This window comes from Lissotriton vulgaris, chromosome 2_1, assembly GCF_964263255.1.
Source record: "Lissotriton vulgaris chromosome 2_1, aLisVul1.2, whole genome shotgun sequence".
Lineage (NCBI taxonomy): Eukaryota > Metazoa > Chordata > Amphibia > Caudata > Salamandridae > Lissotriton > Lissotriton vulgaris.
Window position 1 is genome coordinate 1648784129 of NC_141687.1, and position 72089 is coordinate 1648856217.

Here is a 72089-nt window from a genome sequence, read left to right on the forward strand (position 1 = left end):
GTTTGTATTAGACGTGTTACAAGACATGGCAGCATGAGGTATGGTAGTATCCCGCTGGCACGAATTCTAAAGAAGACTATTGAGAAATGTGCTGGAAAAGCCGCAGTTCAAGACAGCTGGTATAGAAAACCATTCAAACCTAGGTTTTTGCCAAATTGAAATACCTAGTTGCACGATTTGATAGCTTGCTAAAATACTCTGGTAGGATTCTTTATGGCCGTCCATGCTTCCACAGGCTGCAAACCAGGGGCGTAATGCAGGGCCCTACAGCCTGAGCGGTGCAGGGGGCTCCCCAACTCTTCAAGGGAAGCCTAAGCTTAGGTAATATATGTGAATATAGGAGTCTCAGAGGTCCCTCTTCACATTTTGCGGTGGGCCTCATCATTTTGTGTTACACTTCTGCTGCAAACTTACGCACACGCTTGCATTTCCACGAAAATACAAATGTGGACAGCCGTCTTGGATTTTTTTTGTCATAAAGTATGACACAAAATATGTCAAGATGGCTGTGAGGAAAGAGGTTTATTTATATTGTGTGGTTGTGCAATCTCACCTTGTATAATAAACTTACTACCTGTACTGGGTCCAGGTTTTTTTGTAAAATCTTATCTCAACACTTGGTAGCTGTGGTTTAGGGCAGTCAGGCTTCATCAGAGGAACAAATACCAAACATTAAGAAATACCAGAACTGTTGAATAAGAAAGAAAGAAGACACTGTAAAAATCTGACATCAATTTATAAAAATAAGTTGCATTTTTATAATCATCATCATCAAAAAGCTTTATTCGATTTTGTTTTAAAAATCATAAAAGCGTATGTTAGAACCGGCTGTCTCTAGTTGGCAGAGGTATGTACTTCTGACAAATAGGGACACACCTTTTCTAGTCAGAGCAAGGGGATCACACACTTAGATAACCCCTGCTCACCCCCTTGGTAGCTTGGCAAAGCAGACAGGCTTATCTCAGAGGCTTTGTGTTAAGCATTTATGACCACATACAGTAATACAGTGAATACACTACAAATGGACACGACACAGTAGTATTATAAAAATAAGGATTTTTATATAAGGCTTAGCACAAGACCAAATAACGACAAAAATATACCACAATCTCAATAAATACTCTTGGAAGGAAAAATAATAGTTCAAGTGTAGTTTCTTCTTAGCACAAAGTCTTTAGTATCAAAAGCAACTCTTCTTCTTGAAAACACAGTTCTTGGAAACAATGTAACCCACACGGGAGTCACACGACGTCGAGGCAAAGTTAATCCAAAGGGTTCGGCGTCGACCGCGAGGAGCGCTACGTCGAGCCCGGAGTCGCACAGACCCCCACAACACAGTACCTTGGAAAAGCGAAGCACACGATGATCAGCGGCGTCGAGATGTCCGGCGCCGCGTCTCCGGCGTCGATCCGGCCTCGGAGTCTGGGTGACCTGCAGCGGCGTTGACAGATGTCAGGCAGGAGCAGCGCTCACGAGGTGAAGCAGGATACGGCGTCGTCGTCGATGCCGATGATGTTGCAAGAGTGAGCAGCGCTCACGGCGTCGAGAGGGCACGAAGTCGGTGCGATCAGCAGCGGTGCAGACACGAGGTCACTTGGAGCTGGAGCCGAACTCGCTACTCACTGGCGTTGCTGCTGGCGTCGATCGGGCCCGGCGGCCGGCGTCGAGGAAGCGGGACACTGGAGCCGTTACTCACGATGTCGAGCTGGATTCGGCGACGTCCGTCGGCGTCGAGATTGCTGGTTTCTTTCAGAGGTGCTGGATTCCCAAGTTCCAGCAATAAGCACTTTTAGCAGATGAAGTCCTTTAGCCCTGTGACTTCAACAGGAGGCTGGCACTCTTCCAGCCCTTGGAGATTTTCTTTAGCAAAGCTTGAGAGTACACACTCAGTTCCTCTCTCCTGGTTCCTTGGCAAAAATAAAGAAGCAAATGCAGGATTCCCCAAACAAACAGCACACTGGCAGAGGGGTAGGCATGTCCTTGGATCAGCAGGCTTCTTGTCCTTGGTTCAGGTTTCCTTGTCAGAAGTGATCTAAATTCTTGGTTCAGGGGTCCTTCTCTGATACCCCTTTTTGGCTTTGATCCCTTTGTCCATGCTGGGGAATTTCCCAACATCCTGGGTCTGTTGTGGGTGTAGCCAGGCAGAGGCATCTGGCCTATTCACTGAGCAGGGCTGGGTCCTCAGACGCCCAGCAGGAGGTGGAGCCAGCATTGTCACTGGCAGGAGCAGAGCTATCGGCCTCCTGGTAGGAGGTGGGGCCAGGATCGTCCATGGCAGGCACAGAGCCATCAATCGCCTGGCAGGAGGTGGAGCCAGCATTGTATCAGGCAGGGCAGGCTATCAGGAACTACTCTCCCCCTACTCTCAATGCAAATGTCCCACTCATCCCACACTGACTAATTCAGACCTCTGGAGCCACCCAGCTCCTGTCACACACACACACCAAACCAGCAGAAGCCAGAAATAGTTAGACAAGAAAATAGACACTTTCTAAAAGTGCTATTTTCAAACCCAGAGTCCACAAACCATCCACACAAACGGATGCGTTATTAAACCCCGAGTTCAGGGATACCAAACTCGACATTGCACCATGCTCCCCGAGCCAGCTAGGACTATAGCATTAATAATCCTGGCGACCCATTCTAACTAATGGAGAGCAGGTTACCTCGCAATAGTGAAAAACGAATATGGCTGTAATTCACTATTAGGACATGCCAACTTGGTCAGGCTTGTCCTACCTTATCCCTACAATGCACCCTGCCCGTGGGCCTACCATAGGGGTGACTAACATGAAGTTAAGGGAAGGTTTAGGGACTGGCAAGTAGGTGTACTTGTGCAGTCAGCGTGACAGCAGTAGACTGCACGTAGGTCTAGCAATGGCAGACCTTTAGACATACTTTTACTAGGCCGCTCTTGTGGGTGGCACAACACGTGCTGCAAGCCCACGAGCAGCATTTGTATTTACAAGCCCTGGCACTCCTGGTGCACTAGACTAGGGACTGACAGTAAACCAAATAAGCCAAACATGGCATTCAATCAATACAGCAATTTTACTTAGGGAGCACTTGCACTGTGGCACTGATCAGCAGTGGCACAGTGCCCAAAGCGATATACCAGCAAAAACATCGTAAACAGAGGAGGCAAACAGAAAAAAATGGAGGAGAGACTCAAGCCAATGATGTCAGGTCTAACAGCGTACATATAAAAACAGTGTTAAAATGAATACATACATACAATGACAGTGTGACTAGGGATTGAAAGGACATATGCCCAACCTCCGCGTTCCAAAATAAGACATGTTAATGGTACAGTTTATCATTATCGGCTATGGTCAAGCTTAGTGCATTCAAAAATTGCGAAAATTGTGTAATGGTTCGAATCTGGTGGGAGCAGAGAAACTAATGCCACGGGATACACAGACCCCCCTTCCCAGCGGATGGTAATGCTCTTCTGTTGGTCTAAGCAAAGGGATGTTTGGCTTACAAGGGTAAAAGTCAAATATGTCCCAGGTGCATATAGGGCCATCTCCTTCTTGGGGTGGGCAAGATCTTAAGTACGGGACGATGTTCCTATTTCTGAATTTAAGCAGTACCAAGTCCCCGGGAATGTTTTTAGGTAGTGAGCCCAGCCAGTTCCTCCTTCTGACGCTCAGAATTGCGCCATCTTGGTCCGATGGTAGGGGTCTATTTTTCCCTAACCAGAATATGACCTTATTTAGTAGGTCCTGCTGAATTTCGGCTTTCCCCAAAGCAAGTGCTGGTACTCCTGAGAGAACGGACACATATGGCGCGGCTTCTGGAGGAAGGTGAATACAAGGTGGTCTGTTTAATTCTGGTCTAACCCCAATAGGCCTTGATAGAACAGATTTGAAGGGGACTCTGGGTGCAATTGGAGCTGGGTTTTTGGGTCGTTGTAATCTAAGTGGGGCGTTTGTACGTTTAGGGGTTGACTTAGATGTTACCAAGGATGTAAGTGACTGGGAACGGTCAACATTATTGCTAGGTGTCAGAATGGTTGTGATTGCGTTCCCTAGACCTGAGAGCCTTTCCCCTAAGGAATTAATTTTTTCCGCTAGTGGAGAAATGATGGCTTTAACAAGATGCTCGATCTGGGTCAGTAGAGACCACTGGGGGTGGGGTATTATATCGTCTGATTTATCTGCAGACTCCATGGTAGTTGGCAGGTTGTTGACAGGTAACGTAGGACTTACAGATAGTTTTTGTAGTTTGGAATAGTTCCCTTGGGGATTGTCCTCATAGTGCTTCCTTTTAGTGGGTAAAGGCCGAGAAAGGGCTAGGTCTTGGATATTATCTTTCATAAGTGAAGAGGAAGGATCCAGTAAAATACCGTTAGTTTGTAAAGAGCTGGTGCCTTGAGTAGGAGAAGGTGATTCCATTACGGCGTACTTGGTGTTGCATATGTTGTTTAATTCGTCCCACAGAGACAGATTTTGCACTCTTACTGGAGTTTTTAGGGGAGATTGCATACTGAGTAGAGAGTGGCAGGGAGAGTTGTAGACTATCTCGTGAACAGTAGGCAATGTGCTAGTGCTATTCATATGATGCTCTATATGATGCTCTTGTAGCCCTTGGCACGGGCCGCTCTCAGAAACAATGTTTGTGCCCTCCTTTCGTGACATTATTAATATGGGTTAAATCAAACAGCCAAAATAGTCAGTCAGTGAGTGGAGGCACTCTACCTCTTCACACGGAACGATCAAGGGAGAGGGCCCGTCCCGAACCCCTCAGACCACGGAGGGCCACAGAGGGCCCGCCCTTTGCCCGGGCTTCGCCCCGGCTATGTCCCGCGCGCGTCCCGCATCGCGGGATTAGGAGCGAGATTAAATCACTGCTGGCGGGGGGCGGGAACGCTGAGGGAAGAGGCAGCAGCTGAGTAGCAGAGAGCATGCTGGACCTCGCAGTCCCTCGGCGTCTGTGGCAAACCAAGTTCTTTCCCCTTTCCGCAACCCGCACAGAGTGACAAGTGCTAGCAAATGCGCAGAAATCCCACAACGTCCTTCCCTTGCAGCCGGGAACAGCAGCACACAATGAGCGGCACCCACGGAGCGGGTGCCGCGATAAGTTTTTCAAATGTCCGGGCGGGGGGGCGGGAAAGCCGAGGGAAGAGGCAGCAGCTGAGTAGCAGAGAGCCTGCTGGACCTCGCAGTCCCTCGGCGTCTGTGGCAAACCAAGTTCTTTCCCCTTTCCGCAACCCGCACAGAGTGACAAGCGCTAGCAAATGCACAGAAATCCCACGACGTCCTTCCCTCGCAGTCGGGAACAGCAGCACACAATGAGCGGCTCCGCGATAAGTTTTTCAAATGTCCGGGCGGGTGGGGGGGGGGGGGGGGGGGCGGGAACGCCGAGGGAAGAGGCAGCAGCTGAGTAGCAGAGAGCCTGCTGGACCTCGCAGTCCCTTGGCATCTGTGGCAAACCAAGTTCTTTCCCCTTTCCGCAACCCGCACAGAGTGACAAGCGCTAGCAAATGCGCAGAAATCTCACGACGTCCTTTCCTCGCAGTCGGGAACAGCAGCACACAATGAGCGGCTCCTGCGGAGTGGGGGCCGCAATACGTTTTTCAAATGTCCGGGCGGGGGGGGGGGGCGGGAACGCCGAGGGAAGAGGCAGCAGCTGAGTAGCAGAGAGCCTGCTGGACCTCGCAGTCCCTTGGCGTCTGTGGCAAACCAAGTTCTTTCCCCTTTCCGCAACCCGCACAGAGTGACAAGCGCTAGCAAATGCGCAGAAATCTCACGACGTCCTTCCCTCGCAGCCGGGAAACAGCAGCACACAATGAGCAGCATTTTTATCTTTAAATAGATACCTCCACAAGAAAAATCCACCAGAGGATTCTAGAGATATGAATTATTAAAGGAACAATAAATCACAGCTTTTTCACTCAGTGCAATGGACTGCGCTCGCAGTCAACTTTGAAAACAGTGGAAAACTTTAATAAAGTTTTAAACTACTACTCCGATCTGCTTTTGGAGACCAACTCCTGCAGGCAGCAAGTCAGGGAAGCCAAAGAAGCTTAGTTGAGAAGCTACCCTCACAGTCAAAGTAGTCTCCAATCCATCTGCAGGCTCTATGAGCGAACTCCCATAGACTTCCATGGAGTGGTGCTGATACATGGGATGCAGGAATGCTGAAGATGCTGATCCAGTGACGGAAGTTGTTCTGGGGCCATACTCCTCAGTCCACAAACATAGTGGAGTGACTTTGGCCACAGGTATCGCTGTCCCTCGAAGTTCGGTTGTAGTCCGGTCAAACCCCAGTTGTCACTGTTCTGCTGGTCTCCGGTTGCAGTGAATATAACGATTCCCTTTAGCTGCCGATAACTTCCTTGCTGGGCGACCAAACTGCATTCTGACAACTCTTCCGGGTCCAGCCGACTTGGGTGCAACTTTTGAGGGTTAGGACTTGGTCTCCCTGGTTTCACTTCGACGATCAGCTGTTCTTGGCTGCCAACTCACCGAGGCAGACTTCTTCAGCTTTTGGGGCCCTGTAGCTGCAACAGGAAGTCAGTTAACTGATCCGTGGAGTAACTTTTTCTGTCTGGGACTCAGGATGAATTTTCCTTGAGCAGGTCACCACACGCACTTTGCTGGGCCAAGGAGCAGCAAGTGTAGTCCAGTCTTTGGTGCAGCTTCTCTTTGGTGCGTACAGCAAACTGCAGGGCAGTCCTTCTTCAGTCATCTCTGTAATAAAGAGGAGATCTGAGGTCTAGGTCCCAGGGGGTACCACTTATATGCTCTGTATGTGCCCTCGTAAATGTGGTGACTACTAGCTTATAGGTCACCGGGTCCCTAGCCGCCTAGTGACGAATGTCTCTGAAGTATGGCATCTAGCTAGCTCAGAATAAAATATGCCCCGAATAAACTATTCTGCCCACTCTCAAGATGGCAGAACCTCTCTCTTGGCACATGAAGCTTTCTGTCCTACCCCAGAGGTGTGGTTACTTGGGGGCTGCGCGCCCATAGAAAAGACAGTTTGGCAGTGGTTTCCCATGTCTGTCTCAATGCCAGCCTGTCTGTAAGAAAGCAAAGTGCAGCTCTTCTCATATATTCACCATTTGCCCTTCAAAGGCAGCTTCCCTTTGAAGCTTGTGTTTTGGTGTTAAACTCTGGCCTTTCTGCAAGAGAGAGGACACACCTCTTTAAATGGCAGGACCTTTGTGTTCCTTCTTGATAGTCGTCCACACTTTCCCCCACGAGGTCAGAACGGTGTCTTATGGTCAGCAACCACAAGCAGCCACTGGAAAACATGTGGTAACAAAGTGGCTACTTACTAAAGTCATCACTTGTACAAAAGTAGTCCCATTCAGAAGCTACAACACTGCTGAGTTGTCAGTGTGTAGATCTGTACTCCCCAATGAGGCGACTAGCCTGTCTACAGTAAAAGCAGCCAGGGAGTGGCTTATGTGTATTATGGTCTGGGCTTTGCTTTACTTTAAATGGAAAAATTGAGTTAGCAGTTAAAAACTGCTCTGTCAGTTTGCAGTGACAGGTTGGGATACAGGCTTTATGTTGTCACACTTGTGGTGGCACGATGAGTGATGCAGTACATAAGAGACACATTAACTTAAATGCCCTGGGTAACCCTGCTACCACATACTAGGGATTTATAAGTAAGTTAACTTATGCCAATTGTGGGTGAACTGTTAGAAGGGCGATCCCAAGGGGGGACAGAATATCCTCCTGACCACCCGAGACCCACCTCTCCCAGGAACACTGCCAAGAACTGGCGGGAGACCCTTCAGGGGAAGAGTCTCGTCTCTAGGATCGCACGTGCTGAGCTCGCACCACTCGACAAAGGGACACCACACAGTAGGTTCGGAGGAACGGTTCTTTTATCGATCAGAATATCTGGATCTTTATGATCCTCAGGTCACGTATGCACAAGCAGAACAAGGGTTCATATAGTCTCAGTAAGGATGGGGGTAGCGGGACAGTCTCAATTGGTCAGGGTCAAAGGCAACAGCGTATCCGGCGCACAGCTCTCAATCCTCGAGCCGGGGGATACGGTAAGATCTTGGGTACAGCCGGACCAGAATAGTCTCCGAACCGCGACCAAATAAGCAGGGCTCGAGCGAGAATGAACAGGAGGTCTTACGATCTTCGGGGAGCCGCGATCCAATCAGCAGGTCTCAGGAGTTCTCAGACTTCAAGGGAGCCGCGACCACGTCAGCAGGGCTCAGATGGTTCGGGCAGAAGTCCGTCTCTGCCAAGTTTGAGCGACGACAATGTCAGCAGGGCTCGCCAAGATTCAAGAGTTTCAGGTAGCGTTTCTTCTTCGATGTTCCATAGAGCTGCGACCACGTCAGCAGGGCTCTCTTCTTCCCAGATTCAACTGCCTGATTGTTTCAGAGCACCCCTTGTTATAGGTCTGTTTTCCTTTGAAGTCCGGAGTCCTCGCAGGCAGGGGGTTTGGCGCCTGGGGTCCGTTTGTTGGGGTTTCCTGCCACCCGGCCCTTTGATCCTTTGAAGTTGGGTCTGGAGGGATCCCAGACACCCAGCATGCGTGGAGCCAACCCCCAGGGAGGCCGGATGGGCGATCAAACCCCATCTCCCGAGAGGAGGTCAGAGGTGTGAGCGAAACTGCTCCTCCTTATCTTGCTCACGGGAACTCTCTACCCCCCTGCCGGGCACGGCACGTCTAGGGCCTAGGTCTCGCTGGGGCCAAGGTCGGCCATTTTAGGTACAGGGGCATGGTTACCGGAGGCCTACGGGTGTGATGGGGTGTGGGGGCGTCCGGTACCGGGAGGACAGGGGGTGGTGACAGGGAAGTTGTGTCCTATCTTTGGGGTACTGGAAGGAGTGGGTCGGGTAGGCCATGATAATCAGGGATCTGGTAGGGTGCACGGGTCAGGGTTGGGACACTACGGGCCAGGGAGGCCCACGCCACGAGGCCGGGTCTAACATGAACCAATCATATATATAACTTTAAGGGTCGGAGCACAGGCACTGATGTCATTTTTTCAGGGCCCAGTGCACTTTCAAAGTTAGGAAATCAGCAGCATCAGTCCAAAACATTGGGATTGACATGCAAAAATAGCTATTTCATTACATGGTCCATTCTAGATAAAAGGTAATGAGCAACTAGCTCATGCACTGGCAGTTCCCATTATGAAAGTGGAAGAACCTGGAAAAGCCATCTAGAATGGCATGATCAGACCCAGGTCTGTGTTCCACTGTAAATTTCATAACCCAATTGGGGTTCTCTGCTTTCATCAGCATAAGCCACCTAAGGGGTCTGTGGTCAGCGTGGCTGTGAAATGAGTCTCAAACATGTATGGTTTCAGCATCTTTAGGGACCAAACCATAGAAAAGACATTTCTCTCAAAGCCACTCCGATGCTTCTCTCTGGGAAAAGCTGACCACTAATTGTTCCCCTCCATCTGTCACTATGAACATTTTCATGTCTACTCTGTCATTGTATGGTTTTAGCCTGTTGACGTGTATCACCCTGAGAGTGTTCCTTGGGATACCTAAGTCCACCAGTTAGGTGATGTTTTTTGCCGCAGTAAGGTGATGGATGCTTGTTAGTGCTGTTCTACCAGGGGAACCCGTGATCCGACACCATTTGGGTGGCAATGAAGGAGAAGAGCATCTGCCCCATGCTGCAGAGGACAGGAGGGAGCCGGGGCAGCTCACAGTGGCACTGGAGGCAGGCGCAGACAGACGCTCCACAGGGGAGCAAGAAGGTAGCCCTTAGAACCCGGGTTGACATACAGCCCCAGGCAGCCCCCTGAGTAAGCTGAGCACAACGGGGGTCCTGGAAGCAGCATAGCTTGACTTCACCTCCTGTCGGACATGCAGTGGTGTGGCTCTGGGGGCTCCAGCCCCTACAGCGGCCACTATGAGAGGGAAGCATGTGGAGTTGCACCACTGCCGTGGAGTTCTGAAATGCAGCAACAGCTGGTGCCACACGGGTGCTGAGCAGAGGGCTTCTAACTCCCCCCTGCTGTGCGGTCCCCTTAAGAAGCACGGGCTTGCCCAGCACAGAGGCTGGCAGGGGGTTAGGCGGGCAGCCCTCCTCCCCCATTGAAGACAACAGGGCCGGTAGGGCATGGCCCTGTTCTGGTGCATAGATGAGCCCTCAACCCGCAACGTGGGTGCTTGGCGTAGAGCATTGAATGAGACAGTGGCTGGGCATCAGGGAGGTCCCTGCCTGGTGGTGCCCCAGGTGGGACTGCTCATGCCCTGACAAGCTGATGTGCTCCCCACCCTGGGGCCTGGAATGGGGCGGGTCTCGGGGGGCCAATACCACCAACTCATCAACGGTGGACAGGGTCACACTTGGGTTCGCCAACTCTCTCATATCAGGACTTCACATGCCTCCCCGGACTGATTTGTGTGTCTACCATTCTGATATGTGAGGGCCTGCAATGCAAAATGGGAGCAGCACCTTGTGCATGGGACATCAGGGAACCAGTGGGACTCAACCCTCAGAGCAATCAGCTGTTGAGAGTTGTGTCGGGCACCAGAAATCCCCTCTGGACCTCATGGTGCCGACCCTCACCGTCACAAAGACATTAGACCCTGTGGAAGCAAAGCTGGACAGAATCCCTGCGGCAATCGCTTACACCAGGCAGGACCTAGGTGGCAGGGCGGACTCAGTAATAGTCGAACTGGGCCTACTGCGTGATGTGAACAACAGACAAACTTAGAGGTCTAAATCAGAAACCTGATCTGAATAACTTGCAAAATATCTTCATGTCTAAAGAGTACATCAAGATAAGAAGTGACTATCAAATGTGGGCAACAGACCAGATCGCCAAAAAAGGGCCACCAGTAATTATTAGTCAAAACCCACTTAGGATTCCCATCAATAACTTGTATGGATCAATGTTTTCATTTGGTAATCCTGCCAGGGTATTCTGTCTCTTGATCATTGAGACATGCGGTATACCCACATTATTGGCATGGAGTAATGACATACAATCACTAGATTAGACCAAATGGTGATGATCTGATGGGAAAGTGCAGTGCAAATGAATAAATGTGAATGTGATGGTTAAAACAGGATAGGGAGCTTTAACAAAAATTACTTTATTGGGCGTAAGCCCCTTCCTAGTTAAAAACAAGAACAGTGCAACAACATTAACGCAGTTTAAACAAATAGCTGCGAAACGACCAACATGTTTCAGCCTAAAAGGGAAGGAGCCCAAGGCTTTCGTCAGGGTCTCTGTTCTCAAGAAATGCTACTGCCAAATTAGTGAAAACGTGTGAAAAAATTATAGCAAAAAACACACAAGTGAATATATAACAGTAAAGGATATATTTCTCCTGTATCTGTTTCTATTCCTCTTTGGCACCTGGTGCGATCTATAAGCAACAAAAAACAAGTATGGACCCTTATTAGGTTCAAGTGGTCTGTTAACAAAGGTCATTTGTTTATAATTTTCAAAATTATTTAAGTACTCACCCAGTATGCCCGGGGAAAGGACCTCACCTCTTCCTGGACCTGGCTCAGGTAAATGTGAGACCCTGCTCTGTAAGGACAAGACAACCCCTGCACTTAGTATAGATAGAGCGAGCCCCTTATACCCTACTCTAATCTAATCTCAGTGTTAGGGGGGCACCTATATGTCTTGTACATAGAGCCAGACTTATAGGTATAAACTTGTCACCCAAGAAAGTCCTCGCATCTTAAAATAACTCTCTAACTAGACTGTTACAGCAACTTACTTTATGCCGTATTCATAGAATTAAAAATAACAGTGTTTAGTCAATGCAGTGAAGGATCTTACGTCCCCTTTTAGAAATTGTCCAGCAAAAAAAGGGGGGGGGGAAGAAAAAGGAAGGGGGGGGTTGTAGAACTTATGCAGAGATCCCCAATTGGTAGTTGGCTCGTTTATCCTGATTAATGTTGGCCAAATCTTTGTAGAACGAAACAGAAACAGAAACACCCCAGAGTAATTCTGGAGCCTACCTGTCCGTCGTTGTCCCAAACAGGAGCTGAGTCAGGGGGAGGCATCGGGCTGTCCTGCGTGATGACCAGTGCAAACTCTCAGACAGGGTTACGCAAACTGAAGCTGCCCTCTCGACCCTTGAACCCACTACAGCGGACCTTGAGGGGCAGGTCAAGAAAATCGTCACCAGAGTCCACACACTGCAGAATAGAGCAGAAGATGCTGAAGGCTGATCACACCGCAACAACCTATGCATCGCCAGCTTCCCGGAAGGTGCAGATGTGACAGACTCCACTGCTTTTTTTGAGACCTGGTAGACCACTGCCATAGCACACACGCAACTGTCCCCCTTCTTCGGGGAGCAGGCTCATCGGGTGCCTGCCCGGTGGGCTCCACCTGGCGCTCCACCTCGCTTTGTGGTGTTGATGAACTTCAGAGAAAAGGAGGGCATTCCACAGGCTGCTCGGCCCTCCGGGCCTTTCAAATATGATAATGTCCACATACTCTTCTTTCCTGACTATACCCTGGTGTAACTGTGATGCCTGGCCTTATTCAAGGGGGTGAGAAATAAGCTATGGGCTGCCGGCCTCACATATTCTGTGTTATTCCAGTCAAAGCTGACAGTCATTGCCCTTCAAACTACCTATTTCTTCATGGATCTTGTGGAAACTAGGGACTGGGTGAAGCACCAGTAATATGAACCATTGGAGTCAGAGATTCCCACAAAGCGCTGTTGATCAGCCAGCCCCTGGCGTGGCAGAAGATGTTACTGCTACCGTGAGTAGTGGGAGACTGGCATGCCAATGCTGGCCCAGGCCAGGGAGGAGCAGATGCTACTGGCTGCAACCAACATGTGAGAGAGAGAGTCACCTGGGTCACAGATGAATCTGTTGGGGCGCGCTCGGAGGCTGGGTTGTGTTATTCTGGTTCCAGCTATACCTTGTCCCACCTCCCCATAGTTACACCACAAACAGTGGATGCCATTGCTTCGCCTGGTGTTACTGTTTTTTCTGGCTCACCCCCTCCATATGCCATACTGAATATGAAAAGCAGTGGTGCCCAAGGTGCCGAATGCGGACGACTCCACAAAGTCAGAATTATAAGTGTCAACAAGGGAAGCAATCCCCCTTATGCTACATGTGGAACATGCATAATAGATTATGTACAGTGAATACTCCCTCGTTTTACTTTTTGAACATCAACGTGCTATGTCTTAGGACCCATGTAATCAAAGATGTGTGTTATTTGTATTGATAGCTAGATGTTACTCTACCACCCTGGGATTGAGAGTTGAGTAAATTGTTTGTTGTTAGAATGGAATCATGCATCATACTGCCCACTAGCCTGCGTGCCAAGAGGCCTGAACCTTACACCCCATGACAATTTTATTGTAAACACTTAAAGGCTAAGCTATCATTCTTAACCTGGAATGTCTGAGGTATTGACACAGGAAAAATGTGCTTCTCAGTCCAGGAAACAGCCTTTACTACATAACTGTTACAATGAATGCCATTACATCGCATGCGGTTGCAAAGAAAAAGGTGTACAGCAGTGGGTAGAAGGTGTTGGATTTAACTCCAACACCTAACCTACTGGTGCACACACTGGAGTTGGAATAGAAAATTAATCTATTCCAACTTCTACCGCTATCCCGACAGAAAGTTGGTGTAAAGGTTGGCATTGCAGCGGCATGTGATGTAACGGCATGCGTTGTAACTCCATATATTCCTCAATCCACCAATATGTTAAGAGGAGAGAGGCCCACATCATATTTCTACAAGAGAAACACATCATTAAAGGTGAAGGCCTCCGGCTCCAAAAACATAGGAGGGACAAATGCTATAGCACCGGCTATTCAGGCTAACCAGAGGTATGAGGCTCTGTGGATTCGGCCATTTGTGCCCTATAAGCGCACCGCAATTGAGACAAATCTGGAGTGGTGATACTTGTTTGTAGAGGGACAAGTGTATGGCAGGGCTGTGCTGCTGGGGAGCGTCATTTAACCTAATATGGCATAGCAAAATGTTTGGCAACAATCTTGTCACTCTTGAAGTGTCACCCGCTATCTTATTCCACCATAGTCTGTGCCGCATCATACCTGACACAAAGACTCACACACTGGTCTTTGGTTGATAGATGGTGAACATTATATCCAGTCACTAGTGACCTCTTCTACTTTTCGTAACCACGTCATCTGCATGTTCGTGTGGACTGCATCCATTGCCTCTGCCTCACACAACTGAATGGCACAGAGGTACAGTATTTGGGGAAGACCCTGTTGGATTACAATCTGCTTCTCCTACATATCACATGGGAAGAGCTCCTCCCACCAGTTCCAACCAGTCATCTGCAACACATGATCTTGGAGAACCTTGCATTCCCGGAATCCACCCAAGACACTGACAAATTATATAGTTGAAAACAGTAGGATGGCCACCACATGCCTGGTGGAATGAGACACCCTGAAAGAGGGAATACATGGACAGTACCTTCATGCTGTGGTAGGTGCATGAGGCACCCTCAACTAGGAACTAGCCTAGGTGGAATACTACTTGGGAGATTTTGAGGGAGGCACACACCTCTGCAAGGGACGTACTGACCACGCAGAGAGATTACCATGCCTGCCTCCAGGAGTCACTACTTTTCATAGATTATGGAGTGTATCAGGTCAAGATGCATGTGGAGGGTAACAATCTGGGCCATCTCTTGATGTGGTTACTGAGGTGGGTGGTGGACAACACGCCATTGACCACCATTCAGGTTCCCCAACATTGGTTGTCATGACTCAGGAAGAAATTCACAGCGTCTTTTGCACATACTGTTTGTGAGAAGTTGGCCTGGTGTATGATGTTCACTATTTAAAGTGGGCTCCTTGCACTAATCCAGACAGCCCTTATGGTGATTTAGACGTCAACGATAACAGTAGAAAGCTATCCAATTGGTAGCTGTGGAGTGCAGCCATCAGGCTTAGTCTTGAAGAAGGTTAAGCAGCTTGCTTTACCAGAATGCAACCTTATTGTATTGGTTAAATAAAAGGAGGACCACACAGTTGTTATAAGAATATATATTTATTAATATAACACACCGTAAACACCTCACAGTATCTGCTACATGAAGATAAACACAAAGCACACAATACTTTGGCACAGAAACAATCGAAAGCAGCACCAATACACAGTGGGCTCCAGGGGGTGACCAAACCATATACTAAAATAGTGTTATAAGAGCCACAACTCGAGTCAAGACAGTGTCTAGAGGATGTAGAATCACTGGGACCCCAATGAACCACCCAAAGAGAGTAAGTTGGGACCCCACGTAGGACAGGGGCAGTGTGAGAACACAACTATGTACAATTCCATGGGAGAGTCGCGGTTGCAGTTTTAATGTTTAAGGACCCTTCCCAGTGGATTACGAGGAAACCCTTTGGAACATAGAAGGTTGGAGAGCCACCCCACCTGTGGATACCAAAGTACCAGAGTTACCTATCCTAGGGAAGCCGGGTGCACAGGGCTGAAGTGGAGTTGGAAACCGCCGTTGTTCTCAATGGGAGTCTTCAAAGAAATGCCACTGCTGGAAAGAAGAAAAGTGTCCGGTGGAATCCGCAGGTGAATTCTTGATGGAAGGAACCCAAAAGCAGAATAGACAGAGCCTGGGTCACTCAGAAGTGACCAGGGGCTCAGTAGACGAATGCCCACCGATGTCGGGTGCTTCAGCAGCAAAGAAGGAGTCCTTGACTCTTCAGCTGCAGGGACAAGGAGACGTTGAGGATGACCAGGAGCTGGATATGAGCTATCCGACAAAGGATGTCAAGTGCTGAGGGGTCGGTGTCTGGTGGGAGCACCAACAAGCCTTGGCAGCGGCAACCCACGAAGAAGGTCAAAGAAGGTTATGGTCTAGCCCAGCAAGGATAAGAGGACTCACCACAGCAATCAGGGAGTCACAGCAGACCTGGAGCAACTAGGGGAGCCCAAAACAAAATCAGTTTTGTCCATCAAATAGACTATAAGGCCGAAGGCACTGGCATTTTGAAGAGACCTCTAGCAGTTTCACAGAGTAACAACCTGCAGGGCACAGAGTGCGAGGAGGCCAAAGTCCTTTGTACAAAATGGTTGCAGAGGTGGGGGCTATCGACAGCCCAATGCATAAAGTTGGGGAACATCAAAAAGCATATTCAACTGCAAAAGTACTCAGGGCACAGGGGTTTGGGTTACGCAGTCCCCACGAGGGATACTGGCCTCAAACTTGGTGAGAGGGCAGCCCGACTTCAAGGAATGTAGAAACCCACCTCCTATGTTGCTGGAGCCTTTGGAGTCCCTAGGAGCTCAGGAACTGCAGACCTGTCAGTTGTATTACGGTGCCTGCAAACGTAGGGGGAGGGGGTGACAGTATGCCTATTGTTCTACCTTCCTCTGCTGTAGCTTGGCTCAGCAGCAGGAGGGCAGAAAAGTGTCTCTGATCGGCAGCATTCATTTTGTGCAGTCCGGGTAGAGAAGGCTGGTACTGGGAAGACCAGGGAACCAAGAAGATTGCTTCTGAGGGGTGGAATCATACCTCCCGCACTGGTTAAAGGTGTGGGGGTATGATTCCAAGGTGTTTAATACCAAACACAACATGATTTGTTGCAGCCGTTTTCAAGATAGCATTTTACGCAAGCATATAATGCACCTCTACCAATATGTCTAACTGTGTCACTGACAACCCCAGAGAATGGTCTCCGAAGGCTGCAGGGGTTCTCTGCTCATGCAGGGGTACCCTCTCATGTCAAATCCAGCACCCTGCCTTCAGGGTTGTCAATGCCTGCTATAGGGGTGACTTATAGGTTTTAAGTGTAGTGACCTATAGATATAGTAAACTTATATCTAAAGTAAGTGTTGCATGCACCATTGTACACAGGCTGCAATGGCAGGCCTGTATTTTAATTTTGCATGGCCTCTTATGGGTGGCATAATACATGCTTCAGTCCATGGAAGTCCTCTGGGGTACCTATGCCCTAGGAACATGTGTACCATACACTAGGGACTTATAAGGGTACCCCAGTATCCAATCTGGAATGTACCTAAGTACATGTCAATACATTTTAGGGAGAAAGCAGGTAGACTGGGGTCCTGATTAGCAGGATCCTAGTCATACTAGTCAAAAACAGTGTAACATCAAGCAAAAAGTGGGAGTAGCCATAAGAAGCAGATCCTACTTTCCTACACTACTGCAAACTATACAAACCGATACCCAAGGAACTACAGTCCCAGATTCGAGCATTCCTCCTTGTGGTCAAAATTCTGGCAATGACGTCGGAACAAAGAGATACCCTGAAAAACCCCCTTACAGAGCAAGTAATAAGAGGCAGCATCCATGATTCTCCTACTTTTAATACCCCGGGCCTAGATAGCCTGCTCATTAAGTTCTATATGGCCTACGAAACAGCTCTAGTTCCTAAACTACTTGAGCTATGTACTTCTGTCCTCACAGCTGGTCCTGCTCCTAACCCTCTGGGAGGCACTTCTAGTCTCACTCCAGAAACTGGGGCGCTACTCCCTAAAGGTTACCTCCTACTGACCACTGTCTACGTTGGGCAGGGATTACAAGATCCTATGCAAAGTAATAATGGTGCAGCTATTGGAGTACATGCTGACTCTGGTCTACCCGAATGAAAATAGTTTCATACCCAAAAAGATCCACGACCCTCAATATTCAAAGACTGCATAGAACATTGGAGGAGGCTCTGCCGCTCTGGCCCCATGCTGCCTTCTTGGTATTGGGCCTTAAAAATGCATTAGACACGTTAGACTGGGACTACATGTTTGGGACATTCGATACAGTGGGAATAAGTGGTAGGCTAGAGAACATGACTAAACTTCTATACGTGGAACCAACACCAAGGGTTGAAAATAGGGTTTCGAATATCGGCCCCTTCCCATTCGGTTTTGGCATATGTTAGAGGTGCCCTCTCCCTGGCGATTCACCCTGCTGATGGAGACACTTGCACAGTGGCTCCATCAAGCAGGCCCTATATGGGGTATACCCATTGGAGTCGTGGGTCACTCCGTCTCCTTGTAAACTGACGACATCCTACTCTATGTTAAAGATAGCCGCGATGACATAGATGAAATAGCGTAATATATATCAAAAGGGACCCCCTGATACTGCTAGATAGTTCCTAGGTCAGGGCACAAATATTATATAAATAACTTATCCTAGGCAACTAATAGGTCCTGAGAGAATAACAGGTACTGAGGAACAGCAATTGTTGTAGCCAAATAATAGATCACCTAAAGTAGTGCACATCAAATTATTAACAATAAGAAAAAGTATTATTCATGGTTAGTTTATTAAAAATACAAAAGATATTTAATCAAATCACTGACACAGTTAAAAAATCATACAATTACTTTCTCATGGATGTTACAAATAACAATATTACAAGTGACAATAATTTCAATTTATACACATATTTAAAAAACAGGTAAAAAGACCAAACAAGTGGAGTTATTGATTTGTCTCTCTGATAGAGGAAATAGCGCACATACAGTACGCCTTTAGATTTGCCTCAGGATTAGGATTCAACTGGGCCAATACCTGCCTATTCCCGCTTCACCCAGAATGTCCTGCACAGCATATTGAGGTGGGTGTCCATGTCATCTGCTGGGAGCCTTGCACCTTCCACTATTGGGGCATTCATTTATATCACTTGCCCCAAGATCTGATTGATTGTAACCTCACAAAGACGATTTCCTTCCTCTGCTCCAGAATTACCTCCCCCTTACTGTTCCACATCAAGTGTCTCTCTCCATCATGGTGATGCTCCAGAGACTCTGGTACTATTTCACAAACTTACCTGCTGGCATTTTCTAAAGCACATTCAGATCACTAAATGTAATGCTTGGCGGCCTCATCTATACTACTATAATAAAGGAAGAACTTTGCACCTTTGAGGCGGGTAAACTCGGGAACCACAGCGCCAATCCACACACCCGATACATCATTGCAATCGTCAGGGTGTGCAGATGGACATAGGCTATATAAATAAAAAAAGATACGTTATTTAAAAATTTGACGAAAAAAAAAAGTAGTCCCTTGCAAGTAGCGCCGGCCGCGACCTGCGTGGTGACATCAGGCACGGGAGGAGCGGCGTGCAGGAGTGGAAGAGGAGCGGCGGACATGGTGCGGGGGAGGAGCAGTGATGAACGGCGGAATGGAGGTGAGGACCGGCGGAGAGGCGGGAGGAGCGGTGAGTGGCAAGGAGCGGCGGAGCGGTGAAATGAGGAACGCGGGACAGGAGCGGCAGCTGAGGTAAGGCTCCAGGCAGGCGGTGGTCGGGGCAGGCGGTGGACGGGGCGGGCAGGGGCCCGAGCTGCTTGACAATGTCAGGGCAGGCGGGGGGCCGGGCTGCTGCACAATGTCGGGGCGGGCGGGGGTCCGGGAAGCCTGATTGCTCGCGGGGGACGAGGTGGGCAGGGGCCCGAGCTGCTTGACAATGTCAGGGCGGGCGGGGGCCGGGCTGCTGCACAATGTCGGGGCGGGCGGGGGTCCGGGAAGCCTGATTGCTCCCGGACAAAGTCGGGACGGGCTGCTAGTATGGAATAAGGTGAGTCGCAGAGTGGCCCTGGCCAAGCTACAGCACCCAAAATAGTGCGGGGCATTGAGCGCCCCCGTGTTTGAGTACTACTACCTAGCAGTACAGCTTTAGTGGGCTACTCGCTGGCTGGAAGGGTACTATTGAGCAGACATAGGCTTGGAGCTTGAAGAGAGGGCACTTAGACTTGTGAAAGAACTATTTCTCCCCAATTCAGTGCTGACCACGCCCTCTGGTGGCCTCCTGCGAGTAGCACACAAGAGTCATAAGAGGGCATTTCGGGTCATGCTGGAAATGCTGCAATACACACAGGGGATTCCCTTAAGCTCCATATCGTCCTTCTGGAGACAACTATGTCAGAATGGAGTGGAGTTCTGGGAATCAGTGGAGGAGGGAACTCCTAGAGACCTATTCCACTACAGGGCCCTCATTCCCTTTGACCAGCTGATAGAGAACACAGATCTCCAGAAGGGCCAATTCCTGATGTATAGACAACTAACTGGAGAACTTGAACTACTGTGGGGCATAGTAGACACAGAACCTGACCCATACCCGCTGACACACACACAAGCCTTAGTGGATGCTTGCCGTCATTTGATCACCTGGCTTGGTCGAGCCTTTTTCCATTAAGCCCATGACCCACTGGTATCGATCTGATGGGCTTGGGAGAATTACATCGGCCTTAAGTTGGCCCGAGGAAATGGTATAGAATATTAGAGCTCCCACAAAAGGTTTCTCGCATTGGCATTTTCAATAAATACACACAACATCCTGCACAGTGCCGATTTATTCAGGTCCAACTATACAAAATATACCCTGTAGCATCACCTGACTGCCCAGTTTTCAGCGCCCCAGAGATGGACATTCTACATATGTTCTGGAGTTGCCCAGTGGCCTGCACCCTCTAGACGGAGGTCACCAACTTGTAGGTAACTCCACACTGATCCCACATTGCATACAGATAGGCAGACATAAAGCTTGTGCCTCTGTCTGAAATAACTTTCTTAGGAAAACCTACTCTGGTGAAGATACCATGTAGGGCCCTAGCTACTGCAAGGGAAGTGATTAAATGGAATTGCTTCTGTGTACCTGGTTTCATGCTCCACTACCACCAGGCTGAACCTGTTCCCAGGTACAGTCTGAGGGATTATGGGACTAACAATGTCTATTACTACCCTCTTAAAGGGAGTCCCAACAAAAGATTATGGGCCCGATTCACAGAACTAACTTAAGACAAAATCCTAAACGTACTACTTTTGGTATTCACAGAAGTTAGGATTTTGTCTTAAGTTTGTCTTAAGACAGATTTAAGACAAAATCCTAATTTAAGTCTGTTTTAAGACAAATTTAAGACAAAATCCTAACTTCTGTGAATAGCAAAAGTAGTAAGTTTAGGATTTTGTCTTGTTAGTTCTGTGAATCGGGCCCAGTGTCATCAGGGGAGCCTTTGTCTTGCCCCCTGTCTTGCCACTAGCTTGACAAGTGACACAGGAATGACAGAACTCTCTTACTTTATCTGACATCTGGGGGCAATAGAAGTGATTCACCAACCTTTCCCAGGTTTTTGTCTGCCTCAGATGACCAACTAGGGGGATGTCATGGGCCAGGTTGAGAAGTAATTCAGTGTGTTGTTGGGGGGCCACCAATCTCCTAGTCTCTCCTGGCTGACCCTGGCGTAGGGTACCGTGACGCAATATACAGAACTGCCTCATGCTAGTATACCCTATAGGTACAATTTTTAGGTCTCGTCTAGAGCGGAGCGCGTAAGCGCTTCTCTAGGAGAGTGCTCTTGGAATCACTTCAGACTTCCAAGAATCTTCTCCGTGTGGGTGTGCCTCCTCCCACACATGCCATTGGCCTTTGCATGTGGCTTTCAATAATTGAAAGCACACAAATGGCCAAAGACGGCTGCATGTCCCGCCTCTCCTCAAAACTTTCACTCCCATGGCATATGGCTCTCGGGAGCGCAGAGGGTGCCATCTGTTCTGGATCCTGTTTCACTTTTGCGTGCAGTGATGGGCATGATGGCTGCTGCATTTCTTCCAGTGTGCTCACTCACCACTCGGGGGCTAATTTTGTCTGGGCCCCACTGAGTAATTCTCCATTCTGTGGGGTTCTACTCGTAATTGCGCAGTGCTGGGACAATTTTGCCACGTGGAAATGTTAAAATCGCACAGCGTATTATAAATCACATACCCACAGTGCTATGCAACTCGTAATTCTGGCTATAGCAGGCCTTGGTCTCAGCACGCATGTGTGCTTGCCACAGAGCGGCCTCCTTCCAGTGGCGCAGTTTTACCCACTGTGAGAGCTGCGCTTGTCTCACATGTATGATGCTGTTGCCCTTTGCGGGTGTGGTGGGGCGGGGGTCTGCTCCTAGGTGCTATTGTTTACTCAAGCACGTCAGGGCGCTGAGTATAGTCTGCTCTGGATGGTGTGATTTCCTACAGCAGGCGAGGGCTGCACTACTTGTCTCCCCCGGGGAACATCCTAGGAGCATATTAACAACATACAGCGAAAAATATCACTGAGCGCGCTGGATTGAAACACTGAGATATCACGGTATTATCAACGTATATCTCCACAGCGTTAAACAATCTGGCGATAGCTGCAGAATAACGGGACATCTCTGGAAATCACGTGATACAAATGCGGCGATAAGGGAATCCTTGTAAATAGGGAGATGTCGATTTAGGCTTAGAATCCACCTCCCTTTATAAATATAGCTAAGTCTGACAATGTACAGACGTTAGCTAATGGCGATAACCGCGGTTGGCGCTGCTTTTTTTATCACTATGGGTTTCCTGTGCCATATTGTTAATAGGGAGAAGCGCTGTTAGCGATATTTTCCCTGTTATTTTTTGAAGAAACGCCTACTTTGCATTTCATTAGAGACACAAAGAGAAGCATCATTACAAAGGCTGCTAACACGCACTAATACATGCTAGCACTGCCTTGTAAATAGGGCGAAACAATTATCTCTGCTTTTTTGGCTTTTAAAGCCAAAAAAAGTGGAGATAAGGCCCTTGATAATATGCCCGTAGTCTTTGGCCGATGCTGTTTTCAGCGCCACGCGAGGACTGGTGCTCTTGCCTCGGGACCGCGATTCCCCCTGAGGCGAGGCTGGTGTTGTTGTCTCCTTATTGAGCAGCGGTTTCCTTCTGCATTTGAGGGCTTTGCTGGTGCGATCATTATCGGCCTCGTAAGTATCGAAAGGGTTTAGCTGGTCGGGATTATTAGCAGACGTCAGCTTCATGCGTTTCACTCACCGAGCCGTTTTGCGGGGATAAGACATAAGGCACTGAATTGTGTCACCAGGCCAACTTCCAGAACCAAACCAGGAACTTCTCATTCAGCAATAAAGCTAACTTGTGGGCAGAGAGGCACCTACAGAGGCTTGCTATCACACCCCATATCCCGAAAAATATATGGCGTGCCTTTTGGGCCTCCCTTGCAGTTTTATTTATGAATCGTGGGATTTTGCCAATAATAATAATGGTGCCTCATAAAATCTCTCGGAGTGACTGAAAGGAGAGGTTCATTTTATGAGTGTTCATCAAGCTGTGACGCAACATTATGCTACCCATATTTTACAAAGCCCCGACAAGCCACCTTACAGCTGGTTCAAAGCACTTAATTGGCATTTGTACTTCATTGGACCGGGACCTCCCAGGTAAAGATCTGGGGGCATATTACCAAGCAATAGCGATAATTGGTTAGAAACAAAAATTTACCGCTGAGCTGTGGCGATTTTTATCGCAAATAAACCTTGGTATTACCAAGGTCTATCGCAAATGCGATAAAAATCGGCCGCAATGCATGAATATCGCTGAAAAGTCAGCGATATTCATGCATTACCGAGCAAATGCTCTTAGCCATGTTATCCACCTCCCATTGGATAACATGGCTAAGAACTGCTCAGGGCAGGTGTTAGCTTTTGGAGATATACGCGCTTAGCGCGAATATCTCCAAAAGTTGGTAATAGGAGATAGCGATGTTAGCGACTGTTTCCAGTCGCTAACATCTTGGCACGTCCACTTTGCATGTCATTAGTGATAAATATCACTGACATGCAAAGCGGGGCCCAAGATGGTCGCTATCTCCTACTAGCTGTCGCTAACTGGTGTTAGCGACAGCTAGGTAATAGGGAGATAATTTTATCTCCGCTTTCTTAGCTTTTAAAGCCAAAAAAGCGGAGATAAACCCCCTTGATAATATGCCCCCTCGTCTTATCTGCCCCTTCAAGATGTGTTGCTGTGAAGAACTATTGCCCTAGGGGTCCGAACCACAAGCTTAAAGTTTAGAAATATTTCACAAGTCTCTCTTTAGAATTCAGAGTGAAAGCATTGGCTTCCTGGACAATCTGTGTAGACAATTGTGCTATAAAGTGAACCACTTGAATACATTTTGGAAACATTGGACACTAAAGGCCCCATTAGGATTACGGGTGGATCGCCCCCGCCGGGCCATCGGTAGTCACTGCCGGCCCGGCGAGGGCGGTTTGCCCACCATCCGTGCAGAAATGACCCCCTGCCATATTACAATGGCTGGGGGGTCCGCGGCGGACGTAAAGACCGTTCGCTGCTTTTCCGCCCGGTCAACATGTCCGTTACTGGCCCCCAGGGACTCTGGAGGGGGTGGGGGGTGCACATGGGGGGTACCTATGGTACCCCCAACACTTCCATGCACAACATGGCAGGCACCGTGCGGTGCCTGCCATGTTGTGCATGGAAGTGCACAACATGCCTTTCTGGCATTGTGGCGGGCGGTGCAGAGTGCACCGCCTGCCACAATGTTAGGAATGCAGGATGCGCCCGCCACTATGGCCGGCGCATCGTAATGGCACACACGGGACCCCGCCCTTATGGCGGGCGGTCTCTTTTTACGACGATATGTCCGCCCGACATCCTAATGTGCCCCCAAGTGTTCAAGGTTTTTCTCCCTTGCAGAGTCTAAGCTGTGCGAAGAGGCATGTGTTGCAGTGAAGAAAACAAACATGCAGTGCACTCAAGCAAGTTTGCGTTTCGCAAATCTCTTTACCAGTTTCATTATCACCACTGTGATTCCGCCGCAAAGGGTTTGCACAGGGTGCACCACACTTGTGCCCCTCCACCTTTGGAACAGATGCAGCAGCAAGGCAAGGATTGCACAGCGTTTTTTGTGCGCACATTCGAAACCTTTTCGAAGATGTTAGCACCTGTGGACATCTGAAGGATGCTTGGGGCCCTGGGCGAAACGTATTCTGGGGGCCCCTATTCAGAACAGCTTTGAATTTATGATCCAATGTCAGCTCTTTCATGCCCTCTTTGGTCAGGTCACTGACAGTGCACAGGCACACTCCTCCAAATTCTAAATATGTTTACATCTAATATTCGGGAATAGTGACGTGTTTTCAATATTGTAACACAGCAGCAGTTAAGGAATATTACTGCAAACAATCTCTTTGATACCCTCCCATTCTTCATATGTGAGGTCCTGTTTTGATCAAAAGAAACTTTTTTATGGATGCTGCATGCTACATGAGCACAACATTTCTCTGCAAAATGTCTCTAGTAGACTCTCACACATCACCCACATAAAAAATCTGTTTATGTAGCATATTTTGAATGTTAGTGCTCTGTCTGGTAAACAGCCGCCCAGTGCTGCTGTTGACCAGATGGCCACACATAAAGGTCAGGAGGGCTGCATGCGGCCCCCGGGCCATACTTTGAGTATCACTGCCGTAGATGCTCATTAATTTACTCATTCATAAATGTATGTGTGGCGAAGTGAAGCACTTCACTCGTGATCAGCAACAGCTTTCAAAAGATTAAGCATTGGCATAGCCAATAGGTATCGCCTTTGGGACCTTATAAATGTTTAGCCATGCAACAGTTGATGTTGTTGCACCAAGGATATTGTGCTGCATAACTACATACTTATAAGGTCCCAAAAGCGAGACCTATTGGCTATGTCAATGCTTGTTGTTCTTGCTTCTCAGCTATTTTGTCTCAGGCCTTCAGGAGTGGGATACGTCTTTTGCCCCTGACACAAGTCTTCTCCGGAGGGACCTCCTGCCCCCTGAAGTTCTGCCAACTGTGCCAGCTCACTCAAGGCGATGTCCTCCCCTCAGGGTTGGGCTCTTTCTGGGCCTGAGGACCCGAGAATCTGTCTGACCAGACATCCTGCCCTTTCTCTTGTTCTTATGGACCAGGGCCATTCTTCCAGGCTCCAGGTTTCCCTCACTTCCCTGTAAGACTCCTTATGATCTTCTTGTTGTCACTCACACCCACTCAGGGTGCCCCCCACCATTGCTGCATGAACCCTCTTTTCACACCTGCCCAGGAAGACGTTTCCAGGTCATTTCCCAGCACACACTTCACTGGGATGGCAGGGGACAGAGTCACATTCTTCAGGTCCGTACCCCTCCACACTCAAAGTCCACCATAGCCATGGAGTGGAACGATGTATCATTGTCAGAGTTTCCTATCTGATGCACCCCATTGGCAATGATTTGGATTGGGGAAAACCAGCTTGGCCATGACAATGGTTATGCTGGCACCTGTATCCAACAGAGCCTGAACTTCAACCCTATTGATTCTACTTCTGCCTGTACTTTCCAATGCTGGAGGCCAGATAGCCAAGGCTTCAATTTCCGCCCCACATACTGATACTGGGGTGATTTCAGTATGCACTCTGGGGTCCCCAGTAACATGTTCCACCCCCATCCCTACACTGGAAATGCCCTTGGGAGGACCACCAGTGAATGGTTTCTTGGTGCACTCAGAATCCCCTCTCTTCTGTCCTCATTGATGACAGACATAACACACACCAACCTTTGAAAGATCATAATACTTTCCAAGGTACCCTCTCATTTTGGACTGGAATGGGTCTCAGGTTCCCAATCCACACCGCCAGCCCTTCTTTTGAGGACCTTCAGAGACCTCTATCTTTTTTAAAATCTTTGTTGCCCACTTCTTTCCCTTGAAGGGGTCCAACTTCCTTTCTTAGGATCACCAACATGAGTGTTCTTGGGTAACTTAATGTGCACCCCTTCATTTGCCATCTTGTCCTTCTCTCTGGGACTAGACAGCCCTGAATCTACTATATGCTGGTGTAACTTCTCTGATAAACGATTTGTACGGATATGCTCTTTAACCATCACTTTATAGAGCCCTTCATAAGTATCTACCTTGTTACCTTTAATCTAGTTATCCAGTGCCTTGACTGAAGCATCATCAGAGAATTCTCCAACCCCTGTACCTCTGAAAACACCATCACCCCATCCCAGGAACTTTGCAACACACTGGCTGACTTTTTATTTTAATTCTGTTTATTGAATTTCAAATAGTACAAAGTTATGCAATAGACGACAAGGATAGCAAACATGCAGGAAGCAGTATATGCCAATAGTCTAAGTTAGATGAAGAGGAAAGAAAAACAATAAGGGAAAGGGTAGGGGGGAAACAAGGAAAATGGGAAGAAGTGGTCACTCAGTAAAATCATCTTACAACATTCACAATTTGGGTGGCGACTTAGGAGAGTCCACATTATGTGGGGGCCGCAGAGGATAGAATCTATAGGTCAGGTCACTGCAAGGTAGAATGGCGGACCCCCTCAAGGGGCAGAGGGCCCATCTTACACTCTATATCACTTACTGTCCATCACATTCACCAGGGCAAGTTGGTACAACTCAAGGGGATTCCAGAAATCCGGCGGCTGGGAGCGGGCGTGCAGCTCGTCTCGTCGTATTCAGGAAACTGCCCGCCGGAGGAGTCTTACGTAAATTCAAAACGAGCGAAAGGACAAAAGGATAGCCACTTCTGTGAAGAAAGTATTGCTCAAATACAATGCGAGTGGAAGTTTAGAATTTAAACGCCCAACAGTTTTTTCCATAAGGTGAAGACAGCTACAAATTGGAAGATTTGAGTCACGAGATTGAATGCAAGTGTGATTATAAAAGAAGAGCTTAAAAGATTTTAACATAAGGTGATGTAGGTAAAGTGCCACAAATACAAGGACCACGGCTGCCTTTGTATGAGATTTTGTGGACGAATGGCTAAAGATATTTCCACAAAGCCAAGAGATCTAAGACTTCATTGGTATAAAATAAGGACTGAAATCCAATAATAAGGCAACCAATCAGTGCCCTTTAAGAGAGACGTATAAATTGTCTTGATAAAGATGGAACAATAGTTTAGAACCATCGAAACGCGTTGACGCCGCTTCCTACACAACCCGTAGGAATTGCTAATCCTATAGACAAGAAAGATAGATTGTATCTAGGATCAGTGCTTAAATTATTGAACTCGGGTGTGTTATCAAACGACAAAATGTATTGTCTGTTTGTGTCTCTCTGTTAAATTGTTTTGAGATATTCGTGTACAGGGTTTTCCATTTTTTTGTAATTTGAGTAAAACATCTTTTCATTCAGCTTATCAATAAAGTATTGTCTTTCTAATGTATATGTACAATATATGTCTTTTTAAGGTATATTAATTTGACCTCCAGTGTGATTGTAACAATTTTTATTATGGTTTTTAATTGCAAACATTATTGATTTTTAATAAAAATATTTTTCAATATATACTTTACATGTGGCATAGTTATATGTAGAACTGTGTATGATCTAGTATATGGGCTAATATTTCCTTTTCTTCGCTGGGAACTTTAAGACCTGGTATTCATATAATTTTCCACCAAGGGAACTTTGTTTCCCTCTGCTAGTAGTATCCTATTCCCCTGGTTTGGTTAAAGGGGTCCCTCTCAATCTTTCTGAGGCTCCCAATCCACCCTGCTCAAAGGGGAGTGTCATAACCACCCAGGAGATACACCGTTGTGCACTCGCCCATGCCAAAGAAACAAGCAGCATCCTGGCAGAAGTGTAGTGGTAAGGGAAGCAGTAAGTTGAGGTAGAGGAATTTCAGAAGGATGATCATTTTTGCAATGGCCAAATGACCAGTTAGGGACTAAAGCACTCTAATCTATCATCAAGCCATGTAAGCAGACAACCATAATTGAGCTTCCGTAGGTCGCTGATGCCTCTACTGAGTCAGACACCGAGATACTTGATGGAGCCATCAGCCCAGGCTAGTGGGGATTCTGCGGTAAACGGTGACGTACCATCTGTCAGTGAGAAAATAGGTGACTTTGCCCAGTTGATCACAATGCCCGACAACCCCCCGAATCTGATGAATTCCCTAATGAGAGTGTTTAAATGTGTATATGGGTCCCTGACATACAAAGTGACATTGTCCACATATAGCAACACAAGGATTCTGTGAGGGGTAAATGCAAGGTTGCAAGGGGCATGATTCTGGCAGAGCCAGGCAGAAAGCAGCTCCTCCACTATGATAAGGGGCACCTCTGTCCTGTACCCCTCGTCACCGCAAAGGAGGCTGCGATTCTGCCTTTCACAGGCAGCAGGGCTGCCAGTTGAGAATACAGCAAACCACTGAGTGCAATGAATGTGGAGCTCAGTCTGAGGTGTGTCAGTAGGGTGAACAGAAATGGTCATCCAAGAGAGTTGAACACCTGTGCGGCATCCAAAAATACCATTGCCACGTGCAAGGCCGGACCAATGGTGTTGAGGAGGGCAAAAAAAGTGTGCAGATTTAACAATGTGGTCCTGCCCAGAGCAAAGCCTGCTTTATAGGGCATCACCATGGTTGGTAGGAGTGAAAGGAGGTGCAAAGCGATGAGTTAGCGAGAATTTTGTTACCCATATTAATCATGGATGATGGGCAAAATGAATCACAGTGGTGCACGTTATTGCATGGTTTAAGGATTGTGACAATGAGATTTTCATGCAAGGAGGGAGGTAAGATCACAGAAGAGAGTGATTCTTGGTACACGGAGAGCAGGTGTGGGGCTATCAGGGGGACACACTCCTTATAAATCGCAGTAGTGAGGCCATCAAGGCCAGGCGCTCTATCTGCAGGCATTGCACTGATAACTCCCAAGACCTGATCTACTGTAAAAAAGGATTCATCGAAATACCATCTATGGCCATCTTCCAGCCATAGCAGCTGAATCGAGTCCAGGTAGGCAGTAAGGTCTAGGGGAACAGAGCAGTGGCAGGTTTGATATAGTTAGGAAAAATTCTTAATCAAGGGCAGTTTGTACAACCTCAGCGCCAGTGTGTCCCTAAGAGTAATTGTCATGGATATCAGTGATATAATCACTAGCCCCTGGCCTGCGGAGTAGTTGGGCAAGGGATTTCCCTGGTCTGTCACACTCTCCAAAGCATTGGGCCTGTGTCTTCCTCCCATGGTAGTTTTTCTCCCGCTGTGCAGCCTTCTCGTATTCTGATAACTTGCTTCAAATGGACACCAGGGTGGCAGATTTGTGGTCTGCAAAGAACAGAAGTTGGAGGTCCCTAATTTCTTTCTCTACAAGCACAAGGTTGCTGCGTAATGCACAGAGAATGCATGCCTGCTTAGCAAAGCATGCTCCTCGAATGACAACCTTAAAGGCCTCCCACAACGAGGAACATGAGATCTTGGCATTGCCGTTATGTTCAAAATATTCTTCTACTGCTGTCCTGATACCTTCCTGGAACAACTGATCACACAGGGCTCCTGCAGGGAGCCTCCACAAACACCCACAAGAGGGGCTGCCGGGGAGCAGGAGCTCCAGTAAAACCAGAGGGTGATCCAAGAGCTTCTTAAGCAAGTGAGATAATGAAGTCCTTCATGCCAGCACGCCCATGTTGCCAGCCAATAGTCTATGTGTGACCATGAAGCATGAGACATTGCGACACAAGTGCCCTCCTTGGTACTAGTATGGCAAAAACGCCAGAGGTCAGTCAGATCTAAGTCATTCATAATCAGTTGCAACTGCACCGGGGCATGGGGATGAGGGTGCCTAAAGTCACTGAATCAATCAATTTCGGGGTTCAGCACCAGATTGAAATCCCCTGCCCACAAGGTCGCTCCAGTACCCAGAACTCAGCCAGTCACCCTATCTCAGCAAAAAACTGGGTATTATCTAATTGTTAGGGCCATAAACGGAAAAGAGTTTGACAGGATGATCGTGCAGGATGCCAGCAAGAAGGACAAATCGGCCCTGCGAGTTGCAGTTGACCCTATGCACGGATTTAGTGAAATCCAGGAACATTGCGAGCTCAATCCCTTTGCAATTCAAAGTTGACCACTCTTTCGCAAAGGTGCAGGGCAGTGTCTATGTCTCTATGATTTAACAATCGGGCAATGATGGGGTGAGGTGTTGTACCGGGCAATTGATCTGTGAGCCCTCTTAACCATGAGCATGGGCGAAAGGTCAGTTCCACAGAAAGTACGTAGCATATCTTCTATATTTCCTCTGTTCTGCCCATCTCAGTCGACTCGGGCACTCTGATACTTCCTAGATTGTTCCATCTGGAACTTCTGACGTGTGGCGTTCCAGTTGATCGAGGTGGTCATTGTGTTTATCAACCTTTTCTTTAAGCCGATCATACCTGTCAGCCAGAAGGTCATTTTTAATGTCACTTGCCGTTAAACTCTGCTTTTAATCTATAAACATGGAGCAGGATGGTTCAGTCCGGGGAAGGGCTCCTTGCAAGTCCCCAGATGGGCTTCATCACATATGTCTGATGTCTACTGTCTATTGTCGAAGGAGAGTTTGGATTGCCTGGCATCGTCCTTTTCCCTATCCTTCTGTGTAGTCCCTAGGGACTAGGGAGGTGGCCATCCCCCCGCTTAAACTTGAATGAAGAGACAGTGCCAGTGTCGGCAGAGGGGCAGCGAGTGTCGCGAGAGACAAGGCACAGTGAAAGATTAGTCAGTGCTCACACTCCAGCATTAAGGGTGTTTCCATAGCTGCTTTCTGGTCAGGGATGAGCCCAAAGTGGAGAAGGACTGCGTTACCTAGTCTCAATTATGCGCCACAGATTGGCAGTGCTGGGCACCGCACGCCAACAGCCTCCCACAGCTTGGCCTTGGCCGGCAACATACACCAGGCTGCCTTGACCACCACGCATGCACAGCCACTCGCCAGTAGATCCGGGCACACCGTTGGGTCCCAGAGGGCCCGGAAGGGTGAGGCCACAGTGGTATGCCGGCAAACTCAGGTGTATAGTAGGGGCCCGCTTTCCAACATTGTTGCGGGCCATGACGGGCAATGAGTTGGCCTGTATCCATGACCCCCACACCAGTATGGCAGCTGCAGTCTACACAATCCAAGTAGGTACCAGGCTCCTGATTGTCCACACTCACACAAAGTAAACTCGGGCGGCTTGCCAAACACCTGTGTTCGCCAGACATGCGATAGCCACTGCCGGGGCCAAGGCCTAGGGGCCGCAGCAGTAGAATCAGCAGGGTCCACGGCAGCAGAAGCGGTCCGGACTGGAGCTTCATCATGCGGCGATTGCAGCGCCACCACCTGGGATCTGTTAGAGTAGAAAAGGCAGAGGGTGACTGTAGTACATCCCTGGGGGAATGTAGGATGAGGCAGGGCGTTGGGATGCCCCCAGTAAGCCTAGATAGTTAACAGATTATCGCCTCCAGACGGCAGAGCCACAGATGACTGTGGCCATCTTGTAGCCAGGCTCTCTATCGCCCCCCCCCGCCCCCAGTGGACTTCTTCCATGACAAGATTTCTGTCATCTACATAAACTTCTAACACCAATCCACCAATCTCCACATCCTCCTCACTCCCACAGACATGAACCATAGCCACCTACTCACTGCTGGGACCAGCTTACAACAGAGAACACCACAGTCATATTGCCCACTTAGGATCACCCACAGATCCCTGTACCCAACACATTTTTAACTTCAGAAGCAAGAAGGTCAGCAGCAAGCTCACCTTTTTTGTCAACGAATCCGTCACCATATCCACCTTCCCCAAAGAATGGAAGCATGCAGGGTTTAAACCCCTTCTTGAGAAACTGTCCACCGACCCCAACGAACTCAAGAACTACAACCCCATCTCTCAGCTCCTTTTTCCCATCAAAGTCCATGAAAAAATCATCAACCACCAACTCACAAACACCTAGAGAACAACAACTTGCTGGATACATCCCAAATTGCATTCTGCACCAACCACAGCACCAAGATCGCCCTGATTGCTGCCATAGACAATCTCAGAACCTTCCTCGACCAGGGAGAAATAGCAGCCCTGATCCTCCTTGACCTGTCAGCAGTGCTCAACACCGTATTCCATCACACTCTTATTGAGAAGCTTCATCACACTGGAATCCAAGGTGACACACTCAAATGGATTGCTTCCGTCCTCACAATAAGAGCCCAGAGGATCTGCCTACCTCCTTTCACCGCAGACCCTAAAACCATCATCTGTAACGTCTCTCATCCCTCAGCCCCACACTCGTCAACACCTAAATGATCCCCCCTGGTCAACTTTGTCAGAACCAATGGACTGAACATCATATCCTAAGCAGATGATACCATGCTCATCCTCTCTTTACCCGAAGACCCCTCCACAACAAGAGCCATGCTAACAAATGTATAATGAGCGTCACCGGCTGGATGAGAAACAGCTGCCTGAAACTCAACACTGAAAAAACTGAGGTGCTGATCTTAGGGTACAACACCTCCACATGGAACGTCTCTTGGTGGCCCTCCAAACTAGTAATCTCACCCACACTGACAGACCATGTCCGCAACCATGGAATCTTCATTAGAAGCAAACTCACCATAAAAAGCCAGATCAATGCAGTCTCACCCGCCTACTTCTTCACTTTTTGCATGCTCCGGAAAATCTTCAAATGGCTTCCCGTCAGCACAAGAGAAACCACAACCCGAGCCTTGGTCACAAGCCAGCTGGACTACGGCAACACACTCTACGTCGAAATCACTAATCTCCATTTCAAGAGACTGCAGACCATTCAGAACGCAGCAGCCAGACTCATCCTTAGCTTCCCCTAATGGACCCACATCACCCCCACCTCAAGATACTCCACTGGCTCCCCATTCAAAAGAGATGCCAATTCAAGATTCTGATCCACACCTAGAAAGCCATCCATGATCAAGGACCAGCATCCATCAACCAACACATGAACTTTCACAGCCCTCCAGACACCAAGTTCAAGGATTTGTATAGCGCACTACTCACCCAGAGGGTCTCAAGGCGCTTGAGGGAGGGTGTGTGCATTACTTATCGAAAAGCCAGGTTTTTAGTTGTTTTCTGAAGGAGAGGTGGTTTTGTGTAGGACGGAGGTGAGGGGGGGGAGAATTCCAGGTTTTGGCCGCTAAGTAGGAGAAGGATCTTCCTCCCATGGTGGATCTATGGATGCGCGGAATTGCGGCTAGGGCTTGATTGGATGATCATAGATGGCGGATGGGTGTGTAAAAGGACAGTCGTGTGTTGAGGCATTCGGGTCCTTGGTCGTAGAGGGCCTTGTGTGCATGGGTGAGGAGACGGAACGTTATTCTCTTGTTGACGGGGAGCCAGTGGAGGTCTTTCAGGTGACCGGAAATGTGAGCATGATGGGGGATGTCCAATATGAGTCTGGCTGAGGCATTTTGGATGCGTTGGAGTTTTTTCTGTAGTTTGGCTGTGGTTCCGGCATAGAGGGTGTTTCCATAATCTAGTCGGCTAGTGACCAGTGCGTGGGTGACTGTTTTTCTTGTTTCGGTGGGGATCCAACGGAAGATTTTTTTGAGCATGCGAAGGACGTTGAAGCATGAAGACGAGACGGCGTTGACTTGTCTGGTCATTGAGAGGGAGGAGTCTAGGATGAAGCCCAGGTTGCATGCGTGATCTGTGGGTATGGGTGCTGTGCCCAGGGCCGGAGGCCACCATGAGTCGTCCTAGGCAGAGGGGGATGACCCTAAGATGAGGACTTCCGTTTTGTCCGAGTTTAGCTTTAAACGGCTGTTCTTCATCCATTCGGCTGCTTCTCTCATTCCTTCGTGTAGATTGGTTTTGGCGGTGTTTGGGTCATTGGTGAGGGAGAGGATTAGTTGGGTGTCGTCTGCGTAGGAGATGATGTTGAGGTTGTGTTGTCGCGCGATGGATGCGAGGGGGCTCATGTAAACGTTGAAGAGGGTGGGACTGAGTGATGATCCTTGTGGTACGCCGCAGATGACTTCGGTGGCCTTTGATTTAAATGGAGGGAGGCGGACTCTTTGGGTTCTCCCGGTGAGGAATGAGATGATCCAGTCCAAAGCTTTTCCTTGTATGCCGACGTTGCTGAGGCATTGTATGAGGGTGCTATGGCAGACTGTGTCGAAGGCGGCGGAGAGGTCGAGTAAGATGAGGGCAACTGTTTCTCCGTTGTCCAGTAGCGTTCGAATGTCCTCTGTAGCTGCGATGAGGGCGGTCTCAGTACTGTGTTTGGCTCGGAAACCGGACTGTGAGGGGTCGAGGGAATTGTTGGATTCAAGGAAGGCGGCGAGCTGACTATTGACGGCTTTCTCAATGTCTTTGGCAGGGAATGGGAGGAGTGAGATGGGGCGGTAGTTCTTAAGCTCAGAGGGGTCTGCTGTGGGTTTCTTCAGAAGGGCGCTGAGTTCGGTGTGTTTCCAGCTTTCTGGGAAGGTAGCGGAGTTGAAGGAACAATTGATGACATCGCGGAGGTAGGGTGCGATGATGGAGTCTGCTTTGTTGAAAATGTGGTGGGGACATGGGTCGGTTGGCGATCCTGAATGGATGGAGTTCATCAGGAGGATGGTGTCTTCAGTTGTGATTGTGTTCCAGTCGCAAAGGTTGTGAGGGTGCTGTTTTGGTTCGGGGTAGGTGGAGTGGACTGTTCTTCGGACTGGTTTTCGAAGCTGTTATGTATGTCGGCGATTATGTTGTGGAAGAAAGAGGATAAAGAGTCGCAGAGGTCTTGGGAGGGAGTGATGTTGTTTGTGCCGGTGGTGGGGTTGGTAAATTCTTTGACGATGTTGAATAGTTCCTTGCTGTTGTGGGCGTTGTTGTCGGGTTGATCCTTGAATGCTGATTCTTAGTGGATCGGATCAATTGGTGGTGTTTGCGTGTGGCGTCCTTGAAGGTGGTCAGGTTGTCAGTGGTTGGGTTTTTCTCCAGGTTTTCTCGAGAGTACGACATAACTTCTTGGATTTCTTAAGGTCATCGTTGAACCAGGGGGCCTTTTTGGTACCTTGTTTGATCTGGTAGTTTTTTAAGGGTGCTAATTCGTCAACGCTGTGGGAGATCCATTGTGTGAGTTTGGTGGCAGCTTGGTTTGGGTCCGATGATATAGCAGGAGGGTTTTGGTTAAGCGATGTGAAGAGTTGGTCGGTGGTGATTTTGTTCCAGTTTCTTCGAGGAATGGGTTGTGGGGGTTGTGGGTCGAGGTCTTTTTGTAGCTGAAGTGAACGCAGCTGTGGTCCGTCCAATGGAGAGCTGTGGTGTGATCGAAGGAGATGTGTTTGCTGGAGGTGAAGATAGGGTCGAGCGTGTGACCGGCGAGGTGGGTGGGGGTGTCAACAAGTTGTTTGAGTTTGAGATTGGCCAGGTTGTCCAGAAGGGTGGTGGTGTTGCTGTCGTTTTTATTTTCCAGGTGGAAGTTGAGGTCTCCCAGTAGAATGTAGTTCTCGGAAGTGAGGGCATGTGGGCTGATGAAGTCAGTGATGTCTTCGTTGAATTGTGTGCGGGTTCCTGGTGGTCTGTAGATGAGGGTGCCTCTAAGTGTGGTCCTGGGGTCGGTGTGGATCTGGAAGTGAAGGTGTTCGGCGGTGGCAAGGTTATCGTCGGAGCTGGTCGTGACTCGGATGGTGTTCTTATGGACGATGGCGAGGCCTACTCCTGTTTGGTTTGTGCGGTCCTTTCGGATGATCTTGTAAGCGTCCGGGATGGCTATGGCGATGTCGGGCGCTGATGAGGCGTTCACCCATGTTTCTGTAAGGAAGGCGACGTCCGGCGATGCGGTGGTGAGTAGGTCCCAGAGTTCCGTGGCATGTCTGTGGACCGAGCTGGTGTTCAGCAGGATGCATTTCACCTGCGCTTCACCTCCCACTCCTTTGTTCACACCCCACGCCTCTGCCAAAGCAACAGCTGAGGATGCTCCTTCTCCTAATCCTGGAATGGCCTCACCCTTCACCTTCTGACCTCACCCTTTCTTTCAGAGTTCTGGTGACGGTCTGAGCAGAGAGTGCGTATTGGAAGAGCGGATGAGCAAGCAGACAAGCAAGTTGTCGGCGGTGATAATAATAATAATAATAATAATAATAATAATAATAATAATATTAATAATAATAATAATAATAATAATACAGCAGCTTATAAAGCGTGACAGCTTCCCCCAACAGGGATGTCCAGACGCTAAGGCAACAGGTGGAAAAGAAAAAAAGAGAGTGGCGCCCAAGAAGAGAAATAACCGTGTAACAGCTCAGTTATTCACCCCCAAAGAGCCAAGTCTTTAGGGCCTTTCTAAAACCGGTTTCTGACCTAGCTTGTCTCAAAGACCCTGGTAGAGCATTCCACAGGCAGGCTGTTCTAACTGTGAACGATATCCCGCTTAGATGGGCTTTTGTGTAGCGGGGGTTGCATATCAGATTGTAGGAGTTAGATCGCAGCACACGATTTTGCTTGTAAGGGCATAGTCTATCCTTCAGATAGCCAGGACACTTTCCGTTAAGGGCCCGGTATGCCAGAGTCAGGGCCTTAAATTTGATTATTTTCTCCACCGGGAGCTTGTGGAGCTTTTTCAAATGCGGAGAGACATGGTGTCGGAAAGGAATATGGCAAACCAGTCTTGCAGCCGCATTTTGATGCAACCACAGTGACGGATTTGTTCTAGGAGTTGAGGTCGGTGTGCAGTAGCGGCAGCGGTAACGGAGAGCGGTGAGTGGCGGGCGCGGGTACATTGCGGGCATCGCGAACCTGCCAGTGCCTGCCTGCGCTGCATTTTAATGTCTTGTCCTGTCCTGTCCTCTCTTATGATTCCAGTGCAGCCAAAGAGAAAGGGATATCTCCGCACCGCACTGTACTACGAGGTTGTGCCGGCCAGCTCGTGCCCTCATGCCCATGATGCCCTTGGTGCCTGGTGGAGAAAAGGAAAGGAAAATAAATGTAACAAATACACCTGGGGCTTCAGCGTGGATCCAGCATCCGTCCCGACCTTTTATTCGGCCCCCTTGGCTTCAGGCATCTTTTCGAACTGTCTGCTATCAAAACAGCAAAAAAAAAACCTGTGATTTGCCATCTATTGTGCCGCCCGGCCTCTGACTGTTTGGTGAGTACGCGTGTGGGTGTGCCAATAGTGAGCGTCTGGTGGGGTGGTCCCGGTGTTCTGCGGAGGCGGCTCACTCAGAACTGAGTGTGGCTTTTAGGACACCTAGAGGCCTCGCTCGCTATAGCCCCGCACCACTCTATGCGCTGTACAGGGACACGGACGCGTCTAAAATTTCTGCCGCATGCAGACCCAGGCCCAGCTACATCAGCAGGCGTGGTGTGTCCATTGGGACGTAGGGGCGTAGCCCTACCCGTGGACGCACCGCGCTTCAAGCAGTGGCAGTATATTAAGCACACAAACATTATTAAATAGTGATCCTCTCTCACGTGCGTGACATCTTCGCTAAGAACGCTGCGGCCACCGGGACACGCCCGACACAATCGGAGTGCGCTAGGGGTCGGGCTGGGCCAGGCTGCTGCAGCTTGAGTGACAGTCCACACTCAGCTGCAGCAGTAGTGCGCATGTGCATTTTTGGGCTCTCACAAGCCCAAGCATGCGCATACTATACCTTCCTCAAAAAGAGTGGGACTAGGGTGCTGTTTAATACAGCAGCCTGGGCCGCAGCTCCCGTGGTCAAAAAGGGTGGATAGTAACTGTGCCCCCCTACCCAATCCTGGCGCTGCATGCGCCAGGATTGGTAAGAGACTCTCACTTCACTCACTCGCTTTCGTGACTCGTCGTTACAGTAAAGTGGCTGGCAGTGGCTCGCGGTAATAAGGGATTGGATTGTATAATGTCAAAAATCATGTGCAGATTCAGATAGTTTGTTGCAGAACAGTGTGTAAACCACGAAACAACACGATTTTGCACGGGCGGCGCGACACAACTATGCAGCAGGTCCGCACTGAGGGAAAGCGCAATTCGGCAATTGGGTGAAGGTCAAGGATTAAGAATTAGGAAACCTAACTGTCTTACTCTTTTGGGCGTTGTGGTGTACATTTCAGGCTTGAGGTACAGAACAGGAATATTCTGCAAAATATATTTGAAAGAATCCCTATAAGTATTAGCGGTTGAGTGCATACGGTGTTCCAGCAAACTAGCTTGCACAAATGACTTGAGATAGTTCAGTGTGTTAAAGCATCTGCTGCAGAAATGTGTGTGTCTATTCCAGGTCACCTGTTTATTTCACGGCAAGGGGTTTTGGAAATGTAAATATTCTTAGAATTTCTATTTTGATAGTTGCAACAACAGCCTTCAACAGATTTCATTTTATAAAAATTTTCCAGAAAATGAGTTAACAACTTTGTCACCACAAATATAATGTACTCTTTGAACTAAGGTTATAAAATTTCAAAATGTTAACAAACGGTAGAGGCGGAATAGCATGATATATGCATTTATTATTGCATGCATGTTGGTGTATGTTTGTATGTGAATTTGTATAGTACATACCTAGGGCTTACAGGATGGCAAATACATGGGCGGTAGAAGGTTTCCAGCATAAAAAGGTAGGGGTGATGTAATATGTAAACTGGCACATCCTTCAACATCGATCCTAAAGGCTTGTTAGAGTCCATAATTTATTTTTATATGGTCATAAAAATACATGAATGATGGATGGATGCAGGGTGGGTGCATTAATGATTATTGGGTGGATGGGTGGGTGGATGGGTGCATGGATGCATGCATGCATGATGGGTGGATGGATGCATGAATGATGGATGCAGGATGGATGGGTGGGTGGATGGATGGATGGGTGGATGCATGAATGAATGATGTATGGATGCAGGATGGGTGGGTGGATGGATGGATGCATGAATGATGTATGGATGGATGCATGGATGCATGCATGATGGGTGGATGCATGATGGATGGATGGGTGGATGCATGAATGAATGATGTATGGATGCAGGATGGGTGGGTGGGTGGATGGATGGGTGGATGCATGAATGATGTATGGATGGATGCAAGGTGGTTCGGGCTCGCTCGCTGTGCTCGATCACTGCGGCGCAATATGCAAATTAGTTTACGCCTCACCACTTTCAAATGTCACCAGCCGCCTCTGTGCACCAGTACTGGGGCTGGGGTATTTCGGGGGCAGATAGCAATTTCCAGCCTGTGAAGAAGAGTGTTGTAGTGTGCAGAGAGCGAGTGCAATAACAGATCACTAAGAGGAGCATCATCTATGGTGGATTAATAAAATACCCTCCAGGAGTTTACGCTCTGGCCGCTTAATCGCACCCTCAGGGTCTCCCACAGAGCTGCAAGGATCGCCCCCCAGCGTATCAGGTTTTACCTCAAATCACTACACTTCTCCAACACAAATAAAGACCATCAGGAGGAAGAAGCCCAGAGCTTGCCTGTCCCACTTGAAATCTCACCTCTCCGTGTTGTCTATGTTAATGAAGGGTTTGAGGAATTCAAAACTAAGGAATAAGGAAGAAGAAATGGCTCCAGGTGTTGCTGATGCGTACATAGTAAGCATGTGTACTGCTCTCCCTGAGTCAACAGTCTCGCATCACCTCAAGTTCTCCAAATTGAACACATCTGTACCAATCCCTCTAATCCTGGCCACTTATGATTGTATTTTAATAACAGAAGCTGGAATAAGAACAACTGGAACATAAATGGTAATGGAATTGGATGAATGTGTTGTATTTACAGAAGTTGGAAAGATGGAAATGGATACAGACTTGGACGATGACAAGGTTAAGCATGAGGCAAATGCTGCTTTTGAAGTAAAGCCGTGAACTGAACCTGAGGTTAGAAAGGAACATACAAACTTGGCGTCCAACAGGTCCCTAATCAGTGAAAGTGAGCCCACTAGTGGCACAGATTGATAAATGCAGTTTTGTCTATGAGGATCTGGAGGATCTTACACTCCCGGACTTTGCCATACATATGGAAAAAAAATCAAGAAATAGAGGCAAAATAAAAAATTCTGGGGCAGATTTACAAGCCCCTTGCGCCTTCTTGTGCCACCATTGTGCCACTTTTTTTGACACAACAGCGGCACAAACAATGTGGCCAATTTACAATGTGACACATCTAGGGAGATGCGTCAGGTTGTAAAGCCCTGCTTCACATTATACCTGAGCTAGGTATAATGTATGCAGCGTGGGCGTTCCCACGCAAAAAGCCATGTAGTACTGAAGCAGTAAAATTTACAACATTTCACGGCGCCACTCTATGCCTTCACTGCGTCAAAATCTCTGCGTCTGCTCAGACCAGGCGTAAGGAATGACACATGGCTTTGTGTATGGGACTCACCTATCTGTTGTGGCACATTGCTGGAGTTGCGTCACTTTCATGAGCAACTCCAGCAATGCGTCACCTTTGTGCCAACAGATGCGTCTGTAAATCTGACGCATCTGTTAATCCTTGCGTGAGGACTGTATTGTAAATACAGCACATCCATGGGGATCACTGACAAAATATCGAGGAGCGAAATATGTACCTGGCAAAGTATTGATGACAAAATATAGAATGCCAGAATATCGAATTCCAATCTCCAAACAGGTAAGTACAAAAATATCGAATCCAAAATATCGTTGTAAATAATATAGTTTGTAAAAATATCGAAAAATAATGTAAAATACAAAAAAATTTATATAATGAAGTAAAACATACTTAAAAATACTTAAATAACCTTTAAATTAATAAATGATTAATGTAATAAAAAAATAAACATACATTATTGTTTAATACATAAATATATTAACTTAATAATATTAAAAAATATTAAATATTTTAGTGTAGGATAGCGTAAAATTTACTATTCCCACTCCAGTGAGTGCAACAGTAGAGAAAGCGTTGGATAGCAGAAGGGTAAAAATTACTATTCCCACTCCAGAGAGTGCAACAGTAGGGAAAGGGTTGGATAGCGTAAGGGTAAAAATTACTATTCCCACTCCAGTGAGTGCAACATTAGGGAAAGCGTTGGATAGCGTAGGGGTAAAAATTACTATTCCAACTCCAGAGAGTGCAACAGTAGAGAAAGCGTTGGATAGCGTAGGGGTAAAAATTACTATTCCCACTCCAGTGAATGCAACAGTAGGGAAAGTAATGATTTAACATTTAAATAAAAATAAATTAATTATCAATACATATACAAAATTAATCAAAATTAATTACCAATTACAACATATTTAATATTTAATTAATTATAAATACCAATAAATAATATTTATAACAAATTAATTAACGATTATTAATTAACAACACATTATTTTTCTATACCAAAAATGTGTAAGTAATAAAAAAATACCAATTAATAATTAATTAACAATAAATTAATTATCAATACACAAAAAAATGCAATAATTAAGAAATTACAATTAAATTACTTCCCACCCTATTCCCCTATAAACACCCAACCCGCTCCGAATAATTAATACAATTAATATAATTATCAAATAATCAATTAATAAACAGTAATTACCACTTAATAATTAATTAACAATAAATTAATTATAAATACAAATAAATAAAAATAAAGAATTACTTAATAACAATTAAATTACTTCTCACCCTATTCTCCTATAAACCCACAACCAGCTACAGAACTAAAACGCAAAATAAAATTAAAAATAATTAATAATTCCTAAAAATGCATTTTTAATTCACTATAATTCAATTACTTCCCACCCTATTCCCCTATAAACCCACAACCCAGCACAGAAGTAAATTACGTACAAATTAAATAACATAAAATTCAAAAATAAAATTCAACAATATATTACAAAAATTATACATACTTTTAACACATATGCTAACATTTAAAACACTATAAAAAAATAGATATTTTTAACAACTATCTTATGACTGTCAATATTACTAACTTCGATATTATGAAAATCGATATTTCTTACCTTAATTTCGATAGTCTGCACCACTATATTTTGGCAATTCGATATTTTGTCTATTCTATATTAAAAACCTGATATTCTGTCAATTCGATATTTTTTTATCAATATTGTGACAGTTCACCCATCCATGGTGGCGCAAGAACATTTGGTACTAGCGCAAGGAAACTGACGCATCTATGCAGATGCGTCAGTTCCTTGTAAATCTGCTTCTCAGTGTGTACCAGGTGTCCCAGAATTAGCACTGAGACTGTCACCGGACTATCTTGTTAGCGGTCATCGCATGCCAGCTGTGTACAGTAGCATTCCTTTGAGCGCCTCACTTGTGCGATCATTGGGATTATCGAATATGGAAGAGACCTCTAACCAAAGGGTGCAAGATGTTTGGCACAACTGAAAGAGGGTGTTAATGAAAATAGGGAAGGGAGGGCAAATATGGATGTACTTTATGCATTTGAAAGGATTCTTTTGTCAATTTTAACTTTGCTTGAGAAATCCACTGCCCATTCTGACCATGTGCTGGGTGTACTATCACTGATTTTAAAAGGGGTGCAGCAACTTAATTCTGCCGCTCTTGTCTAGGAAAGGCAGGAATATGTAATTATTTGAAATCTCAGGCGAGTCAGACTAGTATAAGGGGGATTGAAATGGGGACCCAGTTGGGGAATTGGGAAGGTTTGGGGGCTACCCACTCAGGACAGTCTAGAGATAGCCCAATGCTTGTGAATGTGTCTTGTAGCTATCCAGAAGATCATAAATCGGGGGATCACCCGCACGTCACAGAGGAAAATATAAATGCCTTAGTACCTTCGAATACCCTGCCTGTCTACTCTATTTTTAAACAAGCATTTACAATGCAATGGTTTTGCCTTCGTTAAAGTTAGAGCTATTGGCATTGCTCTTGACATTTTTATTTATGTTTTTTTTAACATAAATAAATGGCATTGTCATTTACAATGCCACTAGCTTTATCTCTCGCAAATGACACACACAAACACACACAGAGCCCCCCCCCCACACACACCCACACAGAGCCCCACACACACAGCCACACAGAGGCCCCCCCACACACAGCCACACAGAGCCCCCCACACACACAGCCACACAAAGCTTCCCACACACACAGCCACACAAAGCTTCCCACACACACAGCCACACAAAGCTTCCCACACACACAGCCACACAGAGCCCTCCACACACACCCACACAGAGCCTTCCACACACACCCACACAGCACAAGCAGGCAACAGGGGCACAAGCAGGCAACAGGGGCACACACAGGCACAAGCAGGCAACAGAGGCACACGGAGGCACAAGCAGGCAACAGGGGCACACGGAGGCACAAGCAGGCAACAGGGGCACAAGCAGGCAACAGGGACAAACGGAGGCACAAGCAGGCAACAGTGGCACACGGAGGCACAAGCAGGCAACAGGGGCACTTACGGAGGCACAAGCAGGCAACAGAGTCACGAAAACTGAGGCACAAGCAGGCAACAGGGGCACGAAAACTGAGGCATAAGCAGGCGACAGGGTCACGAAAACGGAGGCACAAGCAGGCAACAGGGGCACACGGAGGCACAAGCAGGCAACAGGGGCACACCGAGGCACAAGCAGGCAACAGGGTCATGAAAACAAGCACAAGCAGGCAAAAGGGTCACAAGCAGGAATTGTAATTTAGACGGGGCTTAAGTGGAGAACGGTCAGTAGGGAAGTAGTGCGGCTGGTGCAGTGGTACCAGGCCGAAAGGTGAGAGGGGCTGTCTGCACCCCAGTTTGGACAGTTTCCACTACCTAACAGGGATTGGTGGGAGGGGGCGTACTTCTTGCTTGCTTTAGGGCTGTTACTTCGGGGACGCAGTGCACGCACCTGCCTGCTGCCTGCTGCCGCCGGGACACGACAACAGGCAGGGAGAGGACAGGCTGGGAGAGGGCAGGGAGGGGACAGGCTGGGAGAGGGCAGGCTGGGAGAGGGTAGGGAGGGGACAGGCTGGGAGAGGGCAGGCTGGGAGAGGGCAGGGAGGGGACAGGCTGGGAGAGGGCAGGGAGGGGACAGGCTGGGAGAGGGCAGGTTGGGAGAGGGCAGGCTGGAAGTGGACAGGCTGGGAGAGGAAAGGCTGGGAAAGAGCATGGAGGGGACAGGCTGGGAAAGGGCAGGCTGGGAGTGGACAGGCTGGGAGAGGGCAGGCTGGGAAAGGGCAGGGAGGGGACAGGCTGGGTAAGGGCAGGCTGGGAGAGAACAGAGCAAAATCAGCCTGGCTCTACCCAGTACACTAGAACCCCATTCCCAATATGAACCAACCTGCCTTACCCAGTGCTTTCAAACACCACACAGCCAATAAAACTAACTCCATTCATATCCACCAGAACCCACTTGCTCCTTCGCAGTCTATCTTAACCTCATTCACATCCGCAGTGTTCAGCACACCTGTGCCAAGCAAGACTCGGGCCAGGTTGAGATGGGGCTAAGGGTCATTAGTGTTGCTTTGCTGATTATTGCAGGAGAAAGGCCGGGCTTGGCCTTTTAGGACTGGCCTCAGAGTGTACGGTGCTCAGTTATCGGTATTACATGCAGCCTTTGGTCTGTGTCAGCAGAGGGGACTGTTGCCTGTGTGTCCTAGGGGCTGCACTGAGTCCATGTACTTTAAAGGGCGACCCCCTCAAGTTTCATTATGCCGCAGAACATGGTTAATACTCTTTGGTGGTCGTCGAGAGCGGTGACAGAAATATGGATGGACTGGGCACCCAACTGACAGAATAGACCAAAAGCATCCTGTAGTGCTCCTAGAACAGCTCTAAACATTCGCCTTAGATAAATAAATGGTACGTTGAGGCATTTCTGGTCTCTTCCGGAATTATGGGCACATTTTCAAACCACACAGACTTTGCCCTCTTGATTGCAGACGTCACTAGAACCCTTCGATGGCAATACAGGACCATGCTTCACAGTTGCCTGTTTTATGTATCATCTATTATAGAAACCCCATCGATTTACACATTATTTACTTATATGAATATATAATTTTTATACAGAGCTTCAGTCTTCCAGTGCACATATTAGTTCACGCTTTCCTATTGTTATTTCATAACCATGTGCTTTGAGAATTCCCTATACACAGCAATGATGTCATAGCCGTCAAATATTTCCTGACTTTTATAAAAAGTAAAAAACTCATTGAACAGAGAGAAATTGTAAAAAAAAATATTTGACATGTAATGTAAAAACTGCATGGCACGTTTTGTGTATTTAAGACAGAAAACGGCATTTCGGTTTTCTTGTGAAATCAGTCAGACTTCGGGAAACCTCGATGTCATTATAAGACCATGAAACACGGCTACCACAAGGATACTTCCGTTTTCAACCACAGTCCCCGTTTGATGTAACAGTCACTATGCTAAGTGCATCCTGTTTTAAATTGGTTTCTTTTTCCACGTCTATCTGCACTCCCTGTTGGATAATTAAAAGCCTACACCTCATACTCTCCATGCTACAGGATTCACATAGTAAGAAAAATGATGAAAGGGGGCGACTTTAGTGAGAAAGCACGCGTTTCCCCCTGGGTTACAGAGCCACATCTTCTGAAATAAGAATTCAAAGTCCTCTCTCTGCATATCTAGACATCTGCCTCCCCCTCCTCATCTCACTGACAACCACACCTGACCAGTCAATCATTCGAGCTGTGGACTCCGCTTCAGCACTGATGGGCTTAACTACTGCCCCTCCCCCATTCCAATATCTTGACGCTTTGCGAGGCAGTGCAGCTCGCTTGTGCCAGACCCCAGCACATATATGATGGTATGACGCCAGCCTATGTACACAGATGTGTAAATAATAATCACATAATAAGTAATAAGGGTGTGTGTGGGTGTGTATGTATATATATATATATATATATATATATATATATATATATATATATATATATATATATATATCGTCCCCTCCTTCCCAGTCCATGAAAAGGGCTCCCGTGCTTGCTCCGGGAGAGCCCCAGGGTCTCTGCATGTTACTGGTCCCGTGTAGCCGAGGCCCAGGAAGAAAAGACACCGCTCAAGGTCAGCAGCTCAGGTTGAAACCTCTGGCAAGCAGCGCTTCCAGCCCCCGCCCTCCCCCCTCACACACACCACCCCCATGAAGGATTCCTATCGACATAGTACTGCTACGTGGGATGGAAAGATCCGTTTTATTTTTTTATTTTTATTTGTGCGTTTTTATATAGCGCAGACTTTACCCGAAGGTGTCAGAGCGCTTCACAATAGGAACAGAACTGATACATGAGAACATTACAAGTGAACAAAATATAAAAGCAAACGTTACATTAAATGAAGCACAAATGACAATCGTGAGCCAACAAAATACAAAAGCTCTTCAAATGTTAAGAAAGCTTCAGCACAACCGCTAAACAACCGAACGGGACGCGGTACAAGGTGCCGGGACACACAGAGCACAAACACACACACCCTAGTGGCCTGAGCCACCCTCACAAGTGCTGCTGTGTGCAAGTGTGAAATAGGAAGTGGCGACAGGGCCCTGTGGCAGCAGGTGGGCATGGAGAGTGCAACCCATGGCGCGCAACACAGTAAGTGAGTGCACACAGGCCCCTCACACGCTACACCTCAATAGATTGCATCCCAGGTTGTGCAACGAATTCCAAATAGGACGCTGAACACAGATATTGAAATGCCTTATAGTGCCCTGCCCCCCACAAGATGCAGAACCAGGCCTGGTGTGCAAATCACAAACAACCACCAAACGTTGTGCACGAGAGACACCAGCACACTGCATACATGCAGGTTTCCCCCCAAACAGAGAACACCAGAGGTCTTTCCACGCAGAAATGGTGTGATACGCAACGCCCCGTGACTCGCACACTAGGCTAGGGACACAACGTCCTGCTCTCAGGCAAACAGCTTCCAAACAAGACTCAGGGGAAAACGAGGACAGCCGAGGCCCACGTATCAACCCCTGTCTGGGCAGGTTCTCCCCCCGTCAGCCGGCACCAGGGCGGGCCGCGTCCTCGCCAGAACATCCACTTTAACAATCACACCCAACACATAAGTTAGAGGTGGGTTTCACGTGGAGCCGATGGAGGAGCACGACCACGCGCAATTGTGCCACCACCATTACTGTGTGCAACCCAGCCACACGCACACACCACAGCCTCCAAGCATTACAGCCACATGCACACACCAAGCCTCCAAACATTGCAGCCACACGCACACACCACAGCCTCCAAGCATTACAGCCACACGCACACACCACAGCCACCAAGCATTACAGCCACACGCACACACCAAGCCTCCAAACATTGCAGCCACACGCACACACCAAAGCCTCCAAGCATTACAGCCACACGCACACACCACAGCCACCAAGCATTACAGCCACACGCACACACCACAGCCTCCAAGCATTACAGCCACACGCACACAGTACAGTGCCCTGCAAACACAATCTGGCCACACACTCGGCAAACACTCCCCACTGCCGAAGAGCAACAAGTCCTGGATACTGTACACAACTCTCTTACCTCGTGAAACATCCCTGGCTTGTGTGCACAAGTAATCACACGCTGGGTAAGGACACCCTGCCAACGCTCGCCACACAAACCTCGGATTTCCCCTTTTAGCTTCTTCCGGACCGAGCCTGCAATTTCCGGAAACTTTCTTTCTTTTTTGCCTGCCTGGCTCTCGTGGAAAGAGAGCAAGCGCCCCTGCTGCGTAGGAAGGTTTACATGTAGGAGGAGTCGCCCTCAAACGCCTTTGTCCCAGAAAGGATAGAAGGTATGGGGCAGGGTCAGTAACCGTGCATAAACATGCGCCCCTTGGTCGGGGAGGTTTCGCCTCACAGACGATACGTCTCGTTTCTGTGTAAGAGGCTGCCGTAAAAGTGGACTGCCCTTGAATGAGGAGAAGCTCATTCTGTGAGTGTGGAGGGCTGGAGGTCCCCCGCAGCGGCTGCCGGCGGCGGGGAAAGGAGCAGGGGGCGGGAAGGGGTAGAATCGGCTGCGTGGAGGAGGGGGCGGCGGCGGAATTCGGAGGAGGGGAGAGGGGAGTGAGTGGGTGTGAAGAGGAGTGGAGGGGAGGGAAGGGGAGTGGAGTGGAGGGGTGGGGCGCTGAGAAGGAGGAGGCCGGGGTGTGAGTGACAGTGGGAGCAACTCCGACGTGGCTGAGGGAAGAAACCGAGAAGGTCAGGAAGGCGGGTGCCGGCTCAATGCCGGACCAGATTCGGGGGTGTTCCCGAGGGCTTTTGGCTGACGTAGCGTGACGTCGCCAAAAGCCAAAAATTCTCGGGAACGCCCCTGAATCTGGTCCGGGATTGACGGACAGAGCCGTCTCCCAATGGCTAGCCTCCATTTATGGAGCTAGCCAATGGGAGACTGGGGCGGATACCCGACTGCACACACAACTCATAAGGTTTTTTGGCGCATGCGCACTACGTGCGCATCGCCAGTCAAAACCTAAAAAGGGAACACAAAGATGACCTGTGATACAGTTTTAACAACTGATGCTTCTGTTGTTAAACAATCCATGGCCGAGTTAAAGGTTGTCCTCCCCTCAGGCAGAAGCTAATGGCCTAAAAACACAAAGCAAGAACAAGAAGAAGAGGACCCGGCGTATAATAAAACGTAAGACAAACAAACTGCAGTTTCCAACTCTATTTGAGGAGCCCGTTGATGACCCCTTACTCCAGAAAGATAGTGAGTGAAAACCCGCCGGGTTCCTGGTTGGACAGAATCCTGGGTTCCCAGAGGTAACACCTCCCCCTCTACCTATTGTGAAAGATGAACTTGTAGGGAGGGGCTTAGGACCAGAAGAAGGGAACGAGGTGTTAGGGAAATGGGACATAATGGTGCGGGATTGTGCCTTAAATGGGTGAAATACATAATGACAAATCAGGTTTCTGCACTTTATAAAATAAAGTTAAATCCAGACTCGGAGAATAAAATAGCAAAAACAAATGACGCTCTGTCAGAGGTAGTGCTACGCAAACAAATGATGGACGGAATGCTGAATTAATCATACATTCACCCCCAGTCAAGGGATCTGGGTTAAATCCATCGTTCTTTTGCTCATCATGCCACCCCAGTTTAGGCCCAGCCATATGCAAATCAGTCTTGACCCTCAATCAATCAAACTACTTATTCGAAAGGGTCTTAAGGCGCTGGGGGCGGGATGTGCAGGATCCAGTCCATCAAGGAGGGGGTCAGTCGAAAAGCCAGGTCTTGAGATCTCTCACGAAGATGGGCAGCGATGTTGTCTGTCTGAGGTGGAGCGGAAGGGCGTTCCAGGCCTTGGCCGCGATGAAGGAGAAGGAGCGTCCTCCCGATCTGGGTTTTCTGGTGTGTGGGACCACAGCGTAGGAGAGCTGAGCTGATCGCAGGGTCCTTTGGAGTGCGTGGAATTTGAGTCAGCTGTTTATGTGTGCTGGTCCGGTGTCATGGAGGGCCTTGTGTGCGTGGGTCAGCATCTTGAAGGTGACTCTTGCCTGGAGGGGGAGCCAGTGGAGTGTGCACAGGTGCTGGGAGATGTGGCAGTGTTTTGGCAGGCCGAGGACCAGTCTTCCAGTGGCGTTCTGGATGTTCTGTATCTTGTGGGTGAGGTTTTTGTTCATTCCGGCGTAAAGTGTGTTGCTATAGTCGAGTCTGCTGGTGATCAGGGAGTGAGTGACGGTCTTTCTGTGTTCAATGGGGATCTATTTGAAGGTCTTACGTGAGAGGTGGAGGGTTTGGAAGCAGGAGGATGAGACAGAGTTGATCTGGGGGTCATTTTGAGCTTGGATTCCAGGATGATTCCCAGGTTGCGTGCGTGGTCCGTGGGGGTGGACGGGTTTCCGAGGGCGGGGGGCCACCAGGTGTTGTTCCAGGCGTCAGGGTTTGGGTCCATGATAAGTACTTCCGTCTTGTTGGTGTTTAGTTGTAGGCAGCTGTTTTTCATCCATTTGGCGATGGCTTCCATACCTTCTTGAAAATTTTGTCTGGCGGTGTTGGGTTTGTTGGATAGGGAGAGGATGAGTTGGGTACTGTCGGCGTATGATACAATGTTGAGTCCGTAGGTTTTGACGATGGGGCAAGTAGAGCCATTTAGACGTTGAAGAGCGTCAGGCTGATGGAGGACCCCTGAGGGACTGGTTTGGTGTAGGGTCCAAGAGGGGGGAGTGTGACCCTCTGCGTTCTGCCGGAGAGGGAGGAGCTGATCCAGTCGAGGGACTTTTCTTGGATCCCTGCGTCAGGAAGTCTGCTTCTTAGGGTGTGGTGGGAGACTGTGTTGAATGCCGCTGAGAGGTCGAGGAGGATGAGGGCTACTATTTCTCCTTTGTCTAGTAGGGTGCGGATGTCATCTGTTGCAGTGAGGAGGGCGGTTTCTGTACTGTGATTTTTCCTGAAGCCGGATTGGGAGGAGTCAAGGATGTTGTGCTCTTTGATGAATGTGGCGAGTTGTCTGTTGATGGCTTTCTTAATGACTTTCGCAGGGAATGGGAGCAGGGAGATGGGTCTGTAGTTTTTGAGGTCGGTGGGGTCCGCCGAGGGTTTCTTCAGGACGGGGTTGACTTCGGTGTGTTTCCAGTCGTCAGGGAATGAGGCGGTCGCCAGGGAGCGGTTGATGGTGTGGCGGAGCATGGGTACGATGGTGTTGGTAGATGTGTTGAAGATGTGGTGGGGGCAGGGGTCCGTGGGGGCCCGGAGTGGATTAACTTAATCGTCTTCAGTGTGTCTTCGGTGGTGAGGACTGTCCATCTGTCAAGTGTTGACTTCGGGGTGTCGGGCGTGGTCGGTGGGGGTTCCGTGTGTTTGTTGTCTATGTTGAAGTTCTCATAGATGTTCTTGATTTTGTGGTGAAAGAAGGTGCTGAGTTTGTCGCAGAGGTTTTGTGAGGGAGTGATGTCAGTCGACTCGCTGGTGGGTTGGCCGAACTCCTTGATGATGTTGAAGAGTTCTTTGCTGTTGTATGCGTGTGTGGAGATTCTGTCTTCAATTGCTTGTTTTCTTGTTTTTCTGATAAGTTGGTGGTGGGCGTTGATAGCAGCTCTGAAGTTGTTGTGAGATTTTGATGATTTGGTGTTCCTCCAGGTCTTTTTGAGGCGGCGGCAGGCGTGTCTGGACTCTTGAAGTTCGGTGGTGAACTATCAGGCTTTCTTGGAATGGGTGTTGTTGTTTTTCTTGAGGGAAGCTATGGTGTTGGCGCTGTCAGTGATCCATCTGTGCAGGGTTCGGGCAGCTGTGTTGGCGTCGTCGTTTCCCGCCATGGTTGGGATGGAGTTGCTGAGTGAGGAGGTGAGCTGGTCATCGGTGATTCTGGTTCAGTTTCTTTGTGGGAGCAGGTGCTGGTGTCTGTGGATGGTGGGTGTTTTGAAGGTGAAGTGGACGCATTGGTGGTCAGTCCATTGGGGTTCAGTGGTGTGGCTGAAGGTGATGGAGTTTCCCGTTGTAAAGATGGGGTTGAAGGTGTGTCCTACTGAGTGCGTGGGTTCGGTCACGATTTGTCGGAGTCCAATTTTGTGGAAGTTGTCCAAGAGGGATGTGGTGTTGGGGTCCAGTTGGTTGTCGATGTGGAAGTTGGGATCTCCCAGCAGGGTGTAATTGGTGGAAGCAATGGTATGCAGGGAGATGATGTCTGTGATGGAGTTGGTGAACGGTCCGGGGGGTCCAGGGGGATGGTAGATGAGGGTCCCTCGGAGGGTGGTGGTGGGGTTGGTCTGTATCTTGAAGTGTTGATGTTCCATCATGTCTGTGGGCTCGTCGGGGAGTGTGCTCAGGTGGAGGGTGGATTTGTGGACGATGGCAATTCCTCCTCCTGGGCATGTGTGGCAGTCCTTCCTGGAGATCTTGTCCCCTTGGGGCATGGCGATGGCGATGTCCGGTCCCGAGGTGGTGTTGGTCCAGGTTTCGGTGAAGAACGCTTCGTCCGGGGTGGTGCTGTCGAGGAGGTCCCAGATTTCGGTGGCATGTTTGGGGAGTGATAGGATGTTGATGCGGATGCATTGCAGGGTCTTCGGTTTGGCTGTGTTCTTGCGGTTGGGTTGTGCTGGGTCCGTGATCCTGGCGGTGCTGTAGGTTTGGCGGCAGCAGTGACAGCTGAAGGGACCGTGTGTCTCGGCCAGCGAAAATAGTTAGCAGTGGTTGTTTCGTCCTGGGCTCAGTGCGTGGAGTGCTGCTGGGTCGTAGCGTTGGCGGGGTGGAGGTCCAGGTTCTTGGCGCTGGTCGTGGTCAGGTCGGGACGCCTGCAGACAGGCTTTTTTTGTCCAACCTTTGGCGCACCCGCTGAGCTTGGCCGCCATTAAGTAGGGGTCAGGGAGGGCTGGACAACTGGGAGGCGGGAGTGGGGAGGGGAGCTGGATTGGTCGCGCTGGTTTTGCTGGGGGGGAGGGGCCGTGGGGCAGCAGCGGCGGGAAAAAACAGGTGGGAAAAGGGAGAGTAAAATAAAGGAAAAAGGGCAAATGGAAAGGGTGAAAAAAGCAGAAATAAGTCACAGAAGAGCAGAAATGCAGGGAAATGCAGAAGGTGAAGAAAAAGAGGTTCAGACAAAGCGAGTGAAAACGAGTGAAAAGCAGCAGGAAGGAGACAGAGGTCCACTGGACCACCAGGGAATGAGGCGCAGGGAGACCTACGGGTGGAACAGGGCCTCGAACCAGCACTTGGAGTGCAGGGGCAGGCCTTACTTGATGGTGGAGCTGCGAGGGTGGGAGAGCAATTTCACTGACAATAAGTTAGTGGCCTTGCTCGCCTGTCCCCGCAGTGGCCGCCATTAAGTAGGGGTCGGGGAGGGCTGGACAGCTGGGAGGCGGCGTGGGGAGCTGGATATGTCACGCTGGTTGTGCTGGGGGGGAAGGGTCGCGGGAGCAGCAACAGCGGGGAAAAACGGGCGGGAAAAGGGAGAGTAAAATAAAGGAAAAAAGGCAAATGGAAAGGGTGAAAAAAGCAGAAATAAGTCACAGAAGAGCAGAAATGCAGGGAAGTACAGAAGGTGAAGAAAAAGAGGTTTAGAAAAAAGCGAGTGAAAACGAGTGAAAAGCCACAGGAAGGAGACAGAGGTCCACTGGACTACCTGTGAAGGAGGCGCAGGGAGACATGCGGGTGGACCTGTGCCTTATGGAAACAGTCCAAAACGAACCTGAGCAAAAAAACGATGGATTCTGGCCCAGATCTCTGTACTGGGGTGAATGTATGACATTGTTCTGCATTCTGTCCATCAATTGTTTTTTGTCATTTGTCACCCTGAGTGGGACAGGTATGCCTAGACATGGGTCCCGTGCTCTCCATGCCACTGGAGTTATGCTATCCTGGCTGATGAGGACTGTAAGCCCGAAACCGGTCCTAGGATGCTTATTTCCAGTCCATGGAAGAATTGGCCTGGCAGTTCAGGCTGGACTGTTCCCATTGCATGCAGGGTCAAGACTGATTTGCATATGGCTGGGTCCGAACTGGAATAGCATAGTGAGCAAAAAAACGATGGATTCAGGCCCAGATCTCTGCACTGGGGTGAATGTATAACATTGCTCTGCATTCTGTCCATCAATGGTTCTTTTTTCATCTATCAGAGGTAGGGCAGGTCGGGGATTGCTTTCACTCAAACCCTACTGGTAGGGATACTCTCCCTGTACCGGTAGATCCCAACCATGGGAGGTCTTATGAGGGAGGGCCTATCTTTACTTCCCCTACAGGAAAAATGTCAGAGCCAGTGTCTGAGTCAAGGCTGTGTGATAGGGTACGTGATGTACATGAGCGAGGGCAAGGAGTGAATACCTTGGTTTTTGTGTCATTATTTGATAGAGAACTGGGCCCTCTTAATTGAAGTTTCATTTTGCAGCTATTATGTGAAATTGAAGATCTGAGATTGGTAACAAGTAAAGATATTGAGCAGGTATTTTTAGAATCAGGAAGTGAACTCCCACTTTCCAGAGTAACTTTTAGCTCTGGAATAATTACAATGTTAGTATTGGCTAATGTAGATCTTTTTAGGAAAATGGGATTGATATTTTTCCGTTTAAGGAGCCAGTTTTGTCCCATGTGAGTCCCATTGGAAAGATCACCAGGACATTGGTTGAGTGTTATCCAATACTAAGAGGGCTGTTAATCTGAAAGATATTAAAATCTCTGTAGTTAGTACTTCCGGGAAGAGTGATTAATATTAACCCTGGGCGTAGTGTGCGGAGTGGGGCTACGCGGAGCTACGCGAAGTGGGCACAAAACTACGCCCACCCGCGCACTCCGCGTAGCCCCACTATGCGCCGCCCGCCTCCCTCCCTCCCTCCCTAAATACTGCAATAAATAGCTAGAAAGCTTTTAAAAACACTTACCTTGTCCGCCGCGTCCCCGGGGCTCCCTCTCGCCATCCCTGGATTCGCGCCGTCATTTCGAATACTAATGCGCATGCGCGGGCGCCCGCACATGCGCATTTCTCGTGAGAAATGCGCATGCGCGGCCGCCCGCGCATGCGCATTAGTATTCGAAATGGCGGCGCCAATCCAGGGACGGCGAGAGGGAGCCCCGGGGACGCGGCGGACAAGGTAGGTGTTTTTAAACGCTTTCTAGCCTTTATTGAAGTATTTAGGGAGGGCGGGAGGGAAGCGGGTGGCGGCCGGCTACGCACCGTCTGCGGAGCGTGCGTAGTGCCGCCTGGCTACGCCCGCTACGCAAAATGCGTAGGAGACGGCACTACGCACACTCCGTGCACGGAGCGTAGCTGGCCGCCCACCCCTAATTAATATGGTCAGACCTGTGGGTCAAAGCACCACGGAACATAGTGGATGAGATGGACCAGTGGAGTTGGGTAGCTGGCTCATTGAATGCTTCCAAAGAAGGGAAAAAAAACGATGTTGCGTAGGTAGCCCTTCAATAAAAAGATTTGCCCTGGAGCAAGACTGTGTTAGGAAATCCCAGCATTAAACTAGACACCCTAATGCAACATGATCCAATGATAATCTGCCTATGGGAAACATGGTGCTGCACAGATTCTAATTTTGAGAATTTCTTTTCATACTGTTGTGCAGCAAAACCTTCAGCAAAAGGTCAAGCAAGTGGTGGCTTAGCTATATTACTTAGTTGCAGGATAAATTGGAACGCCCTGGCTTTCTCCCATCCATCTAATCTTTGCTTGGCCATGAAACTTAAGTTGGGTAATGGGAGGCTTGGTCAGCACCAGTGTTCCCTGTAAGGTGCGCGCAATGCAGCAAGTCCGAAAGCACGAAGTGTAAAGCACACGTCGTGCTTTTGGACTTGATGCATTTGTTTTCTAAATAGAGTGCGGCTGCGGGCTGATTGTGACCCATTGTGAAAATATTTAAGGTAAGTGCAGTTAAGTGCAGAGCATGACGGTGCTTCAATTAACAGGAATCCTTTTACAAAGGCCCACAGTCAGCCTGCAGCCACACTTTGTTAAGAAAAGAAATGCAACAAGTCCGAAACAATGACGTGTAAAGCAGAGGCGCAACTAGAGCCAAATTTCGGGGGGGCTAAGAAAAAATTTCGGGGGGGGGGCTGAACCTTTGATCAGAAGGCAGAGTGGAGCTGCAGGGCCTCCAACAAGGGGTGAAACAACAGCAAGGCCTAATTAACAATCAAATGGTCTTTTAAAGACCTGTTAAACGTTCGGGTGTGGCTCTCTGTGTGCCCGGGATCTGTCTCATCCCGGGCTGCCACACACGACGGGGGGGGGGGACTGAAGCCCAGTGAGTTCAATGGGTGTTGCACGCCTGGTGTAAAGCACACTTCGTGCTTTTGGACTTAATGCATGTCTTTTCACAATATAGAGAGGCTGCGGGCTGATTTTGGGCATTTGTGAAAACATTTATGTTAATTGCAGCACATAACGGGTGCTGTGATTAACAGGAATACTTTTACAAATGTGCGCCTAACAAAAATGAATATATCCCTCTGTAACGCAACTGGTGTTTAGCTCCGATACCTTCGGGCCAATTTTTACGCTAAATAAAATTCTGTGAAAATAAAAATGGCTTTGCCGTATGAAGATGTGCCTCTGATGAAGTATGCATATTTGAGTTGTGACTATTTTTCAAGATATTGAAAGAGGAACAGGAAATCTCTTCTGATGCACTTAAATCCACTGTGGGGCACCTTTAAAATAACAGTAACTCCATAAGAAATGACCATGTACTTGAATCAATGTTCGTATTTAGTGCATACTCTGGTTTTTGATGTTCTTTTGATGCATATTGCAGCTGACATGGGCTAATTTTATCATGAAAAGTAGTGCCAATTCTTGGCATATGGTGTGAATTATTGAAACAGAGGTGCAAACTGCTGCCCCAATGTCTAATGTCTGCACTAGAAAACTAGTGGTATTTATCAGCATGTTATGTGATTGTCATTACTACTGTGAGAGGCCTCAACCTTAAACTGTCTATAATTTATTATTTATTTATTTAAAACATTTGTAGAGCGCGGCTGTCACCTGGCAGGTATCCTGGCGCTAAGAAGCTTACTCCTAATTAACAGGCGAAGGGAGTGATTATGGGGGATGGAAGTGGCAGGGGAAAGCTAGGGGAAGAGCCATGTTTTTATTCGTTTCCTTAAAGGTAGGAGCTGTGGAATTTGGCGAATGTCGACAGGCAGGCTATTCCACAGCTTAGCCGCAGCTACTCTAAAAGATCTTCCCCCGATCCTGGCCTTCTTAAACCTGGGCACTATCACAAGGCAGGCGGTTGCGGATCGTAGAGTTCTGGTTGGGATGTACCAAGTAAACATTTGTTGTAGGGGTCTTGGTCCTAATCCGTGTAGTGCCTTGAAGACCAGGCAGAGAGCCTTGAAGGCTATTCGTTGCTTCAAGGGGAGCCAGTGTAGCTCGGCTAAGGCAGCAGTGGCCGAGGATCTCCTGGTCCATCCAAGGGCCAATTTAGCTGCTGCCGATTGGACTCCTTGGAGTCTGTCCAGCAGTACCATGGGAGATTCGAGCAGGAGGGCGTTGCAATAGTCAAGGCGACTGAGAATAGTGCACCTGACTATCAATGCTCGGGCCTGAGGTGGTAGTAAAGGCAGGATTTTACGAAGTGAACGCATAAGGGCCGAGCAGGTGGCGACTGTTCTCGTTACCTGCGTTTCCATGCTAAGTTTGTTGTTAAGCATGACGCCGAGATTGCGAACACTGGTAACGGGTGGCGGATTGTTTGAGTTTTCCGGTGGCCAGAACTCCACAGGCAGAAGGCGAGAGATTCGGCTCGCAGGACAGAACAAATCCTTGGTTTTCGAGGAGTTGAATTGGAGGGAGTTACGGTGTAACCAGCCAGCAGTGTCCCTTAGGCAGTCGTGGAAGGCATCCATGGGGATGGAGTCTTCCCCCTCCCAAGAGAAAATGAGCTGGGTGTCGTCCGCATAGTTTACTGTAGTCATATTGTGGCTTTTGATTAATGTGACCAGAGGCTTGAGGTAAACATTAAAAAGGATCGGACTGATAGAAGAGCCCTGGGGTACACCGTGGGGGACTGGGGAGAAGGCCGATTGAAAAGGGGGGAGGTATACAGCCTGTTTCCTATCTTTGAGAAAAGAGTGAAACCAGAGCAGGGCAGTGCCATCAACCCCCGCCTCTCTCAACCTCTTTAGCAGGATTACATGGTTGACCGTATCGAATGCGGCAGACAGGTCCAATAGGATCAGGGCCACGGCTTGGCCCCTGTCTGCTCGCACTCGAAGTTCTTCCATGGCAGTAAGTACAGCTGTTTCGGTGCCGTGGGCTGGACGAAATCCGAATTGGAAGTCGTCCAGAGCGTAATTCTGCTCAAGGTGTGTTGACAAGCAGGTGCTGACCCATCGTTCCACCACTTTCGCCGGAAAGGGCAGAAGGGATATGGGTCGAAAATTAGAGAGGCATTCTGGATTCAGAGATGGTTTTTTCAGTAGCGGGGTGATGAGAGCTTGTTTCCAGGGGTTGGGCACGAGTCCGCAGCGGAGAGATTGATTACAGATCCTCCGAAGGGTGTGAAATAGCTTGTTCCCGCATGCTTTCCAGGTTTTGGGGGGCAATGGGTCAAGGGGGGAACCCGAGGTAATGCCCAGTGCCAATCTCTCAAATTCTGCTTCGGGAATCTGGGGAAAGGTCAGGAGACTTTCCCTCAGAGGACATACTAGACTTGGAGGATCAAGAATAGCGGAAACCGCTCCGGGGGAGGTTATAGTGTTTGTGATGGGGGAGTTGCCAAGTTGATGATGATGGTCTCGATTTTGTCCGAGAAGAACTGTGCGAGATTGTCACAGAGGGACTGAGATGGGGTGATAGTTTTCTTGGCACAGTCAGGGTGTGTGATGTTGTCCAGGATCTGGAATATGCTTTTTGAACTGTTGGCTGCGTTAACTATTGTGGAGCAGTAGTAGGTCGATTTGCTCTCAGCAATAGCAGATTTATATTCATGGAGCTTGTTTTTCCAGAGGGTTTTATTGTTATCACAGTATCCATGTCTCCACTTCCTCTACGCCTGTTTACAAGCTGATTTGAGGGTTTTCAGGGAGTCATTGTACCAAGGAGCAGGTGCTCTGCCTTTGGGTTTACAGTGTTTTAATGGGGCAATAGAGTCCGTGATGGATGTTATCCTCGAGCTGAAAGATCTATAGTTGTTTTCAACCGAGCTGGTAGGAGAGAAACTCTCTTCCACCTCGAAGACTTTGGTGGTGGAGCTGAGTTTTTCTAGGGCTTTCCAATTTCGATATGTAAATTCTGGTGGCACGTTTTTGTTGGGCTTTCTTATTGTGGTGCTGATGATGTAGAGTTTGATCAGTGAGTGGTCCGTCCAGCTCATGGGTAAGATGTCGCCTACATGTAATAGATCGGGACTCGAGAAAATAAGGTCGAGTCGATTACCTGCAGAGTGGGTGGGTTGCTTGACCAATTGGTGAAGCCCCACGCTGTCTCAGGACAGCAGGAGGTTGTCTAGTCCTGTATCAAGGCTGCCATTTGGCCAGAGATTAAAATCCCCTAAAATAACTAGTTTGTTATGGGAGGTTGCCATGTTAGTGAAAGTCGTGAGGAGTGCTTGCTGTTGCGGGATGGGGAATGCCCCTGGAGGGCGGTAACAAATGATCGCCGTGAAGGTATCTCCTAGGTGGCAATTTATAGCCAGACCAAAGAGCTCAATCCCGGGCACTGGGTCAATGTCTATGGTGTTTATTTGCCAGGAGGCTCGGAAGATGATGCCAACTCCGCCCCCGCGGCCTTTGGGTCTGGGGAGGTGCATAATATTGAAGTTTAGAGGGCAGGCAGATGCTAAATCAATATCGCAGTCGGCATGCGTCCAAGTTTCGGTTAAGAAAAGGACATCTAGATGGTGGGATTCTATAAGGAGATTGATTTCAGTAGCATGCTTAGGAAGAGATCTAACGTTCAGCAGGCCTCCCAAGATCAAATCCTTGTGGGTGAAGTCGAGTAGAGGAAACGCTGTGTCTTCAAATGAGAGCCTACCTTCGTGAGCTGAACCTCGTAGGTTGAGTAGAACGTCCCGGGTGTAGCGTGGGGACTGCGGGTAGATTTGGGCAGAGTTTGCGGCGCTGGTCACGTCCTCGTCGCGGACGAGCGCAGACGAGCTTGCCTTATGCGCGCCTTCGGCGCGCATTCGTCGCGCCCGCTACGCTCATCCGCTGCGCTTCCTGTGCATGCACATTTTTTATGGGCTGAAGAACGGCTAGGGGGCGTGGCCTCCGAGTGGGCGTGTCCTGCTCCGGGAGGGGGGCAAAATGCTTTTCCAAAGCGTGGTACTAATGGGCTTCCCAGCGCTCGATTTTGAAATTAGCAAGTGCCTGCACACAGTAATCGTGTGGGGGATAGTGAGGTTAAAAGATTGCAGTTTCAATTTTTAAAACAGAGAAACGTCTCCCGGCTGTGCCTCAGGAGGTAAACAACTTACAAGCGCCCTGGCTCGATGTCGCGCTATTTGTATGAAGTACTAGGGGGCGTGGCCTCGGAGTGGGCGTGTCCTGCTCCGGGAGGGGGGCAAAATGCTTTTCCAAAGCGTGGTACTAATGGGCTTCCAAGCGCTCGATTTTGAAAATAGCAAGTGCCTGCACACAGTAATCGTGTGGGGGATAGTGTGGTTAAAAGATTGCAGTTTTCAATTTTTAAAACAGAGAAACGTCTCCCGGCTGTGCCTCAGGAGGTAAACAACTTACAAGCGCCCTGGCTCGATGTCGCGCTATTTGTATGAAGTACTAGGGGGCGTGGCCTCGGAGTGGGCGTGTCCTGCTCCGGGAGGGGGGCAAAATGCTTTTCCAAAGCGTGGTACTAATGGGCTTCCAAGCGCTCGATTTTGAAAATAGCAAGTGCCTGCACACAGTAATCGTGTGGGGGATAGTGTGGTTAAAAGATTGCAGTTTTCAATTTTTAAAACAGAGAAACGTCTCCCGGCTGTGCCTCAGGAGGTAAACAACTTACAAGCGCCCTGGCTCGATATCGCGCTATTTGTATGAAGTACTAGGGGGCGTGGCCTCGGAGTGGGCATGTCCTGCTCCGGGAGGGGGGCAAAATGCTTTTCCAAAGCGTGGTACTAATGGGCTTCCCAGCGCTCGATTTTGAAAATAGCAAGTGCCTGCACACAGTAATCGTGTGGGGGATAGTGAGGTTAAAAGATTGCAGTTTTCAATTTTTAAAACAGAGAAACGTCTCCCGGCTGTGCCTCAGGGGGTAAACAACTTACAAGCGCCCTGGCTCGATGTCGCGCTATTTGTATGAAGTACTAGGGGGCGTGGCCTCGGAGTGGGCGTGTCCTGCTCCGGGAGGGGGGCAAAATGCTTTTCCAAAGCGTGGTACTAATGGGCTTCCCAGCGCTCGATTTTGAAAATAGCAAGTGCCTGCACACAGTAATCGTGTGGGGGATAGTGAGGTTAAGAGATTGCAGTTTTCAATTTTTAAAACAGAGAAACGTCTCCCGGCTGTGCCTCAGGAGGTAAACAACTTACTACTACATACATCCATGCACTCAATTACCATTTGATAAATTCTTGAGGGAGGTAGGGGCACAAACCTAACCCGTAGCTCCCATGGCTGCTTTCCAGATTTACTTCACAGTGCCATGGCATCAAAAGGCTCTGAAAGTGTCTGCGTTATGTGTATTTGTATAGCACACAGCTCACCTGGGAGGGTGCCCTGGCACTGAAGCAGGAGCTGTATGGGTTGAGCCATGGTTGGGGCTAGGTGAAGAGCCAGATATTTAGTTTCTTGCAGAGCTCTAGAACTGAGGAGGAGGCTCTGATATGCAGAGCCAGGTAATCTAGGCTTTACAAGGGAGGTAGGAGAAGGCACGACCACTAAATCTGGTTCTGCATGTGTGAGTGGTGTTTACAGGTAGATGTCCAGCTGAGCTGAGGTGTCTGGTAGGTTTATGCAGTTGTGGAGGTACCTGGGGTCAATGTTGTTGAAGACTTTGTATGTGTGGATGATGATTTTGAAGAGTGCTTGCTTGGAAATTGGGTGCAAGTGGAGCTCGTTGAGGTGTGTGATGAGTTGTGTGTGGAGTGGAAGGTTGAGAGTGAGTCTGGCCACTGAGTTTTGCATGGTCTGGAGTCTTCTGGTCAGTTGAGCGTTGATTCCAGTATAGAGTACATTACTGTAGTTGAGCTTGTTGGTGAGGAGAACCTGGGTGATGGTACTGCTGGTGCTGGTGGGGAGCTATTTGAAGACCATTTTGAGCATCTCAAGTATGTGGAAGCAGGAAGTAGGAGGCAGATATTGTATTCACTTGATCAGTTGTGGAGACTGGAGAGTTGGTTGTTGAGTGGTATTCTGAGGTTCTTTGTGTAGACTGCTTGAAAGGGGTTTGATTCAAGTTTAGCAGGACAGAAGTTGGAATCTCAGATCAAGGTGTCTTTGCCAAAGATTACAACTTCTGTCTTGTCTGTGTTGAGCATGAGGCAGCGGGCTTTCATTCATCTGGTGACGTGAGTTATACAGGCAGAGAAATGTGCCTGGGTGTTTCTCTTCTTATCAGAAAAGTAACTGAGAATATGAGATGAGCGTCATCGACAAAGAATATGCTGTTGATTCAATGAGATTAGATGATGCTGGTGAGTTGGTCATGCAGTCGTAGCTGAGTGAGGGTTACAGTGGATGGGGTTGACAGCGTCTGAGGTGAAGGGGGCCAGGCTGACCGACTGTGTGCGGCCTAGCATGAATAAGCAAATACAGTGAAGTGCAAGACCCTAGATGCCAGCTTTGTGCAGTTACTGGATAAGGATGGGGTGGGAGAAGGTGTCAAAGGCTGCAGAACGATTCAGTAGAACAAGGGCCCCTGTGTCACATCAGTCCATGAACATCCAGATGTTATCCATGGGGATGATGAAGGTTGTCTCTGTACTGTGGTTAGGCCTGGATCCGGATTAAGCGGTGTCGAGGTGGTGGTTGTCAATTAGGTGGGTGGCTAGGCATTTGTTTATCATCTTTTCCATGATTTTTGCTGCGTAGGTTAGCAGAAATATAAGCTGACTGTTAGCTTACATATTCAAGTCTTCTGAGGGTTTCTTGAGGAGGGGGGAGTACTATGTTATGTTTTAGGTGGCTCTGATGATTGAGTTGTTCAAGATCGGAGTAAGGGCTGCACTGATGGGATCCAGGTCTTTGATAAAGACATGGTGAAATCAGGGGCCCAAGGGTGCTCCAGAGTGTATGAACTGCACAGGTGTTGTGTTTTCTTGAGTGTCCCTTGACCCTGATCCAGGCAGGTCACTCCCCACGCCGCGCTGCTCCACCAGCCTGTGCCCGTGTCCTGAGCCTAGCTGCTGCTAAGAGTTCGAGGCTACCACCTGCTCCTCATCTCTGGTGGCAAGTGGTAGGCCCTAGGTTTGCTTACTTGCTTTTGCCTGTTTTGCTGCTGTTGCCTGTTTGGAAATTGTTCATTTGCGCTCACTTTTTTTCTCCTCCTTTCATTTTCCCCTGCTTTGTTGTGCGCGTTTTTGCCTTCTGTGTCCTTCGCCGGATCAGCTTTTTGTCTGTTTTTTGCTGCTGTTGCCTGTTTTTGTAATTGTTTATTTGTGCTAATTTTTTTCTCCTCATTTATTCCCCCTGCTCTGTTGTGCCTGTTTTTTCCTTCTGTGGCCTTCACTGGTCCCGCTTTCCCACTGCTGCGTCCCCTGCGGCCTCGCCCCCGCTTCCATTCATCCGCCCCTCCTTCCCAGCAGCCTCCATCCTCCCACCTCCCCTTCTTATAGCGGCCACTGTGCGCCTAAGGCAAGCCCGTCTGCACCCGTCCGTGCCTGGACCGCGCCCAGGGCCAGAACCCATGGACCCCGAGAATGCCACGGTGCCCTTCTCCGCTACAATGCCAGCACCCTCCACACACTCAACACTGGACGAGCGCACTCCTGCTTCCAGGCTGCCCCAAAACGCACCCAAGGACCCTTCTCCTGCTGGAACTGCAGCTTCACCAGCAGCAGACCTGCAAAACCACCAAACAGGACAGTACGCAACCACCTCAGATGCATACTCCAGAACACCGCCTCGGCACGCAAACATGCTGTCGAACTCTGGGACCTGCTTGACACGTCCTCCCCGGACATCACCTTCCTGACAGAGATCTGGATGGATGACTCCTCTGCACCCGATATCGCCATAGCCATCCCGGACGGCTACAAGCTCACCCGCAGAGACCGCACCAACGAAGAAGGAGGTGGATTGCCATCATCCACAAATCCACCCTCAAGGTCTCAACCAACTCCAATGACACCCTCAACACTGCCGAACACCTGCACTTTCAGATCCACACTGATCCCAAAACCACCCTCAGAGGAACTCTGATCTACAGGCCACCCGGACCCAGACCACAGTTCAGCGACTCCATCGCCGTCTACTTCAGCACACACGCCCTTGCGTCCACAGACTACATCCTCCTCGGGGACCTGAACTTCCACTTCGAGAACAACAACGACACCAACTCCACCACCCTGCTCGCCGACCTCGCCAACCTTTGACTCAAACAACTCGTCACGACTCCCACCCAGTCTGCCGGACACACGCTTGATCCCATCTTCTCCACAAGCTCCCACTGCTCCTTCAGCCACACCACGAACTCCACTGGACCTATCATCGCTGCATCCACTTCACCTTAAAGAAACCTACCAACGCACCCAACAGATCCCCCGCCGCTGCTGGAGCATAAATCACCGAAAACCACCCTCGCCTGAAGCCCACCCACAGACCCCACCGACCCAGCTGCCGCCGCCAGCAACCTCAGATGCTGAATCAACGACTGCGCCAACACCCTCGCCCCGATCAAGAATCCCTCCAACAGTCGCACCAACAAGACTGCCAGCTGGTTCACCGCGGACCTCCAGACCTCCAAGAAAAACTGCAGAAAGCTGGAGAAGAATTGGCATCATGAACAGTCACCAGAGAATCAAGCAGCCCATAAGAACGCCATGCGCCAACATCACCACCTCATCAGATCCGCCAAAAAGACCTCCTTCAAGAACAACAACGCACACAACAGCAAAGAGCTCTTCAACATGGTGAAGGAACTGCACTGGCTTTCCGTCAACAAGAGGATCACTTTCAAGCTCCTCACCCACGCACACAAAGCACTCCACAACACCGGACCAGCATACCTCAACAAACGACTCACCTTCTACACCCCGAACCGCTAGCTCCACTCCGCCGACCTCGCCACCATCCCCCACATCCGGAGAGCGACCACCGGCGGCAGATCATTCTCCTACCTCGCCGCCAAGTCCTGGAACACCCTCCCCATCCTCCCACGGTAGACCAAAGACCTACCTACCTTCAGGAGGCTACTCAAGACCTGGCTGTTCGAGCAGTAGCAGCAGCCCCCGCCCCCCACACCACCCCCAGCGCCTTGAGACCCTCACGGGTGAGTAGCGCACTTTACAAATGTCTTGATTGATTGATTGATTGATTGATTGATTGATTGATTGCTTGAGTGTTGATCGTAGGTCAGCTGGACACGGTGGTCTTTTGGGTGGTAGTAGAGATGGGCAGGAGGGTTGCAAGAGTGGAAGTATCCAGTTGGGGCTCAAAGTTCTTGAAAATGCTGGTGATATTGTTCCTGAAGAATAGGGACAGCTGTGTATGGAGGTCCTGAGTGGGGGATACGCTATTGGAACTTGCTAATGGATATGTGTAGATTTTTACTATGGCAAAGATTTCCTTGGTGCTGTTGGTGCTGTTTTTGAAGCAGTCAGTGAAGACAGACCATTTTATGGATTTTTAGGAGCTCTTATCAGTGTTGATCTGACTTTGTCTCCATCTGCATTGAATTTGCTTTCAGTTGCTATTGGTGATCCTGAGCTCTTCTGTGCACCAGTTTGCTTGCATTCTGGCTCTCATGGCTTGTTGGCTTTGAGAGGAGCCAGTGTATCTACACAATCATTGATCCAGGCTTTAAAGTTGGAGATGGATTTGGGGAGAGTGTTGCTGTGTTGAGGCCACTGGTGTAGGGGTTTAGAAGATCAGGAGGCTTCTGAAATATTGTTTCAGTCCCTTCATCAAGATATGGTGATGTGTTTTCTGAGGTTGTGTAGGATGGGCATGCTGAATTTGAGGTAGGTGTGGTCGGATGAGGTGATCAATGTGGACTTGTCTACTGTGATTTTGCTGAAGCAGGTGAAGAGTAGGTGTTGGGCAGCATATGTGTGACCTTCCACTTGCTGGGTGATTCTGAAGTTGGAGAGGTCCTTGAGGAGACTGATCATGCTGGGATCAGTGTGGTCCTCCAGGTGGAAGTTGAGGTCACCAATGAGGATGAAGGTGCTGGAATGTAGGATCAGGGGGGCAATGGAAATCTGCCATGGTGCTACTGAAGGTGGCATGTGGACCAGAAGGGAGGTAGATGAGGGCAATTATCATGGGTGTAGTTGGATGTGATGAGGTGTTTGTGCAAAGTCAGCTTGAACATGCTTAGGCATGCAGCAGAGCATGCGTGTACATACTGTTCATATTTAATATATATCACTCCAATCTCCTTTTGTTACAGAATGTTAAGCAAGGTTCACCCTTGAATGTTATGTTTCCAATGATGGAGCTCAAATTTGGTGATTGATACATTGTATTTAGATTAATGCATAAAACAGGAATGAGTTGATTACCATAAACAGAAATGTGGGTTTGCTAGATGCATGAATTGTAATGAAAAGGCTCCTACATGATACCAAAAATGAGAAAGTATTTTATAGTCTGCCATAAAAAGTGATCCACAGAGTTAGTTTCCAGAAAAACGATGCCATGATAAATGTATGCCTCAATACCCGCCTGCCTCCTGACTGCATGATGCAGCAGTGCACTCTCCTTTGCCCAGTGGACTAGAGTTGGCCAACCCGGGCTGCTTGGAAATAATTCTCTGATGTGGCCAATAATGTAGCTCCTGTGCCCCCTGACAGATTGGGCCATGTGGACAGGTCTGAACACCAACATGCTTTACATGTCATGCTTTTGGACTTGCTGCATTTCTTTTAGGTAACACATACATTTGAAATCTTTGCTTAGCTAGAGTGCCGCCCAGCAGGTGTTTTGCTGCTTCTTTCGGTCTCTGCATCCAGATATCTAATACAACAAGTAGCATTACACCTACAGCAGTAAAATCTTATGATGGTACCGCCGTTGGAGTCTCGCGCTTTTCTAAACCCGAAGTGTACTTTCCTGGGACCCAATTCATTTCATGGCGTGTGTATCCAATTTGCAAACCTGCCTTCAGACCCTTAACGTGGCGCTGTATGTGTGGAATTGCAGTTTTTTCACTTTTTAGGCAAAGGTTTGGAGTGATGTTCGGTGCTGCACACGTGGTCTGGTTCCTGGTACACATAGCCATGGCTGCAGCACACAGAGACCTTACACTGCTGCCCACAGAGGCAAAAGAATTAGAGGGAACATTGGACAGCACCTGTCCATTTGAATGGTGAATGTATACATTACACCTCGGAGGGTGTCTGATTCTCTGATTGAATCCATTATCTCTTTTATCCATAAAATTAGTATCTCAGAAGAATGCACAATGATATTGGTGGGAGATTTTAATGCAAAAATCTCAAACTGTTCCTCCATGGTTTACTGTAACCAGGAGTTGGCGGAGGCATGGACTATCCCAGAGCCAATGTTGCCCAACCATATTAGGTCAGATAAGCGAGGGCTGAATTTTTTGCATTGTTTAAGAATGAATAATTTTGTTATTCTGAAGGGGAGATTCCCAGAGGATTCACCAGCCTCGCTTACTTTCCACGCCTCTCGGGGGCAGTCACTCACTGATTATATGGTAGTATCTTGCCTGCTTTTCGGTGCATGCACCCAATTTAAGTTGTTGGGAACAAAATTGAGTGACTACAGTATTTTATCAGTGGAAGTTAGTTCGGAGTTCAAGTCCTTGGAGCCTTGGAATTCTAGAGACAATAGTATTATGTATAATAAAACAAATGGGCGCACATTTTGGTCCAATAAAACACCATATGCTTAGGGAGGCTGGTTAAAAACGTGAGCTGTGGTCCTATACAGAAAATCACATTTCCTAGTTTGAAAACAGCCTTCTCTTATTTAGATATTGCGGAAGTAAAAAATGGGTCAGATGCACTAAGCAACCTGCAGTTAGTTCAGGGGCAGTAAAAAGATTAAATCAGGAGACAAATGCCCTAGTAAGGGAACAATTTAAGCAATCTTCTTTAATTAGGCAAAGGGGAATTAGTAGATTAAATCAGATAAGAAAGAGAATCCAGGCATCTGAACGCAGAAAAGTGAAGGACTCATTTCAGTTTAGTTTATTAAATTAGCACAGTTAATTAAAACCATTGCAATGATATATCATCATAGCACTGTTACCACATTAAAAGCAAAGAAAAGCAAACTATCAAATTTCAATTCATACACATGGAGGACTCCAACTGGATTAAGTTAAGAGAGGTTGCAAAGTCTGGTGATTCGCGCAAATATTGAGCTCTAATAGCCAAATATTGTGACAATAGAGTTAAGGCAAAAGCCATTCTAGTATCCGATGCAGAACGGACCCAATACATCTCACAGATATATGCTCCAAATATAAGGACCAGGTCTAAATTAGAGGTATTTAAGGAGCCTCATGTGGGGAGTGACTATGGCCCGCCTTCCTGTAAAGAAATTGAGAGCGTCATTAAAGGGGCAAGGTATTCAGGTGCGATGGGCCCTGATGATCTTCCAATACTGTAATCAAACAAGATAGCCCTGCTTGGGCTCAACTCCTTTTCTTGGTATTCTCCTATTGTTATGCATATGGGATTATCCTATATTCTTGGAGAGGAAGTATTGCGGTTCCGTTATATAAAAAGGGTCCCAGAACGTCCACTGCCAGCTTTAGGCAAATCGCACTGTTAGATGCGACTGGAAAATTGTTTGATAAAAGCATCCTTCTCCATCTTCAGGATTGGGCTTTCGGAAATAACTTCGTCCTGGCAGAGCAAACAGGGTTTTGTAAGCATAGTGGTACATTAGATAATATCACGGCCTTGCAAACCCTAATTGAAAAATACCCAATCGGTAAGGCAATGGCCCTGTACACTGCCTGTATAGATTTCTCCACTGCTTTTGACCGGGTAGACCAGGGGACGCTGTGGAGGAAATTGACAGCAATGGGGATCCCTATGCATTTGCTGAGACTGATTATAGCATTGTACTACTTAACGTGGACTCAGGTTTCGATGAGGAGAAATCAGGGCTTGTTGAATAAAGTAGAGACTCATAATTGGTTGAAGCAAAGGTGTCTGTTAGGCCCTCTCCTTTTCTCTCTTTACATTAATGACCTGCTGAGTAGGGTGGGGCTGTGTAAAGAGGACTCCATCAAATTAGGAACAATTAAATTGAGTTGTCGGCTTTATGCAGGTGATGCCATCCTGATGGATCTAACCCCAATAGGACTTCAAAGGCGCCATAATGAGTTAGCACGCAATGCGGATGAGCATTTAAAAAAAAATATATATATATATAGCAAAAAGTAAAATTATAATTTTTAGATATCGGGGGTGTAGAGTTGTGAAAAATATGCACTGGTTCCTGGGGAAAGGTAAAATTGATGTAGTGAAATTGTACTCGTACCTTTGAAGAATTTTTACAAGTAGATGTTCTAGCGATGAGCAGATTGACCAATGCCAAAGTAAGGCAATATCTCAGGCATGCCCAATTGGTAGATTTTATATAAATGTGGCGGGCAAAGATACTTTGCATATGTTTCATCAGTATACAAAATTAAAATCCCACCAGCACTGAGTTATTCTTGTGAACTAGTGGATGAACAGAAGTGGGTTTATTTTGAGTAGGCAGAGGGGCATATTTTGCGCCAGATCTGTAATTTGAATTAGGCAGCCCCCATAGCGGCTATCAGGCTTGAATTAGGGCTCCTCTCGACCTATGTGTTCGCCACGGCTGCATGTTTGACATGCAGTAATGCCTTCTTTAAGTGGCGAGTTAGAGACGAGTGAATGAAGATAGCGGCATCACAGCCAATGAAACCGAAACTAAACTCGGGATCGTGATCAACAACGAAGCGAGACGCAACAGAACTTTACATGAACTACACATAAAACAGGCACCAAAAGTCGAACAGCCTTTCAAACATAGGAATAATGCGCGCAAGTGTAAGAGTGCGAAAAGGTGCGCAGTGAGGAGTGAGACAACATCGGCAATGAGAAGGGTTGTGCACGTAAAATCCTGGCACTGCAAATCTGCAAGACTGCGATAGGAGGGCCGGAGGATCAGAGGTATAAGCGGGATGCCTAAGACCTGCTAAATCGGCAGATAGATAAATAATCAACTGTGGATGAAAGAGCGAGCTGCACACAAAATTGAAACTGAATTTTGAGCCCCGCCCAGAAACAGGACACCGGTAATGGCGGCCAACGCATTTCAAGCCTTTGATAAGGTCTCCTGGGCCTTCCTGGAGCGATGTATGCAGGCCTTCAACCTGGGGGAGTCATATATACGTATGACTATGGCCCGATATCAGACCCCGACAACACGCATTACAGTTAATGGCACACTCTCTGACACCTTCTCACTGCAGCAAGGAACCAGATAGGGATGCCCACTGTCACCAGCACTTTTCTTACTGACCCTTAACCCCTCATCCAGGACATAAAGCTAAACACTAGCATAAAAGGGGTAGACATAAATAGATCCGTAGTAAAAACTAGCCACATACGCAGACCATATACTGATAGTAACAGAACAAGCATAGCCCTCAATAAAGGCCCTGATGGCCACAATAGCAGTATACTCCAGGCTATCAGGCTACACACTAAACAAAGATAAATCTGAATGTAAACCACTAAACATCCACTGTACGAGAGACATCCTAGAGGACTCAGGCTTGGCCTGGCAGACGGGACACATCAAATACTTAGGAATACACTTCGGTACCGATCTAATCAACACCCTACAATACAATGAGAAGATCCTACTAGAAAAAATTAAGAAACTTTTTGACTCCTGGTGCCCCAAATTCATTACTTGGTGGGGAAGAATTGAAACAATAAAAATGATGATCACACCAAAACTACCTCATAAGCATGCTCCCAATCCTACTCACAGACGAGTTCCACAAGATAATAGATTTAATGCTCACCAAATTCCTCTGGCGCAGTAAAAAGGCAAGAATAAGCATAAAGAAACGGAGACTAGGGAAAACCCAAGGAGGGGTAAATCTAGCAGACTTTAGGGTGTTCCAACTAGCCTTCCTAGCAAAACAGGGAGCTTACTGGGTTACCCCGGCGACTGATTACACACCAGTGTGGCTCCAGGTGGAGAAGGCTATTTTGAACAACCTGAGCCCACTGGCCCTACTAACGGCAAAGTTGTATCCCCACATATCCAAACCTATCTTTAAAAACACTAAAATAGCACTCCTAAAAGTTGGCAAGAAGTTGGAAATTAGCATCAAAGTGTCTAAGTCAGATTCATTGTGGGCGAATAGCAGGCTTTAGTACAAGGGTAAAAGCCTTACCTTCAACACATGGATAGATAAAGATATATGCTACCCACACCAACTCGAGAATGGGGATACCCAATTACCTTCTCCGAACTAAAATCAAGACACCATCTACAAGAGATAGAGCTTTACAGATTCCTGAAAATAAGAACAGCCATATCAAAGAGTAAACTAACTAGCGACCAACCCTCAATCTTCCGATATGTCACAAACATTAACAACATAGGACACCAAGTCTCACAACGATACAAGCTACTATGCCCCAAAACCAACAAACTTAATGACAAAACAATAGAATACTGGAATAAACAGTCCAACACCCCGCTAAACAAACAGGAATTGGCAACGCTGTGGGCCTCGACCTTGCGTAATAAGATCACCTCAGTTCTAACGCAAACTAAACTCTGGCTGCTCCACAAAGCGTTCTGGCCCCAGCCAGACTCCACACACTAGGACTCAGGGAGGGCCCCCTCTGCTGAAACTGTAACAAAGTGAAGGGGGATCTAGCGCACCTTGTCTTCCTATGCCCAACACTCAAGGTATTCTGGGGAAAGGTTTTTGACTTCATCAATAATGTGTTTAGCTGTAAATTAGCGATGAAATTCTCGACCCTCACAACGGCGGTTATACGCACAAATCTAAGCTCCGAGAGGGATAAAGATATAATTGACCTTTTACTGACAGCAGCGGTTAAAATGGTACTAACCAACTGGAAATTTACAAGCAAAACAATCTACAAAGGATGGATCAACTGGATCACACACCTCAGAGGAGCGGACACCATTGCGCTACAGCACTCACCATGGA